The 72,089-nt window shown below is 36.6% G+C and overlaps 1 long non-coding RNA gene across 2 annotated transcripts; it reads left to right on the top strand.

The window, feature by feature from the left end:
- Positions 1-28,703: 28,703 nt before the first annotated feature.
- Positions 28,704-65,765, top strand: LOC144579356 (uncharacterized). 2 transcript variants are annotated; one of them, XR_013526783.1, is made up of 4 exons: positions 28,704-28,915; positions 35,405-44,005; positions 45,417-45,579; positions 60,988-65,765. It is a non-coding gene; the product is annotated as an uncharacterized LOC144579356 (long non-coding RNA). The 2 variants fall into 2 exon arrangements; XR_013526786.1 differs by having other exon boundaries at positions 28,704-28,927; positions 35,405-45,579.
- Positions 65,766-72,089: the final 6,324 nt, after the last annotated feature.

Raw genomic sequence — 72,089 nt, 5'->3', positions numbered from 1 at the left:
ATCTCACACTGGTTAGAATGGCGATCATTAAACAGTCAGGAAACAACAGGTGTTGGAAAGGATGTGGAGAAATAGGAATGCTTTTACACAGTTGGTGAGAGTGTAAATTAGTTCAACCATTGTGGAAGATAGGGTGGTGATTCCTCAAGGATCTAGAACTAGAAATACCATTTGACCCAGCAATGCTGTCCCAAAAGATTATAAATGATTCTGTTATAGACACATGCACATGTGTGTTGACTGTGGCACTGTTCACAATAGCAAAGACTTAAAACCAACCAATATGCAAAGACCTGAAACCAACCTAAATGTCCATCAGTAACAGACTGGATAAAGAAAATGTGGCACATAGACACCATGGAATACTATGCAGCCATAAAAAAGGATGAGTTCATGTCCTTTTAGAAACATGGATGAAGCTGGAAATCATCATTCTCAGCAAACTGACACAAGAACAGAAAACCAAACACCGCATGTTCTCCCTTATAAGTGGGAGTTGAAGATTGAGAACATATGGACACCAGGAGGGCAACATCACACAGAGCGGCCTGTCAGGGAGTGGTGGATTAGGTGAGGAATAGCATTAGAAGAAGTACCTAATTTAGATGACGGGTTGATGAGTGCAGCAAACCATATGGCACATGTATACTTATGTAACAAACTTCCACATTCTGCATATGTACCCCAGAACTTAAAGTATAAGAAAAAATAAAAAATTAAAATTAAAAAAAGAGAGGAGATGCCATGTAGTGCAGCACATATGTACACACAAAGAATATGTGCGAGCACGCAAAGATGAGGTTATAAAATTGTAAAACTTCAGAAAGTAATGACAGAAAATTTGAAGCAATGCTTAGGTGAAAGCCATATTAAAACAACATAAAACTGAATAAACTTGCCTGAAAGAACAGTCAGGGATACAGTAGGCAGCTCAAGATCACACGAAATGAAATGAAAAACACCAAAGCACCCTCAAATCTCATTAGAGAGAAGATATGAAAAAAGTCCTACAACAGAACACATAATAACTGGTATTCCTAAAGAAAAGAACAGAAGAAATAATAAAGAATTCATCAATTAAGTATTGATGTTTACAAGGATACAATAAAGATTGCCCTATTGAGATAAGTACAATCAAGATTGACCTATTAGGATTAGTACTTGATGCCACAAATTGAAAGAGCATCCTATGTCCAGGAAATATCCTGATAAAATTATTAAACTTGTAGTTTAAAACAAAATCTCTAAAAACATAACTTGAAAATTATGTATATTAGCATGTGTGACAGATACAAATTTTCTAACATGCAAAGCTAGGGAATAGAGTATCAAACATCTCAGTTTTTGGGAAGGGCAATGGTTGATAAGGTCATAAGATCCAGCCAACTAAAGAAAAAATTAAAATAGAGAATTAAAAGGATAGAATGATCATACTCCTAGGACTGTAAGTAGGAATGAATTCATTTAAATGTAGGACAAATAACTCAAAATTACAGTAACAGAACAGGGTATAATTGTAATAACGTGGCAATGTATAAACAGTAATACAGAATAAAGACTAAAAAATTTTCTCATCTTTCAGAGATGAGAGAATCAATAGTCATGTAAAGTTGAAAACTGTGATTAAAATAATGATTCTTATAACAGCATTTGAAATAACCTTTCGTAATATTAGAACTGAATTTTAGATAACAATGTCTGATGTAGCAAAGCTATATTTCCTTGATTCTCAGCTCTGTCTTCAATTTCGCATGAATTTATTTTTATTCTGTTAAGTCAACATAAAATAAATTTATTTTATCAAAGCCTTACTTATTGGTTCATTTATATTTATCATATATCTATCTAACCATCTTCCATCTATTCCTTTGGTGTACCAAGGTGAAGTTACATTGGCAGGGGTCCACTCTAATGGGGGAATATTTTATCATTACTGTTTAGAATGATTGGCACAGGGTAATTATACAAAGAAGACGCACTTTTAGCTAACTTTATTGTTTCCAAATATTCAACAATCAGTGTATTTATTGCCTGCCTCCAGTGTCAAATGGAGCACTCTCATAGCTTTCCCACTCATGGCATGGATTCATGGCTTGAGCCTTCTATCTCCATGCTTAAAAACTGTTACCAGACATTAACTGTGATTATTACTGGTTGGTGCAACTTAGAGGTTAATTTTTAATTGCTTTGTTGTACTTTCATGTATAGGTTAGTCTTTTATAATTATCTGTGTTATATTTCAAATAAAATAAAATCATACTTATTTAACAGAGGAAGTTAAATTCATATTTTCCAGTGCCACAAATGGGAACTGATGGCATGTTTTCTTTCATGGGAGTTCAGTTAAAATAAACAGCTTTACCTTGGTCTATAACAGTGTCCTGCTGTGTGATCACAGTTTATTAACACAAAGAGACACTTGTTAGAGACAGAACAATTTATTCTTTCTCATATATTTTCATTGTGTACATTACTACACAGAAGTCTAAAAATATGCTCTTAAAAGTGATATTTATGGCCGGGCGCAGTGGCCCACACCTGTAATCCCAGCACTTTGGGAGGCCGAGGCAGGTGGATCACGAGGTCAAGAGATTGAGACCATCCTGGTCAACATGGTGAAACCCCGTCTCCACTAAAAATACAAAAAATTAGCTGGGCATGGTGGTGCATGCCTTTAATCCCAGCTGCTCAGGAGGCTGAGGCAGGAGAATTGCCTGATCCCAGGAGGCGGAGGTTGCGGTGAGCCGAGATCGCGCCATTGCACTCCAGCCTGGGTAACAAGAGCAAAACTCCGCCTCAAAAAAAAAAAAAAACCTATGACTCATGTACTTCCAAACTATGTACTATGTGACTAAGGAAAGTTTCTCATCGTTTCTGTTTCCCTCAAAGAGTTATTATGAGCAAATACTTTATGTGGTTGACTGAATCATTTTTGTAATATTCCAATGCTCTTCCTGTGCCCTTTGCATTATGACTTTGTACTGCTACCCGCTGATGGTGAATTTGGAAAGAGAATATGCATAGTAGCGATAATGTGTTCGTTATGAGCTAAAGCCTTAGGTGACCTTATGCTTTCTCACTCATTCTCTTGTATTCCTTTTATTCACTTTAAGAAAAACATGCCCCAGGTAACATTTGGTCCCTGTAGAATGGGAGTGTTATAAAACAGACCTAAACCCAATCTTCATCCTTGCCCCAAATATAAAATACAGCCGATTTCTGCTGAGTTCTTGTCATCCCACAAGTCTACTAGTCAGTTAAATGCTATTGTTTTAAATCAGTGAATATGGGTACTGTTTATTACACAACATTTATCTAGTAATAGCTGACTGATACATTTTCAAAGTGTATATACATTATTTAACATAGTCTCTGGTACATACCAAGAGCTCAGTAAATACCAATTATTTAAATTACTCATCTTTTGCCTTGTTTAATAGCAAATAAAAGTTGAAATCAGAAAATGGCCAGTTATGTCATTGCTGGCTTACTGAGGATTATTACTTGCAGAATATTTTTTTCAAACTGATTTTCATTCCATGTTGTCAATATCTTAAAATATGTATAATTGTCACTTTGACATAAGTTTAAATCTGCTTATTTTCCATGTCAACTTACATATTTGATCATTAAGCTACTGACAGACTATTTATTATATTTCTTTTCCTTTTGGACTCAGCTTCCTCTTATGTAAAAGGAAGATATAGATAAACATTTTACAGAGTTGACAGGAGATTCATCATAAAGTAAATGAAGAATATAGCATAGTATTTGGCACATTAAAAAATTGCTGCATTTTTGATAGTTGCTATTATTGTTAGGCTTTCTATTATTTCTTTTTTTTTTTTTTTTTTACTTTAAGTTCTGGGGTACATGTGCAGATTGTGCAGGTTTGTTACATAGGTATACATGTGTTATAGTGGTTGGCTGCATCCATCCGCCCGTCACCTACATTAGATATTTCTCCTAATGTTATGCCTCCCCAATCCCCCTGCTGTCCCTCCCCTTGCCCCCACCCCTGGACAGGCCCCAGTGTGTGATGGTCCCATTCCTGTGTCCATATGTTCTCACTGTTCAACACTCACTTATGAGTGAGGACATGGGATGTTTGGTTTTCTGTTCTTGTGTCAGTTTGCTGAGAATGATGATTTCCAACTTCATCCATGTCCCTGCAAAGGACATGAACTCATCTGTCTTTATGACAGCATAGTATTCCATAGTGTATATGTGTCACATTTTCTTTATGCAGTCTATCATTGATGGGCATTTGGGTTGGTTTCCAGGAATATAATTTCTTTTTGTGCAAACATATCTGAGTCAGTTGATACAGTTGCTAACAGATATGTCATTTTTATCTACTATCAAGGTAAAATTGTCCCTTATGTTTTTGTGTAATATTTCATTTGCAACAAGTTGTAAAGAGATAATTAGATGATCTTAATTTTTGTACTTTATTGAAAGCAAACTGATAAAAATTTAAGACAATTTTATGTTCATAAAACAGTAATATTTAAAATTACATCAGTAATATGGGAGCATGAATTTTCACAGCAAAACACCTGGGCTTAAGTTTCTGATGTTTGCAATATCTTGATTATGGTCTATTGCTGAATGGCTTAACAAAGGATTTCTCAGTTGAATCTTCATGAGACAAGTTTTATGTTCATCCCTGTATAGTTGAAACTAGACTTTATTGATTCATTCACACATAAAAAATGAATCCCCAGGAACAGACTCACTTTTGTTTAATTCACATGAGACAGATTGTAGCAGAGGTTAGATACACGCTCAAACTTGCTTCTCTTCTCAGACATACAGGGAGACCCAGTTTCCTTAGAAATTTGGTTGGTCCCATGTGATTGGTTTCTGACCAGTATAATTTGGGGGTATGCTATCCCTAGGACTGGCTCATAAAACTCCCCATGAAACTTTTCATTTTCTTTCTCAACCCTTCAGCCAGCCAGACAGAGGAGATCCAGAGAATGACTCAAGGGAGGCCTTGGATCTGGCAAAGCGACAAGGTGACTGGAGAGTGGATCCCTTCGTCACTGTTTAAAGAAGAGTATCCCTCGCCAAGAGCTTCCCTAGACTCATCAGCTCTGAAATGAGCAAGAAACTGACTTTTGCTTTTTTAGGCACTGAGATTTTTCATTGTCATATAAAGCTGGTGATGCTACCCTGGTTAACATACTCTTAAATATAAATCAAAATGTATATTTATTTCTCATAGGGAATTCTCTCTGTTTAGGAGGTAGAATCCTCTTATTTCCTACCAAGAAAATATTCCTCTCTTGATTAAAAATAGCTGGAAGGCTAAAAGATGTATAGAGGGGATTTGGGTGAGGAAGACTCAGGACAAGGAAGGTAGCAACACTGGAGGGAGGTATCTCACTTGACGACTTGGAGAAAACAATGACATATCTCTATTGCAATGGAGAAACTGCTTTTCAGTTGACTCGATTCATATGATAAACCATGTGCTCTCTTGAGCACATTAGATGCATACTAAGAAAATGTAACTTTTAAGCTCTATGGTTATTTGTTTTAATACTAATGACTTTTATTTAGTCTGAAACTAATATTTTATTCTGCATCAAGATCAGAAAATCCAAGTGGCTTTTGTTATATACAGGAAATATGAAAGTATGTGGTTGCTCACAATCTTTAGAAACTCAGCAATGTCAAAGAAAGCATTTTTACAATAATCTTGTCCTTTCCCTTATTTTCACTACCTAATGTCTCAAAATGGCTATTTCAGCTCCAGGTATCACACTAAGTTCAAATAGGAAGAAGAAAAGTTAGAAAGAAGATACAGCCAAAAGATTTTTGCTTTAATCTCAGTGACCAGAAATGTGTCAACTGACTATTTTTCACTACAATAAACCTGGAAAAATAAGTCTTTTTTGTTACTTGTTTTTAGACATTACAGCTTTTATAGCATGGGGAGATAAGAGAGAAAGGAGATGAAATAGCTATTCAGTGACCCAGACTATAATGTCTACCAAAGTGGACTGGAATTACTCTGGCAGTCAAGTCCCTCTTTGTGTGGGCCTAAAAAACATTCTACATATTTTATTGTACATTGATTTAGACAGACCATCCTCTATGTGAGACAGTGAATTTATCCAAGAAAAAGACATGTTATTGTTATTTAAAGTAAGATATTTAAGCTTTGACAATTGAAAAGAGGTTGTAATGTACAAAGTGAGATATAGCCAGAATATGAGGTGAAAAAAGACAACTTCAGGAAATTTCTATCTGTAGGGATCAGGAAGAAGAGCTAGATTCAGGTGGCTTTCAATTCTCAAGTTGAAGGGCTGCATTAAATAGATAAAACCCAGAGAAATATACAACATATTCCAAAACTTACAGGGTGATGTACGACACTTCCCTGTGAATATAGATTAGCTGTGTCCCCACTCAAATCTCATCTTGAATTGTAGCTCCCATAATCCCCATGTGTTAGTTTAGAGAGACCCCAGTGGGAGGTAACTGAATCATATGGACAGTTTTTCCTATGCTATTCTTGTGATAGTGAGTAAGTTCTCATGAGATCCGATGGTTTTCTAAAGGGCTCCCCGCTTTGCTCGGTTCTCATTCTTCTTCCTGCCCCCATGTGAAAGAAGACATGCTTGCTTCACATTCCACCATAATTCTGTTTCCTGAGGTTCCCTCCAGCCATGCAAAAATGTGAGTCAATTAAACCTTATAAAGTGACATATATATATGTCACTTTAATTGAAGCAGTATGATCTAAAAGAACTAGAGTAACTATGATTTTCACAAGCACATAAGGACTGCATTAAAAAATGCTTGGTAAATATTTGTTCCTTTTTCTTCCCAGAAGAGAGAAGGATGTACTACATGGTATGATGAAAAGCCATGGGTTTTGGAGACTGCAAGACACAAGTTCAAGTCTTAGCTCTTTAACAAACCAGTTGAATGACATAAGACATTACCTAACCTATCCTATGTAATGCTTCTTTGTATTATTGCTATTAACATTAAACATAGAAATCCTCTCCATGAGGCACAATGTTGGTCCTTTATTGAAACACCCTAGCCTCCCAATTCTCTTCCCTTTTTGCACCTCTCTACTAGAAACCAGGCTTCATGCTACTTCTGTAAATGAGAAGATCCTGCCTTCAACAATTAGGGGTATAATATCCTCCAAAGCCAAATGTTAGTCTCAATACTCTCCCATCAGCAGGAAAGGGGCCATTTAGTCCCTATGTTCTTTTAAGGAACTTATTCTGCCTCCAATTAGAATGGCAATTAATTAGTAATGGGATTTTAAGTTTGGTAGTCAACTGGAACCATTCTCTAAGGGTAAACACTTCAGTACGGGCCATAATAGCAAGATACAGGGTTCAATCTAGTGTGCCCCCTTCATTAAAATGGACTTGTCCAACTATTACACGGTTTTTGTTTTTGAGATTTATTTTTTGGGGAGCCAGGCAGGTCACAGAAGTCTAGAAAGTCCAAGGGAAATCACAGCCAGAGAACTAGAACCCTTTGGGTGAGTGTGACTAGCCCCAATCACTTAATTTCTTTATTTCCATAGCTGCAGGTCCTGCTTGCAACCATGGGCAATGTATTCAACAAGGTGCTGGGACCCAGCAACCATGGAGTGAAAACAGCAGGGAGGAATCCCCCACTGTCTTCCTCTCTACTCTGGGTCACACCAAAGGGAAGGAGACTAAAGGGATGCCTTTTTCTCACTTCTCTTTATAATCTTTGGCCTGCACTCTGAAGCACAGGGACACCTTTGACCCTGAGACTTTAAACAAAAGGCTCTCATTTTAATTTGCATATGGGAATGGCCTTTTTACTAGATCTTTTGCAGGCATTACAAAATTAACCCAGTTCTTTTAGCAATTATTTCAGGAAGGCACAAAGAGTATAATACCCCCAAATTAGAGAAGCAAGATCCAGGGGAACCATTTGAGGATCTTCCTTATTTGGGGCCCCTTCAAATTCTCTTCTCATTGAAGGAACTTAGGCATGTAAAGGGAGACTTAGGCCAATTTTCTGATGACCTTGATAGGTATATAGAAGCTTTCCAATATTTAACTCAGGTCTCTGACCTCTCATGGAGGAATGTTATGGTGCTCCTAAGCCAAATCCTAACCACAGCTGAGAAACAGGCAGCCATGTAGGCAGCAGAGAAAATTATACATGAGCAGTATGGCTCCTACAGTAGGCCTAAAAGGAAAAGAAAAAATAGGAAAGGCAAAAAAAGAAGGGAAACACCATTCCCAATAGGAAGAGAGGCAATACTTTTCCACAACCCTAACTAAAACACCTGGACTTTTCTATGGTGTTTTTCCTCCTTTGACAGTTTAAAATGGCTCTTTTAATTTTAATGGCTCCCAGTTCTTCCAACCTGGGAAAAGTTAATTTCCATAAATCTTAAAATGCTTGGCTTAGAGTTGAGCTGGGGAAGGGAACCCAGAAGGCTGGTGTGCTGGCAAAAGGATAAACATTTCTTACCAGTGGGGATTTTGGAAATGGACAATAAGGTTCATTGTTTATATTCTCTGTAAAGTTTTAATTAATAGAAATGGATTTGTGATGTTGATCTTAAGCTGTAGCCAATCTGGTATGCTTTGCGTATCTTTCTGCATGGTCCTGTGAAAGAAAGGGTATTTTAGGTTAGGCTATAGGATCTCATAAGCCTGCTGTTCAAGTCAGCCCAACAAAATGGTCAGTAAGAAACTTGGCTACAGGCCTCCATCTTGTTTCATGTCCTTGGCAACATGACCCATTTTCCTAGGTCATTGTGGTAATACTTCATTGCCATTTTACAATGGTGCCGGTCTTCTTGTGCTAAATCAGTTCCTGGCTGAAGGCCACAAAATCAGATAGGTCAGTTTATCAATCTGGGTGGTGCCAGCTGATCCATCAAGGGCAGCATTTACAAAATATCTGAAGCACCTAGGGAGGGTAAAAATGTTGAAACTTCCAGCTGTGTGACTCCTAGGCCATGGTTTTTAATCTTGTATCTAGTTTCTTGTTCTAGTCCCCATGCAAGAGGTAAATATATTTTAAGAAGGTGCTGTTAGCATCTTTGTTTTAGACTATAAACTGTAAACCAGGCTCCTCCCAAAGTTGGTTCAGCCTACGCCCAAGGATAGGCAAGGACAGCTTGGGACTGGAAATAAAATGGAGTAGTTTGTGTGGGATCTCTTTTACTATCTCAGTCACAGTTCTGCAATGATTGTTTCAAAAGTTGCCTATCACCCCTTTGAAAATATTTTGTTCACTAATGGTTAAGTCATAACCTAATTAAGTCTTGTTATTTTCACCAGTGAGGTTACTGTCTGTTCGTTTCCAAAAAAATCTGAAAATCTTAACTGCTTGGCATGGCTAAAATCGAGTAACAAGGGATTTAAAAGGATTTTCTTAATGAGAACTCAGCTTAATTAAAAGTGGACATTCAAGTTATAGGTATATTTATAAGACATTTGCTTTTCTATTTTTGGATCTGGTGTTTCTGTAAAAATATTTTTTTCTTCTCAGTTGACTGAATTTTTTTTTCCTTTTTTGTCTTGTCACTCTTAATGCATGCATGAGAGGCCCTAAGGTAACTTCTGGTAGCATGGGACTCCTTGGAAAAAACAGAGGAGGTGCCACGTACCCTGTTTTGGGGGGGAACACCTCTGTTTTCATCAGGAAATCTGAGGAACTAAAAGCAGATCATTCCCTCTCAAAATCAAAGGTTTTGTTCTGTTTTGCATTGTGTTATCTGATTGTTTTGAGTTTGGGGATATCAAGACCTTAAGAGAAAATGATCACCAAATTCACTGGTATTTGAGGATACAAACCCATGGCTGGGCTCAGCTTTAAGAGATCTTATCTGAGATTCCTTGTAGAACAGAGTTCTATCAACGCCAATCCAAAAGGCCTATGTAGAAATAATAATTCTTCCTGCAATTTATGCAAATAATCAGGCCAAGTATAAGAATAAAGTTTATTTTATTTTATTTATTTACCAAAAATGAGGACTGGGGAGAGAAATCATGCTCCAAAGCGTATCACACATTTGTCACTAAATTCTAGTCTCATTCATTCATTGTTTTTAGCTTTCTGCCTACATTTTACACTAACCCTCTATGAATCAGATGGTAATCTTCTGTATCTTTGAAGAAACAAAAAGTGATGGATAATGTAAAAATCTGGATTAATATGCTAGTTCTGGAGAACTATCCTGCAAATTCTGCCTGGTAATAAAAGTGAGTAGGGTGCCCATAACCAAGAGGTTTCTTTGTTTGGGAAAATAACACCAAGGAACTTCATAGACCCCCAAAAGGAAATTCTGTATTTTGGTAAGTAAAATTTTAAATGGAAATTATCCACTATACCACACTCGCAAAAACTGCTATACTCATTCTACTATTTGCAATTGGGTTATACCAAGTAGCACCATCTAACTGAAATATTGAACAGAGTGTCCATTGCTGTTGTATTTTGGTTAATTTTTATCCTTATAGCAGGGATAATAGCTACCAACAAAAAGGAAGTATGAAAGTTTTACCATCACTGAGTTTGGTAGAACTTCTTTTCAGGTTTGGTAATATGTCCTCCCCTGGCTATGCAAAGAAAGTTACAAAGGAAATAGATTTTTTGTGGAAGTTATGCAGGGATTTATAATTTCAGGAAAGATCTGCCAAGGTTAATACTAAAGTTACTCTAGCCATCTTCAATGCTACTTATCCTAAAAGCAATGTTACTATTTTATTAATGTTTCAGCAACATCTGGTGAAGACAAATCAGTTCTACAATCCATCAGAATAGCTGACAGCAATCAAACTCCAAATGGTGCTGCAGACTGAACCATGCATACACATTCCTTTCTTCTGAGATCTCTTAGATTGACCTCACGAGGAGCACTAGCTGCTATTCCTCACATGAAGTCTTTTATTCAGCAGGAAGTAGCCAGAAAGACTCATTGCCCAACAACCCCTAACAGCAGTTTGAGTTAGAGTTACAACTACAGAGGGGTCAAGTTTATGGGAATTAAGAAGGAATTACTTAGGTAGATAGCAAGGATTTGGGAGTCCTTGGTAAGGCTTTTGTTTTTAATGAAAAGCAGCTTGAAATCACTTTCTAACAAAGAACAGCCTGCAAGCTGGGAGCTTGCATGGGTGAATGCCTGCAGAAACTAAGGACTAGACATTTTCAAGATGGCAGTTCCATCTTCCCTTCTTTAGCAGCCACCTGTGCTGTAAGGGGCAGACAAGATGGCACCGATCAACTGGAAAGCCCATTTACATAAGAAAATTAGGGTGGGGTGACAAGCCTTCCTTGCATGCTATGTAAACATCACACCTGATCCAACCAGCCCCATGTAAATCAGACATTGCCTCCTCAAACTGGACTATAAAACTCTGCATATTTACCACCAGCTGGTCTTTTACACTAGGAGACCCCATTCTCTATAGAGGAAACTGTTTCTTTTTCTCTTCTTTTCTGTCTATTAAACCTCTGCTCCTTAACTCCTCATCTGTGTCTGTGTCCTAACTTTTCCTGGTGTGTGACAACAGACTCAAGGGTATCTACCCCAGGCAATGTAGCTGCTTCAATGGTGTATTATCTTTTAGATGTGCTATTAGATTTTGTGTTCTAATCTTTTGTGGAGGATTTCTGCAACTATATTCACAAGGAATATTGGCCTATAGTTTTGTGTCTGTGTGTCCTTGTCTGGTTTTGGTATCAGGATAGCTGGCCTCATAGAATGAATTAGGATGAATTCTCTCCTCTTCAATTTTTTAAAATAACTTGGGGAGAACTGGTGCTAGTTCTCTGAAAATTTAGTAGAATTTGGATGTGAAGCCATCTGGTCCTGGACTTTTTTATTTGGGGAACTTTTTATTAGTGAGTCAGTCTTGCTACTTGTTGTTGGTCTGTTCAGGTTTTCTCTTTCTTTCTAATTTAATTTAGGCTGGTTGTATGTGTCCAGGAATTCATCTCTTTTCTCTGGGTTTGCCAGCTTGTCAGCACATAGTTTCTAATGATCTTTTGCATTTCTGTACTATCAGTTGTCAGGTCTCTTTTTTCATTTCTAATTTTGTTTATTTGTGTCTTCTCTCTTTTTTCTTCCTTTGTCTAGCCAGTGGTTTATCAATTTCATTTATCTTCTCAAAAAACAATTTTGCATTTTGTTGATTATATTGTTTTTTAAGTCTCTATTTTGATCTGCTCTCATCTTTATGATTTCTCCTTCTACTAACTTTGCATTTGATTTGTTATTGCTTTTCTTGTTTCCAGAGGTGCATTGTTAGATTGTTTATTTCAAATACTTCTACTTTTTTGATATTTGTATTAATTGCCATAAACTTCCCAGTTAACACTGCTTTTTCTGTATCCTATAGATTTTAATTTACTGTGTTTCCATTTTCATTTGTTTCGAGACTTTTTATTTCCTCCCTAATTTCTTCCTTGACCCTGGTCATTCAGAACATGTTTAATTTCACTATGTTTGTAGTTTCCAAAGTTCCTCGTTATCGAGTTCTAGTTTTATTTCATTGTTGTCTGAGAAAGATATTTGACAAGATTTTGATTTTTTAAAATTTGTTGAGATATGTTTTGTGTCTTAACATACTATCTATCCTGGAGAATGTTTCATGTGCTGATGAGAAGAATGTGTATTCTGCAGCTACTGGATGAAATGATCTATAAATGTCTGTTTGGTCCATTTGTTCTAATATGGAGTTTAAATCCAATGTTTCTTTGTTAATTTTCTGTCTAGATGATCTGTCTAACACTAAGAGTTGTATATAGAAGTTCCCACTGTTTTTGTGTTGGAGTCTAGCTCTTTCTTTAGATCTAATAATATTTGCTGAATATATCTGGGTGCTCCAGTGTTCGGTTGATATTTGTTTAGCATTATTATGTCTTATTGTTGATTTTTGAAATCATTAAATATTGCCATTCTTTGTCTGATTTTACTGTTTTTTTTTTTTAATTTAAAATCTGAATATAGCTTCAGAAGCTTATCTAAATATAGCTTCTCCAGCTCATTTTGGTGTCTCTTCACATAAAATATTGTTTTCCATCCCATGACTTTTAGCCTATACGTGTTTTTACAGGTAAAATGAATTTCCTTTTTTTTTTTTTATCCTTGCCAGTCAATCCTCTGCCCTGTTACTTCCCTTCCTACAGAAAACCACAAATCTGATTTCTATCCCCATAAATATTTTGGCCTGTTCCTCACACATACTAGAGAATGCTTTTTTATTTTTATTTTTATTTTTTTGGAAAGGAAGAGAAAGACAAAGTGGGAGAGGGAACAGGAGTCTTGCTCTATTGCCCAGGGTGGAATGCAATCTAAAATAGGTATTAAAAACCTCTTTTATGCCGATAATTGTGCTTAACAGTGGAGACAGGAAGGAATAAGGGAAGAAAATAACAAACAAACAGCCAACCAATATTTCATTTAAGTCTGTGAAATGCTATGCAAATGCTGAAGAGTGATTTACTTCCAATTATGTGGTCACTTTCACAATAGGTGTAATGTGATACTGACAAAAATGTATGTTCTGTGGACCTGGGGTGAAGAGTTCAATAAATATTCACTGAGTTTACTTGTTCCAGGTCTGAGTTCAAATCATAGATGTCCCTGTTAATTTTCTATCTCGTTGATCCATCGAATATTAACAATGTGGTGTCAAAGTCCCCGCTATTATTGTGCGGGAGTCCAAGTCTTTTTATAAGTCATTAAGAACTTGTCTTATGTATCTGAGTGTTCCTATACTGGGTGCATGTATATTTATGATCATTGACTCCTGTTGTTGCACTGATCCTTTTACCATTATGTAAATGTCCTTCTTTGTTTCTTTTAGTCTGTTACTATTAAAGTCTATTTTGTCAGAGACGGAAGTTACAACTCCTGTTTTTTTTTTTTTTTTCTCTCCATTTGATTGGTAAGTCTTCCACCAACCCTTTGTTTTGAGTCTTTGTGTGTCCTTGCTTATGAGACGGATCTGGATACAGTGTACCGATGGGTTTTGACTTTTTATTCAATTTGCCTGTCTGTGTCTTTGATTGGGGCATTTAATCCATTTAAATTTAGGATTAATATTGATATTTGTGAGTTTAATATTGTCGCTTAATGCTAGCTGGCTATTTTGCCCATTAGTTGATATAGGTTCTTCATTATGGAGATATTCTTTACCTTTTGTTAAGTTTTTGGGATGACTGATACTGGTTGTTCCTTTCTGTGTATAGTGTTTCTTTCAGAAGCTCCTGTAAAGCAGGCCTGGTGGTGATGAAATCTCTGAGTACTTGCTTATTAGTGAAAAATTTTATTTTTCCTTCATTTATGAAGCTTAATTTGGTTGGATATGAGATTCTGGGTTGAAAATTCTTTTCTTTGAGGATATTGAATATTGACCCCCACACTCTTCCAGTTTGTAGGGTTTCAGCTGAGAGATCTGCTGTGAGTCTGATAGGCTTCCCTTTATGGGTAACCTGACCTTTCTCTCTAGCTGCCCTTAGAATTTTCTCCTTTATTTCAACCCTGGTGACTCTAAGGATTGTGTGTCTTGGGGTTGCTCTACTTGAGGAATATCTTTGTGGTGTTCTCTGTATTACCTGGAGTTGAATATTGTTCTGCATTACTAGGTTAGGAAAGTTTTCCTGAATAATATCCTGAATAATATTTTCCAGCTTGGATTCATTCTCTTCATGACATTCAGGTACACCTATCAAACGTAAATTAGGTCTTTTCACATAGTCCCATATTTCTTGGAGACTTTGCTCATTCCTTTTTACTCTTTCTTCTCTAATCTTGTCTTCTTGTTTCATTTCATTAAGTTGATCTTCGACCTCTGATATCCTTTCTTCTGCTTGATCAATTCACCTGTTAAAACCTGTGCATACTTCACATGGGGCTCCTCTGCTGGAAATCTCCTGGTCCATAAGCAACAAAAATTAGTCTGAAAGTGTGGCGTCCTCTCATTCTCTGTGCTGTCACTGGGAGCTACAATCCTGAGCTGATATTAATCAGCCATCTTGGATCTCTCTCCAAAATGAATTCTTATAGGTACCACATAGATTTTTTTTAAAGAATCCATTTAGCCAGTCCATATCTTTAAAGTGGAAATTTTAAATCTCTTAAAGGTTCATATTGATATGGTTTATTCCCATTATTTTATTAATTGATTTCTGGTTTTCTCTTTTGTTTCTTTATTTCTTTTTCTTTTTCTCTTCTTTAATTTCTCTCTCATTCATTTATTCATTTGTCATTATGATTTGGTTGTTTTCTATTGTGGTAATATTTGAATCCTTTCTATTTCTTATATATTTTCCTTAACCATATGTTTTCCACTTTCATGTATTTTTATGATGGTATATGATATGGTCTTGCTCTGTGTTCCCACTCAAATCTTTTCTCAAATTGTGTTGATAGAGGGACCTGTAATCCCCACATGTTGAAGGAGAGAGGTGATTGGGCCATTGGGTAATTTCCCTCATGCTGTTCTCATGATAGTGAATGAGTTCTCAGGAGATCTGATGGTTTTAAAAGCATCTGGCATTTTCCCTGCCTGCACTTCTCTCTCTTAGTATCATGTAAAGAAGGTCCTTGCTTCCCCTTTGCCTTCCATAAGTTTACTAAGGCCTCCCCCATCATATAGAACTGTGAGTCATTTAAACCTCTTTCCTTTATAGATTAATCTTGGATGGTATCTTCATAGCTGTGTGGGAATGAACAAATACAGTAAATATTGTCCTTTCACTTCTAGGTATAAGATTCCTCTAAGCATTCTTGTAGGACTAGTTCAGTGGTAATGAAGTCCCCCAGTTTTTGCTTGTCTTGGAAAGATTTTATTTTGAACTTTCTTTTAAATTTTCTGCAAAGGATTTCTCAATGATCTTAGATCTAACTTTATTTGCAGAACTTCTAGTTCCTAGGACAATTACTCAAGATTCACAGTATCATTGATGTCCATAGCTATAGCCTCATCCCCTTTCCCATGGCAAAGACTCAGGAAAGAATTGAGAGGATGACTTCTTCAGGTTTCAATAATATAGGCAGCAGAAATATGTCAAGCTCTATTTTAAAAAATTTACCTGTCCTTGAATAAATCCACTTCATATATTTTTTAACTTTGTGTTCATCTTTCATATTATCAATATTTTCCTGGTGTCCATAATGATATTTTATAAAATGGATTATTAAAAATCTCTGTGAAATTTGCCTAGAGGCAAGCTCCCAATTCAAGAATAATTAAAGTGACAGTTTAAGAGCAAATTATGCAAGCCAGAGATGTACAGTGAAGTTTATTGTCACGCTCATTTCTGTACTCTGCAAAAAGAAAGTGATTCAGCTTAATTTTTCATCAAGTAGTATCTTCCCAGGAGGCATTATGGAAGAGTGGAGTATGAAAGCATATATCAGCTTTTGCAAAGTGATGGCATAAATAACATAAGGTATTCATAGATGTATGTGTGCTGAAAAAATAATCAGAGGTAATTTTTATGTTTATTTTGACATAGTTTAAAAAACAAAATGACTGTACTAACAAATATAATGTGTTTGTTAAATAAACTGATTTTTTCTTTCTAAGAGTTTTTAAAAATCGGTCTTTTAAAAATTATAAACTTTAGCCCTATTTACAATTTGATAGCTAGACTGATAAATCTTTTTAAAAAACTAACCTATTGTCACATCCCCAGATATTTCAGGTCTTCTAAAAAGTTACTGTAATTAAATTACATGCCCCAAAATAGTATTTTATTAAAATTCACCCATAGAAATTTAAAAAGCGAAATAATTGCTCTTTCCCTGAAAACACTGTATGAATATCATACTTTAATAAAAAGGCCATGTCCATAATTTATTGCTAGCCTAAAAATTTCAATATGATTATCCTCATAATGATGGTGATCAGTACTGATTATATACAGATTTATTATTTAATGATAATTTTTTCATTTTATACTCTTCATATATCCAGAAACTGGGCTATAATTATTCTTTCAGTCAAAGGCCATGAGTCTCTTCAGTCACAGATGACCCCTCATGCTGTCACATTCTGCATGTATTATTAAAGGAGTTGTGTGAACTTGATAATTATAATAAAAGATAACATCTATAAACATCTATTCTGTATCAAGTACTGTACTAATTATTTTATTTGCAATCACTCTTTGAATTCAAAGAAATATATATGAAGTTGATAGCATTATTATTTCTATTTTACAGATGAGGAAACAGAAGAAAAAAATATGTATATTTTCCATGGTTCTGTAGCTGGTGATTCTGAAATTCACACTTTTTTTTGAATTCTAGATTCTTAGTCATAAAACATACATGCTGAATAAAACTGTCTGGAGAAGCAGACCTATATCTTCTTTTAATTCTCCTCAAATTACAAATTTGGATTTTTATGAACATTGTTTTATAAGACATTTTGGGAAAAATATTTGTTATAGTTTTGTAAAATTTTGTAAAATTTTGATTTTACAAACATTGTTTTATACATTTTTGGAAAAATATTTGCTATATAGTGATACTGCTTTATTCTGACATTTTTTTGAATCTGGCTATAAACACAAAAGCTAGTTTGACAGTTTTGTGTATCTTGACCTATATAATAGATAAACACGGTATGAATATCAAAGTAATAGGTACTAGGGACATGAATAAATTTTCCAACCCCACATGCCTCACTGTCTTCCTTATCAGTCATCACTATCTATGTGAATTCATCTTGAGGAAGAGAACAGACCTAGACAATTACTTAACAAGAAAATTGCTATTAAAATAGGAATAAGCTAAAAGAATATGTGGAGGTTACATATAATTAGTCAGTTTTAGTAGTAAATTTCACTGTATTTGTGCAAAACCTACAATTTTCTTGTCTTCAAAGTACCTCCATTTATCTTCTTTGACAGCTCAAAGAATAGAAAGAAAAAATGTTTAATGTAGACTTTTGTAGACTTCTTAAAAATTGAAAAATTGTGCACTCAGGAGAGATAGAAGTTTATCTCATTTTTAGAAAATAATTGTTTTCTAAATATCATTTGGGTGAGATTAGATTTGGGAAGAGTATACTTCAGGATAGGTTGGATGTCCTTACAAATTATAAATACAGTAAAAAGGTTTTGTCTAATTAAAACTTATGAGAAAAATACCCAAGTACAATCAACAACACTTCTCAGAGTGTTATTTAATTTTACAGATTGTCATGGGGCCAGATATGTTGTATGTTATATATTTTTTCAATGTTAAAACTTGAGTCAATGTGATGACTTGGACTTAGTGAACTTACTTCTTCCCACAGTGGAATTTGTAAAACATATAAGGAAAATAAACTATTTTCTCCTTTCTTGCAGGATACTGGAACTTGGCTAATGCTGAGAGTGAGGTAGTGATACAATCTGGCTGCTCTGTGCCTGATATTTTATGTTTGTTATTCTTACAACAGCCTTAAAGGATATATTTTACTCTTTCCATTTTCCATATGAGCTAGAATAGAAACTAAGTAATTTGTTAAATTTCATATAATAGTAAGTAGAGAATTTTTATTCAAATCAGTCTCCAAATTCCAAGTTTTTTTCATTGAACCTGTATGACTTTTTCATCCTCCTGCCTAGGGAAATATTTGGCACAAAGCTACAGCTAAATAAAACCTTGGCAGATTATCTACCTTAACACTTAATGTGTTATCAGGAAGTAATATAGGCAAGCCCTCAAAATGAATTTGCTGCTTCACTTTGATTTGTGGCTTAGAACAAAGAAATGGTAATTGCTCAATGCAACCCAACACCTGGAAACAATATCAGAGTCACCAAAATACAAATGCAAGACAACTCATTAATTTGATCATGACAAGGAGCATACACGTTAAAACTGAATAAATGTGTGGGATTTATTTTAATTTGATTACATGTTCTAGCTAGCTAATTTCTAGCTCCTTTGGGTGTGTATATATAACCATTATACAAAACTACTTACATTGTACAAAACCATTGTACAAGAACAAATTAGTGATTCAGAGATTATCAATTGTAATGTCCTGAGCCTTTTTATTTTAGAGGCCCTACTGACTCTAATAAGTCCGATTATTTCTGGAAAAGTGTTGACCATTTTAGAGAAATCATTAAGCTCCTTGTACTCCTAATTTCCAACATGTCTCCTGCCTTTGCAATCCAAAATAGCACTATTGTCATTGTTTATAGTTAAGGCATGTGAGACAAATCAGAAAGGCAAATTGTGCATGGAGATAATATTCATGTATGCTTTTTTACTGCTAGAACTCAATAACAGGCCTGAAAGGATCTAGTGTGGCCTTGTCAGATAATCGTGGACAATTAATTTGCCTCCCATGGCTTTAATTCTGTCATTTAGGAATTAAAGTCATTCTCTCAATGATATTTCAGATCCTTCCAGCTCCAATTTAGTGTGATAAACAGAATTTACATCCATATGTATAAAAGACTTGATTCATAATTTATTTTGAAGCCAAATAGTACTCTAAAATTGAGGAATCATATTTTTCCTAAAACACAAATGATAATGGCTGCTTTTTAAACATGGTGAGTCCCAAGATTTCTAAAATAGCAGTTTCGGGTACAAAAATGTCATGGGAATATGGCGTGTTCTTTTAAACATGTTTTTAAAGCTGTGTTTGCATAACAAGTATGTAGTTTTAAATTTATAGTAGTGAACATCAGGTCCAGGTTTTGTGGGGCTTACAGTTTATATATATATATATAGAAAATTTTTTTAGGAAAAAGAATACAAAATTACAATTACAAAGTTAAGTAGAGGATTTAGACTGCATGCAAGTGAATTTCAGGCTTCAGGACCTTCATAAAATTTTTTTCTGCTTATAATATATGGTCATTTGGGATAGATTGGGAGATTGTGCTAGAGATAATTGTGGAGGTACTTGGCTAAAGCCTCTTCATTCTACTTATTTTACCATATCCTACAAGTTGGATATATTACCAACACAGAGAAGACAATGAAAGCATAGACTGTGTGTAAAATAATGCAGGGAAGATGCTGCTGTATAGTCTTTGAGAAGAAGCTCCATTTAAGTATCTGTTGTAATTACTGTAAACAAAGAATAGAAAAAGGGTGTGTTTGTAGAAGAAAATGATCCTGACTGGAGAGCTAATAACTGATGATATATTCTTACTTAAAACTTCATTGACCTATCCATGCCTATTCACTTATTTTTGCCACTCTTGTCCTGTAAATGTTTATGACAAAGTTAAATGTATATAGTAATGAAAGGAGGGATTAGGAAGGAAGGATGGCAGCTTCATTTTGTAATAATCTATTTTCCAGAAAAGCCTGTTTCCCATGGGTATTTTTCTTACCATATGTATATCTCTAATGGCAACTGTGTGTGGCCTTTGAACAGGTCATCTGAGAAATGCTTTAGGTTCTCTAGGTGAGGTCATGTGCACCTTTGTTTTATAAAGTTAAAAGAGTTCATGCACAATGTAATATTTTCATTCATCAGATAATCAAAGACCAAAAACATAATATTTATCATCAGTCAGGGTGTGAATAATAAGATTTGTAAACCATTGGCCTGTTGATGAAATTAAATTTGATCCAGGGTGTTGAGCATTCATCTGGCAGTATATATTTAAAAGTTTAAATAGTTTATACTCTTCAGCTTAGTAAAACTCTTCTAAGAGATTTTTCTAAGTAAATAGTCAAATGCACTGGAAATATTTTATACTAAAGATGTTCCTTAAACATTTTAATAATTATGAAAAACACTTTAAATATCCCAGTTCTCTAGCTATTTATAATTGGTCAAATAAAATTTACTTTTATATATTGAAAAGGCTGTAGGAAAATTAAAAACTAAATATTAATGGGAGGAAGTGGAGCAAGATGGCTGAATAGAAGTCTCCACTGATCATCTCCCTGGCGAGGGCACCAAGTTAACAACTATCTATGCGGGAAAAAAAAACCACTTGCATAACAACTGAAAATCAGGTGAGCACTCCTAGTACCTGGCTTTAACTTCGTAAAAGAGATACTGAAGAGATAGAAAAAGCAGCCCTGAATCCCTGATGCCACTCCTCACCCACCCCCTTTAGAGGTGACTTGTTGCAGAGAGCATCTCTGGGTGCTTGCAATGGGAGAGCACAGCAATTATGAGGCACTGAACTCAGTGCTGTCCTGTTAGAGAAGAAAGAAAAACAGACCAAACTCAGCTTGCACCTGCCTACAGAAGGAGCATTTAAACCAGCTCTAGCTAGAGAGGAATTACCTATCCCAGCAGTCCACACTTGAATATCTGCAAACCTTGCCACCAAGGGCTGTAGCACTCTGTCTCATGTAAACTTGAAATGCAGTCTAGGTTATAAGGACAGCAGCTCTTAGGTGAGTCCTAGCACTGCACTAGGCCCAGAGACAGTGGACTGTGGTGAGGGGGGATGTGACATAATGAGACACCAACTGGGAAAGCAAAGGGAGTGACACCAGCACTGGTATCACTGCTGGTATCACCCCACCCCTAACACTAGGCTTGCAGCTCCAAAAATGATCCCTTCTTTTTGCCAGAGGTGAGGAGAGAAAAGAGTGAGGAGGACATTGTCTTGCATCTAGAGTACCAGCTCAGATATAGCAGGATAGGGAAATGGTCAGAGTCACAAGGCCCCTGTCCCAAACCCTAGCTTTCAGACAACATTTCTAGGTACACCCTAGGCCAGAAGGTAACCTGCTGCCCTGAAAGAAAGGACCCAGTACTAGCAGCATTCATCACCTGCTAACTGAAGAGCCCTTTGGCTCATTCCAGCAGCAATACCCAGGTACTACAATGGAGGCCTTGAATGAACCTCTGAGACTTGCTGGCTTCAGGTGAGACTCAACACATTACCAGCTGTTGTGGCTATGAAGTAAAATTCCTGCTTGGGAAAGGCGGAAGAAAAATAAGGGGGTTTTGTCTTGTACCTTAGGTACCAGCATGGCCACAGTAGAGTAGAGCACAAAGTGTGGCTCCTGAAGTCCCTGGTCTCAGTACTTGACTCTTAGATCACATTTGTGGATATCCCCTGGGCCATAGTGGAGCGCAGCTCCCTGAAGGGTGAGCCCCAGGCCAGGCAGCATGCACCAACAAGCTGACTTAAGAGATCTTGGGCCCTAAGAGAACATTGGCAGTAGTCTGGCAGTACATATTGTGAACTGGAGTGGTGGTGACTGCAGCCTGAGGCTTCTATGCCTTTGGAAAGGGGAGGAAAGAGTGGGAAGAACTGTGTCTTGTGGTTTGACTGCCATATCAGCAACAATACAGTAGGATACCAGCTAGACTTCTAATGCTTTTGACTATAGTCAAGGGCTCCTGGATGGTGCTGTGGACTGACTTGGGACCTGGGGGACCTCACTGCCCTGTAGGGAAGGACAGAGGCCTAGCTTGCTTTGCCACTTTCTGATTGTAGAGCCCCAGGGCACTGAGCAAACATAGGCAGTAGCCAGGGAGTGCTTATAGCAGGCCTTAGGTGAGACCCAAGAGTGTGTTAGCTTTAGGTCTGACCCAGTTTAGTCAAAGTGGTGGTGGCCACAGGGTTCTTATGTCACTCTGTCCCCAGTTTAGGTGGCTCACAACAGAGAGAGAGAGAGAGAGAGAGAGAGACTCTACATGTTTGGGAGAAAGAAGGAAAAAACCAAGAGTTTTTGTCTGGTAATCCAAAAAATTCTCCTGGATCTTGTCTTAAGACCATCAAGGTGGTACACCTCTATGAATCTGCAAGAACCATAGCATTACTGGACTTGGGCTGCCCCTTAAAGCAAGTAGAGCTTATATCACAACACCCAAGTCCTTTCAAATACCCAGAAAGCCTTCCCAAGAAGGATGGCTACAAATAAGCCAAGACAATAAAGATTGTAATAAATACCTAACTCTTTTATGCCCAGACACTGAATAACATCTGTCAGCATTAAAACCATCCAGGAAAACATGACCTTGCCAAATAAACTAAATAAGGCATTACAGATCAGTCCTGGAGAAAGAGAGATATGTGACAATTCAGGCAGATAACTCAAAAAATAGATGCATTGAGAAAACTTAAAGAAATACAAGATAATACAGAGAAAGGATGCAGAATTCTATTAGATAAATTTAACCAAAAATTGAAATAATTAAGAGGATAAAGGATAATGAAATAATTGAAAGAAAAAAGGATAAAATCTGGACCTTAAAAATGCAACTGGTATACTAAAGAATGCATCAGAGTCCTTTAATAGTAGAAGTGATCAAACAGAAGAAAGAATTAGTGAGCTGGAGATGGGTTATTTGAAAATACACAACCAGAGGAGACAAAAAATAAAAATAAATAAAAAAATAAAACACACCTACAGAATCTAGAAAAATAGCCTCAAAAGGACAAATCTAAAAGTTATTGGCCCCAGAGAGGAGAAAAAGGGATGGAGCGTTTATTTAAAAGAAGAATGATTTAGAACTTTCCAAACCTAAAGAAATGACATGAATATCCAAGTATAGGAAAGTTATAGATCACTAAGCAGATTTAACACAAACAAGACTACTAGGAATTTAATAATCAAACTCCCAGAGATCAAATATAAAGAAAGGATTCAAAAAGAGCAAGAGAGAAAAACAAAACAATGAAGTTTCAATACATCTTGCATCAGATTTTTCAGTAGAAATCTTACAGGCCAAGAGAACATGGAATGACAAATTTAAAGTGCTGAAGGAAACAAACTTACCCTAGAATAGTATGTGGAGTGAAAATATTCTTCAAACATAAAAGAGAAAAAAAGACTTTCCCAGACAAACAAAAGCTGAGGGATTTCCTCAATATCAGATCTTTCCTACAATAAATGCTACAGGGAGTACTTCAAACAGAATGAAAATAACATTAATGCACAATAATTCATCACCTGAAGGTGCAAAACTCACTGGTAATAGTAAGTAAACAGAAAAACACAGAATATTATAACACTGTAACTGTGGTATTTAAATGACCCTTATCTTAAGCAGAAAGACTAAATGATGAGCTAATAAAAAATAATAACTAGAACTTTTCAAGACATGGTACAGTAAGATATAAAGACAACAAAAAGGTAAAATTCAGAGGGACAAACTTAAGGATTAGAGTTTCTATTAGTTTTATTTTTGCTTGTCTGTTTATGCAAACAGTCTTAAATCATTATCAGAATAAACTAATGGGTTTTAAGATAGTATTTGTAAGCCACATGGTAACCTGAAACAAAAAACATGCAATAGATACACAAAAAATAAAAAAACAAGACTCTAATCCATATCACCAGAGAAAATTACCTTCACTAGAGGAAGGCAGGAAGGAGAGAAAGAAGGAAGAGAAATCATAGAACAACTAGAAAACAAAAAACAAACTGGTAAAAGTAAGTCTTTACTTATGAATAGTAACATTAAATGTAAACGAACTAAATGTCCCAATCTAAAGACTGGCTGAATTGATCAAAACTCAAACAAATAAACAAGAAACAACTACAAGTCCAGATGATTTGTTGCCTACAAGAAACACCCTTCACCTATAAAAAAAAGATTGAAAATAGGGTGACAGAAAAAGATATTCCCTGCCAATGAAAACCAAAAAAGAACAAGAATTGCTATACTTATATCAGACAAAATAGAATTCAAGACAGACTTTAAAAAGAAACAAAAAAGTCACTATATAATGATAAAGGGGTTAATTCAGCAAGAAGATATAACAACTTTATATATTTATCCAACACTGTATCACAAAACGAAATACTTATTAAAACTAAAGGAAAAGATAGGCCATAGTACAATCATAGCTAGAATGTCAACACCCTGATTTCAGCATTGGACAGATCATCCAGACAGAAAATCAACAAAAAAAAATTAGACTTAATCTGTACTATAGACCAAATTGATCTAATATTTACAGAACATTTTATCCAAGAACTGCAGAATACACATTCTTTTAAAAGCACATGAATTATTCTCAAGGATAGACAGTATGTTAGGTCACAAAACAAGTCTTAGGACATTACAAGAAAACTTGAAATAATTTAAACATCTTCTCTGACAACAATGGAATAAAACTCAACAAAATTATAAGAAAAATTTTGGAATCTATACAAGTATATGGAAATTAAACAATATTTTCTTGAATGACCAGTGAGTCAATTAAAAAAAATTCAGAAAATTGAAAAATTTCTTGAAATAAATGTTAATAGAAACACAACATACCAAAATCTATGGGATACAGTGAAAGCAGAACTAACAGAAAAGTTCATAGCCAGAAGTGCCTACATTAAGAAAGAAAAAAAAGTACTTCAAATGAACAATCTAATGATGGATCTGAAAGAACTGGGAAAGCAAGAGAATGCCAAACCCAAAATTAGGAGAAGATTTAAGAAGTATCAGAGAAGAAATTAAATTGAAATTAAAAAATACAAAAGATCTGTGAAACAAAATGTTAAACAAAATTGACAAGCCTTTAGTCAGACTAAGATTAAAGGAGAGAACATGCAAATGAATAAGATTAGAAATGTAAAAGGAGACCTTAAAACTGATACTGAAGAAATTCAAAGGATCATTATTGGCTATTAGAAGCAACTATATGCTAATAAACTAGAAACTCTAGAATAAACGGGCAAATTCCTCGATACATGCAGCCTACCAATATTCAACCAGGAAGAAATCCAAAACCTGAACAGCCCAACAACAAGTAACCAGATGGAAGCTATAATAAAATGCCTCCCAGTAAAGAAAAGCTTGAGACCTATGGCTTCACTGCTGAATTCTACAAAACATTTAAAGAATAATTCCAGTCCTACTGAAACTTTTCTGAAATAGCAAAGCAGGAAATCCTAATGCGTTCTTTGAGACCAGAATTACCTTGATACCAAAACCAAACCAAGACACATCAAATAAAGAAAACTACAGACCAAAGTCTTAGATGAATATTGATGCAAAAATCCTAGACAAAACACAAGTAAACTGAATTCAACAATACATTAGAAATATCTTTTATCATGACCAAGTGGGATTTATCCCTGAGATGCAAATATGGTTCAGGATACACAAATCAATCAGTGTGATACTCTTATCAACAGAATGAAGGATAAAAACCATATGATTATTTCAATTACTGCTGGAAAAGCATGTGATAAAATTCAGCATTTTTTCATAATAAAAAATCCTTAAAAACTGGGCATAGAAGAAACATACCTCAACATAATAAAAGCCATATACTAGAGATCCACAGCTAGTGTTATACTGAATGGGAAATAAATGAAAGCCTTTTCTTGTAAATGTGGAATGCAACAAGAATGTCCACAGTCACCACTGCTATTCAATATAGTACTGGAAGTCCTAGCTAGAATATTGGATGTGAGAGATACAAAGGACATCCAAATTGTAAAGGAATAAGTCCAGTTATTCTTGTTTGTAGAAAATAGGATCTTATACTGGGGAAAACCTAAAGGCTCCACAAGAAAACTGCTAGAACTCATAAACAAATTCAGTAAAGCTACAGAACATAAAATTAACACACAAAAATCAATAGCATTTCTATATGCTAACAATGAACAATTTGAAAGGAAATAAAAAAGTAATTTTACTTACAGTAGCCATAAATAAAATTAAATACCTAGAAATTAAAACAAAAAGTGCAAGATGTCTGGCATAAAAACTATGAAACACGGATAAAAGAAATTGAAGAGGACACCAGAAAATATAAAAATATTTCTTGTTCCTGGATTGGAATAATCAATATTGTTAAGCTGTCCATACTACCCAAAGCAGTCTACAAATTCAATGCAATCTCTTACCAATGACAAGAAATAGAAAAAAAATCAATCCTAAAATGTATCTGGAACCACAAAAGAGGCAGAATAGCTAATGGTATCTTACCTAAGCAAAACAAAAACAAAAACAAAAAACAAACAAAACTGGAGGAATCACATTACCTGATTTCAAGTTACACTACAGAGCTACAGTAACCAAAACCAGTATGGTACTGGCATGAAAACAGACACATAGACCAGTGGAACAGCATAAACTACCCAGAATCCACACACATTCAGTGAACTCATTTTCTACAAAGGTGCCAAGAACATGCTCAGGGAAAATACAGTCTCCTCAATAAATGGTGCTGAAAAACTGGTTCTCTACTAGTCACTATGCACAAAAATGAAAAAATGAATTAAAGACTTACATCCAAGATCTCAAACTATAAAACTACTACAAGAAAACATTGGGGAAAGTTTCCGGTCCACTTACTTTGGCAAAAATGTCTTAAGTAATACCCCACAAGCACAAACATCCAAAGCAAACATTAACAAGTAGAATCATATCAAGTTAAAAAGCTTTTGAACAGCAAAATAATCAACAAAGTGAAGAGAGAGTCCACAAGATGGGAGAAAATATTTGGAGTCTGTACATCTAACAAGGGATTAATAAACAGAATATAGAAGGAGCTCAAACAACTCTACAGGAAAAAATTTAATAATGTGTTTAAAAATGACAAATAGATGTGAATAGGCTTTTGTCAAAAGAAGACATACAAATGGCAAACAGGCATATGAAAAATGTTCAACATTATCACAGAAATGCAAATCAAAACTACAACATGATATCATCTCACCCCAGTTAAAATGGTTTATGGCCAAAAGATAGGCAATAACTAATACTGCTAAGAACAAGGAGAAAATGAGAACCTTGTACACTGTTGGGAATGTAAATTTTTACAACCACTATGGAGAACAGTTTGGAGGTTCCTCAAAAAACTAAAAGCAGAGCTACCATATGATCTAGATGATCCAGCAGTCCTACTGCTGGGTATATTACCCTCGCCCTCCACCCCCATCACAAAATAAATCAGTGTATTGAAGAGATATCTGCACTCCTGTTTGTTACAGCTCTGTTTACAATAGCTGAGATTTGGAAGCAACCTAAGTGTCCATCAACAGATGAGTGGATAAAGAAAATATGGTGCATATACACAATAGAATACTGTTCAGCTGTAAAACACATGTGATCCAGTCATTTCCAACAACATGGATGGAACTGGAGATCATTGTGTTAAGTAAAAGAGGCCAGACACAGAAAGATAGATGTCTTGTTTTCACTTATCTGTAGGATCTAAATATCAAAACAATTGAACTCATGAACACAGAGAGTAGAAGGATGTTCACCAGAGGCTGGGGAGGGTGGTGGGGAGCTGGGGTGGAGGGAGGTGGAGACAGTTAATGGGTTTAAAAAATTAGAAAGAATGAACAGGACCTACTACTCTATAGCATAACAAGAGTACTATAGTTAATAATAACTCATCATATATTTTAAAATAAAGCATATAATTGGATTGTTTGTAACTCAAAGGATAAATGCTTGAGGGAATGGATACGTAATTCCTCATTATGTGCTTATTTCACCTTGCATATCTGTATCAAAACATCTTATGTAAACCATAAATATATACATCTACTCTGTGCCCATAATTCTTTTTTCAATGAATCTTCTAATCCAGAAACATAGTGTAATTCTCCATATATTTAGGGCTTTACTTTCTACTGAGAGTGTTTGCTTTTTTAAGTAGAAATAGGTGTTCCACAATCTTCATTATAATTTTCCCATAATATTTTCTATTTTTACTGTAAATGACATTGTTTAATTTTTAACTTCAATTTTTGTTGATAGCAAAAAGAAATATAATTGATATTTTACATTAGCTTTTTCTTCTGTGACTTTGTTATATTCACTTATTTGATCTGGTATTTGATTTCTAACATTCTTAATATTTTCTTTTTTTTTAGTGTGAGTTGCCAACCACTAGAAGCCTGTGGCAGTGTTTAAATCTACAGCAAACATGCTAACAATTGGTTGAAGACAGGATTATGTAATTCCACCTTGATGTTCCTTTCTGTGGAGCTTACATCATTGTCAAAGAAACATAAAGGCAGAACTGGGTGAGAGCTAAGGTAGCATTTTCTTAGTTATGAGCCAATTTAATCTTTATGCTTTGTGGAGAATACTTTAGTCAATCTCCCCATTTTTGCTAAACTACTAAAGAAAGGGATCTTCTTTAAGTGTGACTATTTCAGTGTGTGTGTGCTGGGGCGCTCATTTCAGTGGCCATTATTTCTGCAGAGTGGCCTATGTTAATTCCAAAGTCTCCTGAAGAGCATTGATAACATGCCTCTACCTAGATTCTATTTTTATCTATCTATCTATCTATCTATCTATCTATCTATCTATCTATCTATCTATCATCTATTTATTTATTGAAAAAAGAGAAAGAGAAAAGGGGAGAGAGAACAGGAGTCTTGCTCTATTGCCCAGGCTGGAACGCAATCTAAAAATAGATATTAAAAAACTCTTTTATGCCGATAATTGTGCTTAACAGAAGAGACAGGAAGGAATAAGGGAAGAAAATAACAAACAGCCAACCAATATTTCATTTAAGTCTGTGAAATGCTATGCAAATGCTCAAGAGTGATTTACTTCCAATTATGTGGTCACTTTTAAAATAGGTGTAATGTTGTACTGACAAAAATGTGTGTTCTGTGGACCTGGGGTGAAGAATTCTATAAATATTCACTGAGTTTACTTGTTCCAGGTCTGAGTTCAAATCATAGATGTCCCTGTTATTTTCTATTTCGTTGATCTGTCGAATATTAACAATGTGATGTCAAAGTCTCCCGCTATTATTGTGCGGGAGTCCAAGTCTTTTTATAAGTCATTAAGAACTTGTAGGCCGGGCGCGGTGGCTCAAGCCTGTAATCCCAGCACTTTGGGAGGCCGAGGCGGGTGGATCACGAGGTCAAGAGATCGAGACCATCCTGGTTAACATGGTGAAACCCCGTCTCTACTCAAAATACAAAAAATTAGCTGGGCATGGTGGCGCATGCCTGTAATACCAGCTACTCAGGAGGCTGAGGCAGGAGAATTGCTGGAACCCAGGAGGCAGAGGTTGCGGTGAGCCAAGATTGCGCCATTGCACTCCAGCCTGGGTAACAAGAGCGAAACTCCATCTCAAAAATTAAAAAAAAAAAGAACTTGTCTTATGTATCTGGGTGTTCCTATATTGGGTGCATGTATATTTATGATCATTGACACCTGTTGTTGCATTGATCCTTTAACCATTACGTAAATGTCCTTCTTTGTTTCTTTTAGTCTTTGTTACTATTAAAGTCTATTTTGTCAGAGACGGAAGTTACAACTCCTGCTTTTTTTTTTTTTTTTTTTTTTTTTTTTTTTTTTTTTTTTTTTTTTTTGCTCTCCATTTGATTGATAAGTCTTCCACCAACCCTTTGTTTTGAGTCTTTGTGTGTCCTTGCTTATGAGACGGATCTGGATACAGTGTACCGATGGGTTTTGACTTTTTATTCAATTTGCCTGTCTGTGTCTTTGATTGGGGCATTTAATCCATTTAAATTTAGGATTAATATTGATATTTGTGAGTTTAATATTGTCGCTTAATGCTAGCTGGCTATTTTGCCCATTAGTTGATATAGGTTCTTCATTATGGAGGTACTCTTTACCTTGTGGTAAGTCTTTGGGATGACTGATACTGGTTGTTCCTTTCTGTGTATAGTGCTTCTTTCAGAAGCTCCTGTAAAGCAGGCCTGGTGGTGATGAAATCTCTGAGTGCTTGCTTATTAGTGAAAAATTTTATTTTTCCTTCATTTATGAAGCTTAATTTGGTTGGATATGAGATTCTGGGTTGAAAATTCTTTTTTTTGAGGATATTGAATATTGACCCCCACTCTCTTCTAGTTTGTAGGGTTTCAGCTGAGAGATCTGCTGTGAGTCTGATAGGCTTCCCTTTATGGGCAACCTGACCTTTCTCTCTAGCTGCCCTTAGAATTTTCTCCTTTATTTCAACCCTGGTGACTCTAAGGATTGTGTGTCTTGGGGTTGCTCTACTTGAGTAATATCTTTGTGGTGTTCTCTGTATTACCTGGAGTTGAATATTGTTCTGCGTTACTAGGTTAGGAAAGTTTTCCTGAATAATAGCCTGAAGAGTATTTTCCAGCTTGGATTCATTCTCTTCATGACATTCAGGTACACCTACCAAACATAAATTAGGTCTTTTCACATAGTCACATATTTCTTGGAAATTTTGCTCATTCCTTTTTACTCTTTCTTCTCTAATCTTGTCTTCTTGTTTCATTTCATTAAGTTGATCTTCGACCTCTGATATCCTTTCTTCTGCTTGATCAATTCGACTGTTAAAACCTGTGCATACTTCTTGGAGTTCTCGTATTGTATTCTTCAGTACCATTAATTCACTTATATTTCTCTCTAGATTGTCTATTCTCGTTAGGCTATGGTCAAACCTTTTTTCAAGGTTCTTAGTTTCTTTACATTGGGCTAGAACATGTTCTTTTAACTCATAGAAGTTTCTTATTATCCACCTTCTGAAGCCTAATTCTGTTAATGGAATGCACTCATCTTCTATCAGGCCTTGTTCCCTTGTTGATGAGGATCTATGATCACCTGTAGAGGAAGAGGCATTTTGATTTTGGGTATTCTCAGATTTTTATGCTGGTTTCTTCCCATCATTGTAAATTTATCCACCTGTCATCTTTGTAATTACCAACTTTCAAATTAGGTCTCTGAGTAGATGTCCAACTTGTTGATTCCTAGCCCTGGAATCTGAGCAACCCACTGCACTGGCTAAAACAGCTGCATTAAGATTCATGGTGCTTTTCTGCCCTGGAATCTCCAGTCTGGCTTTCTTCTTAAGTTCCTTTTTCAATCAGCTGAATAGGTGACTCTGCCTTCCCAGAGCTTCAAACGTCGACCAAAAGGGGACCCAGTCCCGTTCACTCTGCACCAAGAACTGTTGCGCTGGACACAGAGTTGTGCTGGTGACCCGTGGGGCTCCTCTGCTGGGAATCTCCTGGTCTGTGAGCAACAAAAATTCATCTGAAAGTGTGGCGTCCTCGTTCTCTGCGCTTACACTGAGAGCTACAATCCTGAGCTGCTAGTAATCAGCCATCTTGGATCTCTCTCTATTTTCTATATATCGAATCACATCATCTGCAAATAGAAAAATTTTAATTATTTATTTCTTTTGTATTGCTTCTAATGTCTTGTTTTTGTCTTATTGAAGAGGTTAGAACAGTGTTGAATAAAAGTTGAATAGATACTCTTGCCCTATTCTGACTCTTCAGTAAAAAGCATTCAGCTCTTCATAATTAAGGTTTTTTTTTTTAAGTTTTTTTTATTATGTAAGTTTTTCTCCATTCCTAATTTGCTAAAAGTTTTAATTATGAGCAGGTATTAAATTTTGTCAGTTATTTTTCAATTCCCTATTGAAGTTGAATATTCAATATTCAATTCTTACAGTATTCTCCTTCATATTATTAACATAGTAAATTACATTGATATGTTTTTATACTTTTCATTCAGTTAGTTGTGATTTTATTATTCCTTTTTACAAATTGCTAAATTTGGATTGTTTATATTTTGTGAAAGATTTTTGTGTTTGTGAAGGTAGTTGTGACTTTTGTGTTATCCTTATGTCTTTCCTTTTTTTTTTTTTAAATATACAGGTATTATTGGTCTCATAAAATGAGTTGAAAATGTTTTCCCCTTCTATTTCATGAAAGAGATTGTGTAAGATTGACATTATTTCTTCTTTAAATGTTTGCTATAAATAACCAATGAAGACATATATATCTGCAATTGTCATCATGAAAAGTTTTAAACTATCAATTGAATGTCTTTCAATGAATATTAAATGAATGTGAATATAAAATATTTGGATAAGATTTTCTGTTTCACATGTGTTAATCTGGTGTTTTGTAGATTATTTTTGTCTAGTACTAATATAGGGACTTTAGCTTTCTTAGACACATTGTTTTCATGGTGTATCATTTCCTATCCTTTTACCTTTACCTTATTTGTGTCTTTATGTTTAGATTCTTGTAGACTTCATGCAGAGATATCTTGCTTTTTATCCAGTCAATCTCTGCCTTTTAATTATAGTGTTTAATCCATTTATTTTCAAGGTAATAATTGATATGGTTACTATTGGCCTTACTGTATTTTCTCTTTAAAATACCTCTTAATTGTCCTCTTTCCCTTGATATTTTAATAAGAACTTTTGTTCAATTGTCTTTTTCTTCTCTGCCTTTTTGTAAACAATTTTTTAAAATTTGAATAACTGTCTTAGGGAATATGCTTCAGAAGCTTACTCTAGTTTACTTTGAATTAGTATGATTCTATTTCAAGTATTATGTAAAAGCCATATAGTAATATACTTCCTTTTACTCCTTCACATCATTTGTGCTGTTGCTGTCATATATTTTATATCTACATACGTATTGAGCCCTGTAATACATATTATTTTCTCTTTAAATAGTCAAATTTTGTCACTTAGAATTTTTATTTTATATTTATTAAAATAGTTCTTCAGACATTTTTGACACATTTCATTCTTGTAAACATAATGCAAATAAAATAAATTGGTTGAGGATCTAATATAATAACTACATCCTAGCTGCCACCTGGTTGACAGTGATCTTAAGACCATTCTGATTTCAGATATGTTAAAATGTAAAACAATTGGATGTGGTGCCTCATACCTGTAATGTAATCTACTTGGGAGGATTGATGAAGGTCACTAGTTTAAGACCACCCTGGGCAACATAACAAGACATTGTTTCAAAAAAGAAGTAAAATAATATAAACATAAACTCCTGTGTACCCATGATCTTGCTTAAAAAATAGAATGATTCTCAACACTATCAAAGTTCCTGTGTATCCTCCCTGATCATATCTCTTTTCTTCCACTAGAGAGAAAAACACTAGCTAGATTTTCTGTTTGTTATTCTCTTGCATTTTTCTATAGTTTTAATAAATATGTACTCAAAAATAAATGTGTTGTTCTTGAACTATTCTACAATATGTCTATAACATATGTGTTCTGTGATTTGTTTTTTGTAAACTCAGTATTACATAGAATCTTCTACACTAATATCCATTTTTATTATTTTCACATTTGTATAGTATTCCACTGTAGACATATGTCCAAATTCATCTATGCTTCTTTCAACGGACATTAAGGGCTGTTTATAGTATTTTGTTATTACACATTATTTATCATAGATTATTTTGTTGTAAACATTATTGTTTCCTAGAACATATTTGAGAGTTTCTCTATATAAACAGATGGGCTTGCTAGGCCTAGATGATAAGAGTTGTCAACTCTCATTGCCATCAAAATCTGCTGCATCCTTCTCTCTCCCCTGAATATTTTTGCTTGGTTTATGGCCTTAACTAAATATCTATGTTCAGGAACCTTCAATAAAAAGAAAGAAAAGAGGAGGAAAATGAAAAGAGGTAATAGTTATTTCTAGACTGCAATCTGAATTTTTTTTTCAGACATAGTTTTGGAAAACCAAAGCCGGAAAGAGACAAAGAAAATCATTGATATTGTCTCAGGCTGCCCCCATAGTTTAAATCACAGAAGCTACTGAGAGGTCACTACTAAATTTGAGGACATAAAAATTCAAACAGAAGAGAGCATTTCATTTTTATGAAGTTTAAACTGTTTTAAGAAAGCTGAAATTGGCTGTCTTAAGATACTTCCCTGAACCCCAGTCCCTATTACAACTTCCTGCTCTGTTTCCTATTTAACAGGCTACAAAGATAACTATCTTCTTGATCTAAGTTATCATGCACCAGGGACTTCAGCCTTTCACTCCTTTTTCTGCACGATGACTTCCATATTGTTCCTTTAACAACCTTAGACATGTCCATCTCTCCACTGTGTCTTGCAATGACTGATATTGTAGTATGACTGGCTGTAAATTTTCTCAAGATTGTTTTCCTACTGGAGCTCTTAAAAAATCTAAAATACTTATATATTGGCTCTTCTCCAATACATCAAATATGCTATACTGCTTTGCAGTGGGTCTTTTCAGTGGGTGCCTTTGTAGGGAGAGCAGCTGGGTCTACTGGCCCTGGACTGCACTACATTTTTCCTTTTAGTCTTCTCTAGTAGTTCCATGGTGTATTAGTCAGGGTTCTCTAGAGGAACAGAATAGGAGCTCTGTGTGTGTGTGTGTGTGTGTGTGTGTGTGTGTGTGTGTGTGTGTGTACATATATATATGAGTTTATTAAGGAGTGTTAACTCAAATGATCACAAGGTCCCACATTAGGCTCTCTACAAGCTGAGGAGGAAGGAAACCAGTCCAAGTTCCAAAGCTGAACAACTTGGAATTCCATGTTTGAGGACAGAAAACAACCAGCATGGGAGAATGATGTAGGCTGAGAGGCTAAGGCAGTAAGCCTTCTCACGTTTTTCTGCCTGCTTTATATTCAGGTCGTGCTGGCTGCTGATTATACAGTGGCCACCTAGACTAAGGGTAGGTCTGCCTTTCCCACCTTTCTTCTGCAAGGTTCCAACAGTTGATTCTGTTATTTTATTTTTTTATTCACAGGTACGCTGTGTGATTAAAGAGAGACAGGGCCTCCAACATGCTCAAAGTATCCATTAAGACATGCAACCTTCCATGACCATACGAAGACTCACTGGGGATATGCTGATGAAACATGCAAGGATCATGCTGACAGTTTCTTCTGGCATGCTCAGTGACTGGTTCTGCCATGGTTCCTTCTTCTCTCTGTCCTGAGTCTGCTGACTGGGTTGCTGTCTGCTGTACTTGCATTTCCCTGATACTACCAGCTTTGCTGCTCCTGTTGTACTTCTCTCTTCCAAATACTGCTGCTGTTGCTCTCCCTCTTCCCAAGGATGAGGGAATGTAGAGTTTATAATTAGGAGAAACTTTATATGATCAAGTCTAATCTACCATTTGATGCAGAATTCCCTCTTGAGTACTCCTGTCAAACAATAATTTCTGTTTTGCATGAACAGTTTTAGTGCCGAAGAAAGTACTACTACAGTAAGTACACTTGTAGTTTTATATTTTGCATACTTGCATGAATATTTTTGTAGAAAAATGTCTAGAAGTAATACTGGGTTCAAGACATGTGCATGCTTTACATTTAGATGGTTAGTTACAAATTTTATGTGTGTATCTGTATGTGTTACTGCTTATTTGCTCTCTCAAAGCATCTGATCTCATATTCCCAAGTCAGTACTGAAGCTTATTGCTGCTACACACTTGGTCATCTCCATTTGGTGTGCAGCTGGGATAGCTTGAGTAAACCCTCTAACCCTTCACTATGGTCTTAGAGATAAATATTTTTTCCCAAATAGGCAAATAGTCTTTTCCATGCTTATGAAATACAACACAACTGCAGGTAAAATGTATGACCAATGCCAACCTACAGGCAGAATTGCTGCTTCTTATGAACATAAACAGAGTTCCTTACAAAATTAAAGCAAAGTTGCCTTGCTAGCTTTAAGGTCACTGTAGGCTTGTGGGTTCTTTCTCTGATGACCTAGCCATGTCCAGAATGCTTTTCACAGCCTGTAACTGGGTCAGCAGCATAACACGAGATAGTGGAAGGAGAGGCTAGTAAATGCAACACCCACAGTAACCATTTGGACAGAATTATGTACATTAGTCCCATTTCCTTTTTGCCAACCTGGATAAGAATGGTTTCAAAAACTTGTACATTCTTGAATATATTATTTCTATCCTTGTATAGGTAAGGTATTAAACATGTCCGCTGCATCATTGTTTTGGGCGATGTAGTGCAGTAACACAGGTTGACTGCTCATGGCTATCTTTTATTATGACAGTTCTACTTCTGGTTTTTGATGCAATAAACCACAGAACATAATGGTAGAAAGTGACTTGAAATAGTTACTGCCCTCATGGGTTGGCTTTTGTGTTCTGCTTTATGTTAACTGCTGTCATAATATAGTTCACTGTTTTTGCTTCAGCAGACACCCCCTCAGGGTAGGGCCAACATCTGCCTTCACAGAACACAGATTAGTAGTTTTACAAAGAAATTAAGAAATAACAAATACAGCACTCTCTAAAATTACTCATATATTTACCTTCTTGCTGTTTTTCATTCTTTTGTGTAGTTTTAAGTTTTATTTGGTATCATTTGCCTTCAGACTAAAACACTATCTTTGTAATTTCTAGTGGTTCAGTTGTTTTGGGTCTACTGATGATGAATTGTCAGCTCCTATTTATCTGAAAATGTATTTTGCCTTTATTCTTGATGAATATTTTTGTAGGATATAGAATTCCAAGTGACACTTTTTCAGTACTTGAATGTTTTTATTGTCATCATCTAATTTACATAGTTTCTGATATAAAGTCAGTGACAATATTTACATTTGTTACCCTGTATGTAAAGTGTCTTTTTATTTGGCTACTGTTTTTCCTTAGCTTTGATTGTCAGCAATCTTACTCGAATAATTTTACATGTGGTTTCATCACTGTTTATTTTGTTTAACATTTGTGGACTGCCTTGGATCTGTGGGTTGATATCTTTTCATTAGATCTGAAACTTTTTTTAGCAATTATTTCTTCAACATTTTTTCCAGGACTAGTCTTTTTTCTTCACTTCTGGGTTCCACTTACATGTATGTTAGACCAGTGGTCCCCAACTGTTTTAGTACATGGCGGAGGGGGCAATGTGAGGGATGGTTTCAGGATGAAACTGTTCCACTTTGGATCATCAGGCATTAGATTCTTATAAGGAGTGCACAACCTACATCCCTTGCATGCACAGTTCACAATAGGGTTCACACTCCTATGATGCCACTGCTGACCTGACAAGAGGCAGATCTCAGGTAGTAATGCTCACTTGCTGTGTTAGACTACATATTATCACAAAGATCACAGAACCTGTGTTGTTTTCATTATTGCTTGTCTGTTTAATCTTGTTTTCTCTGTGTGCTTAGTTTGGTTATTTTTCATACCAGTTCAATTTCCTTGCTTCTCATCTGTCTGCTGTTAAACTCATTCAATAAATATCAGATATTGTGTTTTTCATATTTAGAATTCCTTTCAGTTCTCTCTTTAAATTTTTTACCCGTTAAATCCCCCACCATCTGTTTACTGAAAATATTTGCCAATTCTTTTAGAGTCTTAAATATATTTGTGATACAAATTTTATTGTCATTTTCTCCTAAGTCCCAAATCTACGTATACTCCTGATCTTCTTCCAGTCAGTATTTTGATCTCCTGGTTATGAGTCACATTGTTCTATTTCTGTGAACATTTTAAAATATATACTAAACATTATAGATGCTACTATGTAGCATTCTGAATGCTACAAAATCTAGATTTTCTTGTCTTCCTTTAAAGGATATCGAGTCTTGTTCTGGAAGGCAGTTAATTTTGTTTTCAGGCTTTGTGGCCTTTGTGGGATGTTAACTTAATGCCTGGGATTTTCAACATTTTTGGCTGGTTCTAATTCTGACACGCTCTATCACTATATACCCTCCAGAATTTTACTTCAGCTCAGTCTCCATTAGCTGTTTGCTGCTAAGCCTCATGGAGTCTTGTTGTCACCATGTGTGGCTTAGTATTTAGTCATACACTCAAGGTAATTCCTATGTAGATTTCTATCATTCTTTTACTGTTTATCTCTATCCTCTCTAGTATCCTGACATGTAACGTTCAATGATCTCAGCATCCCCATATTCTGATGTCAGTTTCCTCTGCCTAGTGATCGTCTGTTCTGTTTTTTCCCTACTTCCCTATGCGGCTACTTACGAAGTGCCCAAAAGCCAATCTGAATTTAATGCTCACTGTATGGGTCTTTTCTCTTAAGGATTATCGCCCTGCACTGGTTGTACTTCAATGCCTGGAGACAGTTCTTCTGAATATTAAATTTAGTGTATGTTTATGTACAGTGAGATATACATTCAAAATCTGTTGTTCTATCACATCATATTATCAAACCTGATTTTGAATTCAAACTAAAATTTTTTAGTGTTGTGACCCTGGAGAAGCTTCTGAAATTCTTGGTATCTTGGTTTACTCATCTCTTAGAAGAAGAAAATAGTTCCCAGTTAACTATAGTGTAACACAGGCCTGCCACTGTAGTTCATTAATAAGTATTATTTTTATGTCCTCTTTTCCCATCTCTATATTACTTTCACCTTGGCATAAGAGCACTGTACTTGCTCCAAGTAACTAACCCTCTCAGTTTTCTCTGAATTTTTAGGAACGGTGGTATGAAGAAAATAATGAGGTTCCTTAGGGAAGAGCTCTCTTGATAAGAACTATTTTATCCAAGTCCTCAAGTGCTTGAAATCCCATGTTTTACATGTCACCATGAAAACTAACACTGAGGTATTCTTACTAGTCATAATCTTCCTCTATGTGTATAGAGACCTATTATCCTCCTGTGGCTTTCAGAATAACTAGTAGCATGCTCTAGGCTTAAAGGGAGATTTTGCCTAAATGTGGTTCTATGTGTAAGTCTTTAAAAGTAGTAAAAAATTGTTCAGTGGAGCAATGCAGAGATGGTTTTTAAACTTTAAAACCTCTTATCCAGACTCCACAAGCTTTGACAATTGTTTTATTTTAAGGTATTTTTAAAATTTTAAGAACTATTCAGAGGAAGGAACATATTTAGAAACAACTATATATAGACTACATTAATGCACTGTAGAAATAATGTACTATGGGTTTATGGTGCTTTTTAAAGTGATATACAGTTATAACATAGCAACAACTATTCCAACACATTTACTTTAATTTGCCACATGGATTATAAATAGCTCACTAAAAATGCTAAGCAATTATATTGAAATGTGACAACCTTTCTGAACCACAAAAAGAAGATATAGTTCTGGTTTTTGTAAGAATTCTCCTGTTCTGTAAATACATTGTTCTTGGTATTCATAAATTTCCACATACTATACATCATGAGAAAACAAAGGGAAAATTATCAACCATTTTTTTAGAATAGTTGCAGGACTTGAGAAAAATAAATCCAAAGTTTTATTCTCAATAACAACCAGAGTTTCCTTTTCCAGCAGCTCTAATGTCCCCCCCAAAATAGTCTGTGTTATTTATTCATTTACCCACCCTCCCCCTACTTACCTATCCATCCCATTATTTTTTTTAACTGAGCCTGATATTTTTTATTTTTTAAATTATATTTTAAGTTCTGGGATATATGTGTAGAATGTGCAGGTTTGTTACATAAATATACACGTGCCATGATGGTTTGCTGCATCCCTCCCCCATCATTTACATTAGGTATTTCTCCTAATGTTATCCCTCCCCAATCCCCCCATCCCCTGCTATTCCTCCCCTTGTCCCCCCACCCCAACAGACCCCAGTGTGTGATGTTCCCCTCCCTGTGTCCATGTGTTCTCACTGTTCAATACCCACTTACAAGTGAGAACACATGGTGTTTGGTATTCTGTTCTTGTGTCAGTTCACTGAGAATGACGGTTTCCAGATTCACTCATATCCCTGCAAAGGATAAGAACTCATCCTTTTTTATGGCTCCATAGTATTCCATGGTGTATATGTGCCACATTTTCTTTATCCAGTCTATCATTGATGGGCATTTGGGTTGAAGTCTTTGCTATTGTGAACAGTGCTGCAATAAACATACATGTGCATGTGTCTTTATAATAGAATGTTTTATAATCCTTTGGGTATATACACAGTAATGGGACTACTGAGTCAAATAGTGTTTCTGTTTCTAGATCCTAGAGGAATTGCCACCCTGTCTTCCACATGGTTGAACTAATTTACACTCCCACCAACTGTGTAAAAGTGTTATTTCTCCACATCCTCTCCCGCATCTGTTGTCTCCTGATTTTTTAATGATCGCCATTCTAACTGGTATGAAATGGTTTTGATTTGCATTTCTCTAATGACCAGTGATGATGAGCTTTTTTTTCATATGTTTGTTGGTTGCATGAATGTCTTCTTTTGAGAAGCATCTGTTCATATCCTTAGCCCACTTTTTTATGTTTTTGTTTTCCCTTATAATTTTGTTTAAGTTCTTTGTAGGTTCTTGTTATTAGCCCTTTGTCAAATGGGTAGATTGCCAAAAATTTTTTCCAATTCTGTTGGTTGCCTGTTCACTCCAATGATAGTTTATTTTGCTGTGCAGAAGTTCTTAAGTTTAATTATCTGCCATTTGTCAACTTTGGCTTTTGTTGCTTTTGGTGTTTTAGTGATTAAGTCCTTGCCTACGCCTGTGTCCTGAATGGTATTGCCTCGGTTTTCTTCTAGTGTTTTTATGGTGTTAGGTCTTATGTTTAAATTTTTAATCCATCTTGAGTTAATTTTGTGTAAGGTATAAGGAAGGTCCAGTTTCAGCTTTCTGCATATGTCTATCCAGTTTTCCCAATACCATTTATTAAATAGGAAATATTTTCCCCACTGCTTGTTTTTGTCACGTTTGTCAAAGCTCAGATGGTTATATATTTGTGGCCTCCACCAATCCCCATTATTCTTTGTTTTCAGTTGCCCCTAAGCATCCAAACTGTGCTCCCTTCATCATTGCTCCACTTTTCTTTATTGCTCCACTTTACTTTCCCACAAAGAAGAACTCCTAAGTAGGGTTATGTCTCTGGGCTCTGAGCTGTGCCAACTAGAGGCAGGGGCAGATATGATATGTGAAATGTTATTTTTACCAATTTCATTGTAATTGTTTTCATCTTTGCGCCTGCCTGGGGAATTACAACTTCTTAACTGAATTCTGGAATACTCATTAAAATGTTTTGGCTAGTTATTATTAAATCAGTGTTTCTCTGGGGGGAACCAGAGCTGGAACTTCCTATTCTGCCATCTTGCTGATGTTGCTCACCTTTAATTTGCAGCTAGCTGTCTTGTTTAATCGGTAAGGTATTCAAGACTTCACATTTTCTTCTAATCAGTGCTTTTGTGACTGAATTCCAGGGAGATGGGGTGTCTCAGCTCCCCCAAGAAGGTGTTCTTCCAGGCTCTTGGTCTCTCACTCACCCAAGAATGGGAGAGGGGACCACATTGGGTGTGGCGAGTGATTAAATATTGGACCCCAAAGAGTTTTGCAGAAAGTGATTTATTTAGGTAGAGAAAGAGAAAAAGGAGAGAAAAAAAAGATGAGAGAGAGAAGCTTCTGTGAGATTATGGAGTCCAAAGAGGTGTGGAAGAAGGGGACTTTTAACCTGGGAGGAATTCCCACCTCATCCAAGCCCCCTGGCCTATGAAATGAGTTCCTTTAAACTTCCACTGGAGTGATCGATCTTTGATTTTTTCCCACATGTGCCAGAGTTTAAACAGAGACCCTTAAGATCCCAGATGGAGAGTTGGGGGTATGGTGCTGGTAAGTTCTTGCGTTTGAAACTACATTCCCTTTTGGATCTGGGAAGAGAATACATTCCCTCACTTTCACTTTGACCCACAGATTTGTGGTAGGATATTCTCAGCTTCCTTAATTTCTAAATAACAATTTTACTTAAAATTTCTTATTAAGATATATCTAAGATTTATATAAGAATTTTTAAATATTCACCTAAACGTGATTAAATTACTTTTTCAATAGAGTTAAGATCAGAGGTAGCCTATAAAAAAACCTCAACTATTAAAATGTATGAAGGTTTTCTTGTGATCAGGTATGGGATTAATTTTTCTAAGTTCTTCATAAATACAGGGAAAATACATAGTCACTATCCAAGGAATTTAAAGATATTTCTATATGTCTATGATATCAAATGTACTGACTATATTAATTTCCCTTGTCACTTATGTTTTTCTATTTGTCCAGTTATTAGAAATATTTATTTTTAAAATTGTACAATGATTTAAGTTTTTACCACAGTCTCCTGGCCAGGTTATTTTTAAATGCAAATGTTTGGACTCTACTCCAGAGAGTCTACTTAGTTGATTTTTGTGGGGGTCATGAATCTATTTTGGAATTTCTCTTGGATGATTAATCTACAGAAACTCTGAAGAACTGCCAAGCAAAATGCAAAACCCAATTTGCTGAGTTTTTCTCTTTGTGTATCTATTAGTTTTTATCTTTGTATTTAGATATTGGTTGGTGCATATGGGTTTATGACTTGACATATCTTCCTCATCATTTGTACTTTATCTAATTTATTATACTTCCTTTATATTATACTTAGTATTTTAACCACAAATTCAACCACTTTTGATGAGAACATTGTATTTCTGATTTTTCTCTCCTTCCACCCCCCCACTTTTTAAAAGAAATTTCATTTCCCTGTCTTTTTACTTTCAACCTTTCTATTTCACATTTTTGTTACATGTGTATTTGTTAACAAGGTATGGCTGGTCTATATTTTAATTCAGCTGTTCACTGGATGGTCTCTTTCATGTGAAAAAATACAATATAGTTAGTTATTTCATATGTATTTATTATACAGATGAATAAAATTTCACTTATAATATAATTATGCCTTTTACTTTTTAGATGTGTTTTGCATTTTTTAAAATCAAGTTACTTCCCAGTTGTTTTTTCTTTTTTTTACAGCTTTCTAGCTATTGGTATTTAAATAAAATGAACTTGTTAAAATGAATATTAATAGCAACCTGGAAAGGAAAAAGGATGCAGTGTGAGGAGGTTGCTTACATGGAAGAAATAGTAATCTAAGCCACTTGATTTCGGTAATTGAGAATGTGCTGTATATTTTGCATAACAGCTTTAGGTCTTATTTAGAATCTAATGACAATATCCCCCTGCTCCTATATAAGCTGCTTCCCAGAATCTCTGATGAGCCACTCAGCATGGTTGTACACAAAGTGCAGTCTGGTATCAGGACCATTCCATGGGCATGAGCCTAGTGAATTCTATAGCAGTTGAAGTAAATCCCTTCTATGTAAGTAAGTTCTACCTCAAAAAGTTTGGAGTGTTACCTATGAGAAACTTTATTTTTCCTGCAACAATTGAGAGTGATCTATCCTATACACTTTTCTGTAATTTCAATGAGAAAAATCAGGAAAAGAATATTTAGCAATATGCATTTACTCAATGATTCTAAAGATTTTTCACCTTTATTCCTTTTATTCCAACCTCTTCCATTTCCATTTTTGTGTGGAAACACTCCCAGCTCCATGGAGCATACCCCACTAGAATGAAACATGGATTCTACTATGAGCCTTGGGCAGCAAAATGAAGTGAAGAGCTGGAAATTTGTAAGTTAATTCACTCTGTATTTGTGGGAAAGCAACACAAGTATGAAAATTATGCTTTGAAAAAAGATTTTAATTCAATATATATCTTTAACATATTTTGCTGAATAGTACATTTCAATTTCTAAATTTGTTTTATTTACACATTTAAGGAATACATTTATAATAGTAAGTGTTAAGGGCTTGTCTTGTTCTCCCCAAACCCAGCTATATACATCACAGTCTCCTGGCCAGGTTATTTTTAAATGCAAATTTTTAGACTCTACTCCAGGGAGTCTCACTTAGTTGATTTTTGTGGGGGTCATGATCTGTATTTTGGAATTTCTTCTTGGATGATTAATCTACAGAAACTCTGAGGAACTGCCAAGCAAAATGCAAAACTCAATTTGCTGAGTTTTCCTCTAAGGTTTTGATCATAACATCTTTACACAAAAAGCATTTGACTGTTCTAGGTAAGCTCTCTAGATACTGAGAATAGGTTAATACTATTTAAGAGAATAAATAGTTGTGCAATCAAAGCATCAATAAAGCAGTAGTGTTATTGGAAGCATTTACAATTAACTTTCCATATAGAATTAGCCTAAAGGAGCAATTTTACTATTAAAAATTAATTAATCATAGAAGATTTAAGACAATGAACTTATTGTTCAGATAATATAGTCAAAATAAATGTATTACAAAACCAGGAATGTAAAAAATACTGAAGAGCTACACACAACAGAAATAGCATCTCATGTTTTATTGTGTAACATCACATCCAGCAAGAACAGAAGCAGGTTACTGAGTCTGATTCATACATGTTATTGCCTCTGCTGCAATACATTAATTCTAGTCTTTCACATGCCAAAATGCTGTGATCTCTTTTAAATGAACTAGTGAGAATAGAAATTTGTCAGGCCTCCAAGTCCAAGCCTGGCCATTTTAGCCTTGGTGACACACACATACTTCTGGATGGTCCCCAGGAGTCAGAAAGTCTGAAGTAACCAGATGACCACAAAGAGAAGTGAAACAACTCATTTCTACTTCGACTAATTGCTCTGCCATTGCAATCTGTAACCTTTGTTCTTGCTCAGCCTTGTAAAAATTTCCCCCTGGACACTGGGTTTCTCAAGACCCCCACTCCTGTAACTATGCAATTTACTGCACCCTCCCCTCTGCTTGCAACCAATATGCCCATCCTTATGCCTATTTGTAATAAATGACCCTTAACCTTATGATCATGCATCCCATGATGTGCTTCCCCTCCCCAAGATAGATTACCACCTTTAACTGACAGTTTGCCCCAACCTATAAAACCAACTTCTATCCCACCACCCTCTGCTGACTCTCTTTTCAGACTCAGCCCACCTGCACTCGGGTGAATAAACAGCCATATGGCTCACACAAACCTCTTTGGGGGGATCTCTTTATGCAGGCAACATGCCTAACATTTGGTGCTGAAATCCAGGACAGGGGATCTTCTACAGGAGACCAAACCCCTGTCCTTACTCCTCCTTGTGCTCCCTCTATGAAGAGATCTGCCTACAACCTAGGCTCACCAGATCAGCCCACGGATCCACTCACCATCTTTGGATCAGGTAAGCAGTTTGCCTCAACTGTCTTCTTTAGCCCTTCTCGCTACTGTCAGCCTCCTCCTCCATTCAGTTTCATTTTCCTCTCCCTTTCAGTGGAGACAAGATAGACAGGACTTTGAGGTTCTTGACTGGAAAAAATTCCATGTGAGTCATGGAACCAGGAAGACAGTCTTCCCTTGGTGATGACTCATCTTTGTGGAGACATCTGCTCTGGTCACTCACTCGCACTCACTCATAGGATGGATCAATGTCGGAGATTCCCCCTTTGACCAATTCACCCCAGGCATAGACCAGGGTTTAGTCTGGGATGCCTGCTAAGCTTTTTGGTCATGTATTCACTTTCCTTGTCTCCACCACTCTTCTTAAACTATGGGCAACCTCCTGCCATCCGTTCTTCCCTCTTATCCCTTAGCCTGTGTTCTAAAAAATCTCAAACTCCTCCAGCTATCACCTGACCTTAATCCTAAACATCTTATTTTCTTCTGCAATACTGCTTGGCAACAATATAAATTGGACCATGACTCTAAATGGCCAGAAAACAGTACTTTCAATTTCTCTATTCTGCAAGACCTAGACTATTTTTGTCAACAAATGGGCAAAGGGTCTGAAATTCCCTTCATCCAGGCATTGTTTTACATTCCAATCCCTTCCTAATCTCTGCTCTCAATGCACCTGCAACCTGTCCCAAATTTTCCTTCTCTTCTTTCCATCCACTCCTCCTACCTCTGCCAGTGATTCACAATTCTTCTTGTCCATCGACCCTTCCAAACTTTATCTTCCCCACCTGTCTGAACCAGACCATAATCCAGGTCCTAACCCCTCCCCCAAAGCCTCCCTCCTCCTCTGTCCACAACCCATCTCCTTTGCCCCTCCTGTCACACTCCCCACCTCATACCCAGTCCTGCTTGCAGTTTAGTCCTGCAGCTAATTCCGCTGCCCCTGCCCAACAAATCCCCACTTCAAGAGGTGGCTGGAGCCTAAGGCGTAGTTAGGGTGCACTTTCCTTTCTCTTTATCAGACCTTTCCCAAAACAGCCAATGGTTAGGCTCCTTTTCATCAAATCCGCCAGTACTTAACTCAATCCTATATTCTCACCTGGAGTAACTTAAATTTCATTCTTACTTCTACCCTCATCCCTGGAAAAATGTTTATCACCCAATCAGCCCCTAGCATTAAAAACGCAACTGAAATAAAAATCTGGCCCTCAAACCCCACAGCAGGAATTAACCTTGTCTTCAAGGTGTTTAACAATAGGGAGAAAGCAGCCAAGTGGCAGTGCATTTCAGAACTGCATTTGCTTGCCTCTGCCATAAGACATACCCCAGCCATACTACTGGCTCACAAAGACTTCAAAGCACCCAGATTGCAGCATCCAGCTGGACCTCCTGGACCTTGCTTCAAGTGTTGGAAACCTGGTCACAGGGCCAAGGAATGCCTGCAGCCAGCCTGGGATTCCCCCTAACCCCTGCCCCACCTTGCAGGCCCCTGCTGGAAGTCAGACTGTCTGACTCATGTCACTGCTCCTTGGCTTCTCGGAGACCCCCTGGACCATCACAGATGCCAAGCTTCGGGTAACTGTTATGGTGGAGGGTAAGTCCATCCTCTTCTTAATCAATATGGAAGCCATCCACTCTATACTAACTTGTTTCCTTGACCTCCATAACTGTTGTGGGAATTGATGGCAAAATCTCCAGGCCTCTCAAAATTCCCCACGTCTAATGTCAGTTAGGCCAGCACTCCTTTCCACATTCTTTCCTAATTGTCCTCACTTCTCCAGTTCCCCTGTTAGGCCAAGATATCCTAACAAAATTGTCTGCCTCTTTATTCCTGGGCTACAGCCACACCTCTTTGCCTCCCACCTCCCTCAATAGCTCCCCTTATGTCCCCCTACCTTAACCCTAGGGTGTGGGACACCACCTCCCCATCCATCCTATAGTGCCAAACCGCTATACCCTCCCAGGTTCTTGAAAACTCACCTGAATTCCTAAGGAAACTTAAATGCCCTGCTCCTGTCTATCTTGCCACTTCACTCTCTTCCTCCAGTCTCTGTGCCAAGACATTTCTTGGCTGCCACCCTTAACTCTCTTCTAAAGTAAATAAATAACCTTCTTTTCCAAGGTACCCCATGTAACTTCTCTGCCTATTCCTCCTGCTCCCTTGGCCATCCCACATAATGGCATCTATTATTTCCCACCACCTGTACGAAGTCCTTAACTCATTCTTTGCTATAGGAATCCAACCCAACCCTTTTCCTTATACACTGCTGAGATTCAGGGTTGTACAGTTAAAGTTCTTACACAAGAGCCAGGCCCACAACTAGTTACCTTCTCGTCTAAACAGCTTGACTTCACAGTCCTCTGGTGGCCGTCATATTTATGAACCACAGCCGCTGTGGCTGTAATACTCCTAGAATCCCTTATAAGTACAGGCTACACTCCACTTGCTCTCTATAGCTCACACAACCTCCAAAGATTAGTTACTTCTTCACACCTTATAGGCTTACTTTCAGCCCCTCACCTTATCCAGCTTTAGGCACTCTTTGTTTTTTAGCTTAGTTTTTTTTTTTTTAAGATGGAGTTTTGCTCATTACCCAGGCTGGAGTGCAATGGCGCGATCTCAGCTCACCGCAACCTCTACCTCCTGGGTTCAGGCAATTCTCCTGCCTCAGCCTCCTGAGTAGCTAGGCACTCTTTATTAAAACTCCCACTGTAACCCTTACTCTCTGTCCTGAGTAACCCAGCCTCTCACTTAAAACACAACACAAACCCAAATCCCCATTACTATATCTCCCTAATCCATATAGCATGCTCCCCATTTCCACATGTTTCTCTCTTTCCCATTCCAGACCCAGACCTTACATGGTTTATTGATGGCAGTTCTTCAAAGCCCAGTCAGTTGGCACTGGCTAAAGTTGGTTATGTACTTGTATCCCACTCATCTGTCATGGAGGCTGCCATCTTCCCTCTCTCCACCACTTCTCAGAAAACTGAACTAATTGCTTTAACCCATGCTCTTATTCTTGCTAAGGGACAACATGTAAATATCTATCCTGACTCAAAATATGCCTTCCACATTCTACACCACCATGCCACCATATGGGCAGAAAGAGATTTTCTCACCACACAGGGTTCCTCAATTATCAATGTCCCCTTAATAAAGGCCCTCCTTAAGGTCACTCTTCTCCCAGCTAAGGCCAGAGTCATCCTCTGTTAAGGACACCAAAAAACTTTAGATCCCATTGCCCAAGGCGGCAGTAAATGCACCAGTATCCCCTCCTCCCTGACAATATTTTTCTTTTTCATCAATTACTTCTACTTACTCTCCTTCTGAATCCTTAACCTACCAGTTGCTTCCCACCCAAAGCAAGTGGTTTTTGGAGCAAGGAAAATTCCTTCTTCCTGTCTCACAAGCCCATTCTATCCTCTATTCTTTCCATTTTCATGGGGAATATGAGCCTTGGGCCTCTCTCTGAGAACCTCTTATCTCCTACCCCTCATGGAAGTCCATCCTTAAAACAATTATATCTCAGTACTCCATCTACCACTCTACCAACCCCAGGGATTTTTAAAACCTCCCCCCTTTCCCACTCACCAAGTGCAGGGATTTACTCCCACGCAAGATTAGCAAATTGACTTTACTCATATGCCTCGTGTCAGAAAATTCAAATATCTTCTTGTATGGGTGGATACCTTTACAGGGTGGGTTAAAGCCTCCCCTGCTGGAAAAGGCCACTGTTATTATTTCTTGCCTATTAAATGATATCATTCCCCGATATAGCCTGCCTCCTTCGTACAATCTGCAGTGGCCCTGCTTTCATTAGCTGAATCACCCAAGCAGTCTCTCAGGCCTTTAGCATTCAATGGAATCTCCATGCCCCTTACCACCCTCAGTCATCAGGAAAAGTAGAAAAAGCTAATGGCCTCCTAAAAACACATCTTACCAAACTCACCCTTCAATTAGAGAAGAACTGGGTATTCCTACTACCTATTGCTCTTCTCCTAATTCATGCCACTCCCTGGGAAACCGCTGGATACAGCCCCTTTGAACTCTTATATGGCCACACCTTTTTGCTTGGGCCTAACCAGCTCTCAGACACTAGCCCTCTTGGAGACTATCTTCTAGTTCTCCAACAAACTAGGCAGAAAATTCATCAAGCTGTTAACCTCCTCTTATCCACTCCAGAAACCTGGCTTTATGGGGACACCTTAGCCAGACAATCAGTGCTGGTCAAGGATCTAACCTCTTCAGCTCTACAGCTTTGGTGGAAGGGTCCCTACCTGGTTGTCTACAGTACCCCACCTGCTGTCCATCTAGAAGACCCTCCCCACTGGGTTCACCAGTCAAGGATTAAACTGTGCCCATCAGACGATCAGCCTAGTTCATTCACCTCCTCTTGGAAGTTGCAAGTACTTCCTCCTACTTCTCTTAAGGTTACTTTAATTCCTGAAGAGTAGACACCAACTACACATGAGTTTCATTTATATTCTAACATTGACAGGAATTCTTCTCTTACCTTTGCTACTTGCAGCAGGACTCTACACAGTCACCCGTAAAGCTTGGTCTACACCCCACAAGCTCTCTATTTCTGTTACTTTCTGTCTAATCATACTTCTAATTGCCCCGCTGGCCTTACCAGTTCACCGTTTTCCTCCAGACCATTTTAGCTGATATCACGTGGTTCTATCCACAAATTTCCACTTGACTCCTTGAGTGAAAAAATGACCTTACATTGCAAAGGACACTCCATTTCTTTTACCCTGATAAAGCCCTCTTTACTTTTCTACTCACTCTTATTCTAAGCCCCATTCTGTCACTCCCTAACCCTTTCTAATTACTTTCAAGATACCATCAATCTAACCCAATCCTTCCTCACTAATTCCAACCCATTGTTGGCAAAAAATTGCTGGCTCTGCATCTCCCTTTCTTCTTCCTTATACTGCTATTGCTGCCCTGCCAGCAGATTGAGCTACTTCTCCTGTCTCCCTACATCTCCACACCTCTTTTAACAGTTCCCATCTCTACCCTCCTGCAACGCTTCATTTCTTAGAGAAGTTCCACAAGACCTCCTCAGACATTTCATACCAGCAAGCTGCTATACTTCTCTAGCTATTTGCAGCAACTCTCACCTCATATCAACTCCACTCTGCCCATATTAGGACCCCTTACCACACAGACAACTATCCCCACTCCTGTTCCTGTGTGCCTTTCCCATCAACAAAACACTAGAATTCCGTTGGGTAATCTTCCCCCTAAGTGTTCCTTTACTCTACATCTCCAAGGCCCTGACACACACGTTAATATGCCTATAGGAGCATGCTCACTTTACTGACAATCACTATTAATAACCTCAAAAATATTAACAGTCATTATTGTTCAGGTTGGCACCTTCCCTATCTCTCACTCCATCCTTGGATACCCTCTCCCCGTTCTTCAGATTCTCCCTCTAACCCCTTCTTCACGCTTACTCATACCTGGCCCTACAAATCTTAGTAGGAGACTATTTGTTAATACTATGCGCTTCCTCATACATAATGAAAATCAAACTACCCCATTACACAATTACCCCATCAGTCTCCCTTTCAACCTCTAATGGCTGCTCTACTTGCTGGATCTTTTGGAGTCTGGGTATCTCACTCCCCTTTCAAGAATCCCTCCCATCTTTTCACCCTACATTTTGAATTCTGCCTTGCCCCAGACCTCTTTTTCTTAAGTGGCTCTTCCACCTATATGTGTCTACCTACTAACTGGACAGGCACCTGTGCCTTAGTCTTCCTTATGGCTAGACTCCAGTTTGCCAAAGGCAATGAACAACTGTCTGTACCCTAATGACACCTACTCAACAAAAAGAGTCATCCAGCTAATTCCATTACTCATGGAAATAGGGCTTGCATCCTCCACTGTAGGCCTTGGAAGTGGTGTAGTGGGGGTCACCACCTGTGTCACAACATTCTTCAGTCTGTCCACTGATTTCTCTGCTAGCGTTGCAGACATATATACCTTGTCTGTCCTTTAAGCTCAAATTGACTCTTTAGCTGCAGCTGTCCTTCAAAACCATTATGGCCTAGACTTAGTCACTGCAGGAAAGGGAGGACTCTGTATATTTCTAAATGAGGAATGCTGTTTTTACTTAAATCAGTCTAGCCTAAGTTATGATATTATCAAAGACTCAAAGAACCCAAAAATTTGCTAACCAGGCAGATAACTATGCCAAATCCATAGGCAAATGCTACTTTTAACCCCACAATATCACCCCATCTCAGGACCTCTCAGCAGCTTAAGAAAAGATGCCTTACCAACTCTCCCAACTCCTTTGCTTGCCTTGTCCCCAGTTCTGTTTCATCACCTTCACCCTTCTAGGATCAACTAGAAACACCAATCCATCACTTATGAATTCCAGGCAACCCATGGCTAATGCCAAGATGCAGCATGACACCTCTCCAGAACCTGCACATATTCCTTTCAATCCAAGTCTTCCAGGACCACCTCCCTACACTGGACACTATTCCAACCTTGGCCCAAGGCTTCCTCTAAACTACAAAAATTGCAGACTTTTCCTTCAGGTGTCCACTCAGCCCCCTGTCATGCTCAAAGAAGCCATGAGAAACATCACCCGTACTCCCTTCGCTAACTTTTTTCTTTATATATATATATATATATATATATATATATATATATATATATAAATATATATAAAGCGTTATATATATAATGTTATATATATAACACTTATATAACATATAAGTGTTACTTATATATATATATTACTTATATATATATAACACTTTATATGTATATAATGCTTGATATATATAAATATATATAATGCTTTATATATATATAAAAATATATAAAATGCTTTATATATATATATATATATGGGAATGCCAGGCCTCCAAGGCCAAGCCTGGCCATTTTGCCCTTGGTGACCCATACGTACAACTCTGGATGATCCCCAGGAGCCAGAAAGTCTGAAGTAACCAGACAACCGCAAAGAGAAGTTAAAGAGAAGTTAAACCACTGGTTTCTGCCTCAACTAATTGTTCTCCTCCTGCAACTTGCAACCATTGTTCCTGCTCAGCCTTGCAAAAACTTCCCCCTGGACACTGAGTTTCTCAAGACCCTGCACCCCTGTAACTATGAAATTTATGGCAACCTCTACTCTGCTTGCAACCAATGCCACACACACTTATGATCATGTCTTTTTGTAATAAATGACCCCTACCCTTGTGATAATGCATCCTGTGACACCCTTCTCTTCCCCAAGATAGATAACCCCCTTTAACTGACTGCCCCAACCTATAAAACCAACTCCTATCCCACCACACTCTGCTGACTCGCTTTTAGGAGTCAGCCCACCCGCACTTGGGTGAATAAATAGCCATGTTGCTCATACAAAACCTGTTTGGGGATCTCTTTACTTAAGCGACATGCCTAACATTATCGTCTACATGTGAGGCCAGAAACAACATGGAAATACAGGCTAAGGTAGATTGTTACTTACTTATGAGAGAGCTATTCATTCCAGTTTGATCTCATATTTGTAGATTATAAAATATATTTTTTTTCTGAAAAACCAGTATAGTCTCAAGAATTAATGCTTGAAACTGGATTTGAGCCTGCAACTTTATGCTAATATTATAGGAGATATGCAGACTCATTTGCACGCAGTAGTATGCTCACACATGAACAGAATAACCCAAATTGAAATGATGCAGAATAGAAACCATCTTGTCATCCAAAATGTATCTTTAATTTGGTTCAAGACATGAATTTGCAACACTCCCTTTATATTCCACCCTAGACCTGTGTCAAGGACACTTAGAATGTTAAAAATCGAAAAACACAACAATTTAGTCAGAAAAATTAAAATTATATAAAAAAACTCATCAAATGGTTTGGAGGACCTGTACTGAAAAATCTGTATTATTGTTCAATACGTCCCCACTCTTCTCTTCTTAACAAGTGAAGTGCTGCACAACCGTAAAATGAGCTTTCTTAAGGGTCTTGAATAATATTTTGTGTTTAATACGCAGGAAAGCAACTTCATAGCTTATCTTTCTCATCATTCACATCTATAAAGATGATGCTCTTAATTCTCTTGGGGTAGTTTATAGATAAATTAATTTAAAAAGAGTATCATTAACATGCCATTTATTGCTCTGCAGCTTTTTTTATAGTGAAGTCGCTCCTTTGGAAAATGGGAAGTACCTTTGATGACACATTGATATTTTAATCCACATGAGTTTCATAGAATGTTTACATATTAATAAGAAGGCATACTAGCTTTTTGAAAGTATGAGTGACCTACTTCAGCCTCAAGTATTCTCCTGTTGTCCATTCAGTACTTGAGCAGCAGACATCTAGAGCATATAGTACAGCTGCTTCTAGAGAAATATATGCTCAGTTTGGTGTTCCTGTGGAAATTACAATGATTCTCATGCTAGAGACACTATCAGCCACAGCTTAACAGAATAACTAAGTGATTGGAAGGGTCCCAGACACCCCATATGGACTCAGTCTCCTAGACCGTACCTTTAGTCTGTATCCTGACCTTAATTCTTTCAATAAAACAGAGCAGAATTATCATCAGATAAAGAAGGAGCCCTCATTTTAGAAGGACATTTACTGAGAGAAATAGGAAAAGAAAAGGAAAGAGTTATTTATGAGATGATAAGTAACATGGGAAGATTATATAGGACAAGCACCAAAAAAGGGTACAGAAAACTATTGGGAAGAAAGACCTGTGAGCATGGGAATGCTTGAATGAAGATGCAGGCCCCTTGTTGGGCTTCAGTAGCAAAAAGCACCTAGATAAACGTGGAAGAAAGAGAAGGGGAAGAATGTGTATGGAAAATCGGCATAAACACAAGGGTGGAAATGTTACAGCCCTTGAGAATTTGAGACAAAAGAAATCTCTTTGACTATAGGTTTTGTAACAGAAAAGTAAAATGTAAGTTTAGAAAGTGGAGTAAGGATTAGATAATGAACAAAAGATGTAAATAGCTGGCTGGGTGTGGTGGCTCATACCTGTAATCCCAGCACTTTGGGAGGCCAGGCGGGTGGATCCTGAGGTCAGGAGATGGAGACCATCCTGGCTAACATCCCATCTCTACTTAAAATATAAAAATTAGCCAGGCATGGTAGCAGGCACCTATAATCCCAGTTACTTGGGGGGGCTGAGGCAGGAGAATTGCTTGAATCCAGGAGGCGGAGGTTGCAGTGAGCCGAGATCGTGCTACTGCACTCTAGCCTGGGCAACAGAGTGAGACTCCATCTCAAAAAAAAAAAAGTTCACAGAAGAACAAAGAACAAATTAAATTAAAAATGCCAACTAGCATGCAAAAAATGTTTAAAGTCACATTGGTTAGTAGAATGTGCATTATGTTCATTGAAGTTACCATTTTAAGCCCTTCAGATAGTCAACAATTAAAAATGTCTAAAGTACCTACCATGGAGAAGACATGCAGTTAAAGATGCTGTAATAATAGTGTACACATATCTGGTCTTTTCTCTTACTGCATACATCAGATTGCACTCCATCACCCCTTTGCAATTAGAGATGGCAATGTCACTAGTTCTAACCAATGAACTGGCAACACGAATATGCATGAATTTCAAGTCAAAGCACCTAATTGTTATTGCCATTTGTCTGTCTCTTTTCACCTGTCACCATGATGGTGGTTGAGACTTCACAGAGGCTTCCAGATGATTGTTGGGATGGCAACCTGAAATTAAAAAAAAAAAAAATCTTAGTTACTTCATAAAGTACATTTTAAAATAACTAAAAGAATATAATTGTATTGTTTAACACAAAGGATAAATACATGAGGGGATGGATACCTCATTTTACATGACGTGTTAATTATGCAATCCATGCCTGTATCAAAACAATTTATGTACTCCATAAATATATATACCTACTGTGTACTCACCAAAAATAAAATTAAAAATAGAAAAATAACAGTTGGCCTAGAGAATTGCCTAAATTCACATCTGACTTTGCTTGAATGAAGAACATGCATCTGTTGTGTTAGCTTCTGAAATTTTGGCATTATTTTCACAGCATATCTAAGTCTACTTAGACTTATACAGCTATTTTCATGCATTGCTGAAATAAATGTAAAGTGCTAAGTCTCTTTGGAAGGCAATCTAACAGCAACTACTAAAATAATAAAAATATATATGAACCCTTTGACTCATCAAATTCACTGTTGGGAATTTATTCTATAGAAATATAAGTACCAATTAGTAAAGATATTACAAGGATACTTATAGCATTATTTTTATTTCTTAAATGTACAATAAAAGAAAATGTCCTTATAGTAGGGAATGTTTTAATAATGGTGGTATGTTCTCACTACAGAATGCTACGCATCCTTTAGAAAGAATAAACTAGAGTTCTACAAGATGACTGAAGGAGATTTATGCAAGACATATATGTATTTAAATGGTGGTCCAATTTTTAAAAATAAATAATGATTTAAAAAACTATGATTAAATGCTGCTTATTTATCATATTTCTCTGTAGGATTATATAAGTATAAACAAAAATAGGAAAAAAAGATGTAGACTGCTGCTTACACTGTGGCTCAGAAACCAATATCCCCAAATACAGCACTTTGATATGCTGAACTGAAGAAGCCTCAGGTCTCTGATCTTACCCCCACCTCCTATCTCTCAATCCTCTGTCCCTCCCAAAGCACAAGATGTTGTTCTCTGAAGTTCCTTTATCTGCTGAAAGTCTGTACTAGGTACAGAAAGGAAAAATTACCTCTGGTCCTTTCTCTGAGTTTTCATTATCTGAAGTCATATAATGAGAGGAGGAAAGACTGGTCTTTAACATACTGGAGAGACTTTTGTCACAAACCATTGTCTGCTCTGCTGGCCAAAGGGCTGTATTCCAGACCACCATATGTTCCTCAAGCTCACTGAATTCTTCTAAAAACCATTTACAATGTCCCCCCCCGCCCCACCGCCTGCCATCATCCATACTTCACCATGTCCCTTTCCCTTGAGGAGGAGGGTATAAAACGATTTGTATCCCATTTCATGGTCGGGTATCACTCTCTGATTCTCCCCTGTGTACATTAATCAACGTGTATGACTTTTCTCCTATCAATCTTTTACTAGTTAATTTTTAGCAATCTTTTATAGTGAAAGGAATGTTTTCCCTTGGCCTTCATACTTAACCTGGGTAGGAAGGGGTGAAAGATAAAATACTGATATAGGAAAAGAAGAGTGCACATTTATTTTATTCATATACATATAAATATCAAAAACTTTAAAAGTAAGTCATCTCATCTATGGGAAGGAGGCAGAGATTAGAGGGAAGATAGTCAACTAATCCCAAAGGCACACAGATTCACAATTGGGCCTGCTTTAGAGGGTTAACCCTAAATTCCAATTTATCCTGGCACAGCTCTGCAAAATATACTGAAGACCATGAATTGTATTGGAGATAAGCTACAGGAAAAGATATTTTAGCCTTCATGGGTTTCCCCCACATGAGTCTATCAAGAGTTTCTATTTAATATTAATATCCTATTTAATACAAATATATATTTAATATATTTTGATAATCTAATATCAATTATGAATTTCACTTAAAGAGTATTTCTTGCTTGTTCTGTGCTTAGTAAAATCTAGAAACCAGGTGTTCATTCTCAAATCATATACTATCCCACTGTAACTTATTAAAAGGTCACTTTTTAATGCTTTGTATTCTGTTGTCTTTCAAAAACACAAAATTTATTCACAGTTTCATTTAGAAGAAGAAAGAATGTCTTTACCTCCATCTTAGAGGAATGAAAAAGGTTTTCCAAACTAGCACTTTGTAGTCTCTGACAAAATTCTGACAGCATACATTGTCCTGGGACATTTGAAGAATGCCACATTCCCAGTGCATACCCACATAGGCAATTTTCTACATCTCTTTGATTATTGAATATTTTATTTAGTCATTTTGATATATCTCTTTCTGAAATTCATGTAATAAAGACAAATCTGTTTTAATGTTCATAGATGTACACAGCTTTACTGTTTTAAGGCCAACGCAACCATTTAGAATTGATAAGATTTATGTTTGATATTGTAACTATTTTAGACTTTCCAGAATAATAAAACCTTATTAAATTATAGAATTTTATAGAATTACAATAATAATTATAGAAATAACTATAGTTACATAATAGGCTATCAAATTTAGTACCTCATGGTTGAAAAAAGACACCTGTTCTAAAAATATTTGACAATTATCAACTAATACTAATAGTATTTCAAAGAAATAGACTGCTTAGTGTCAAGCATTTTGGTCAGTTCATGGCAAACAGAATCTAACAGCACATCAAAAAACGTATCCATCAAGAACAATTTGGCTTCATCCCTGGAATGCAAGGCTGGTTCAACATATGCAAGTCTATAAACGTAATCCATCACATAAACAGAACCAAAGACAAAAACCACATGATTATCTCAATAGATACAGAGAGGGCCTTTGACAAAATTCAACAACACTTTATGCTAAAAACTGTCAATAAACTAGGTATTGATGGAACATATCTCAAAGTACTAAGAGCTATTTTTTTTTACAAACCCACAGCCAATATAATACTAAATGGTCAAAAACTAGAAGTATTCCCTTTGAAAACTGTTACAAGACAAGGGTGCCCTCTCTCACCACTCCTATTCAACATAGTATTGGAAGTTCTAACCAGGGCAATCAGGCAAGAGAAAGAAAGAAAGCGTATTCCATTAGGAAAAGAGGAAGTCAAATTATCTCTATTTGCAGATGACATGATTGTGTATTGAGAAGACCCCATTGTCTCAGCCAAAATCTCCTTAAGCTGCTAAGCAACTTTACCAAAGTATCATGATACAAAATCAACGTGCAAAAATCACAAGCATTCCTATACACCAATAACAGACAAACAGAGTCAAATCATGAGTGAATTGCCATTCACAATTGCTGCAAAGAGAATAAAATACCTAGGAATACAACTAACAAGGGATGTGAAGGACCTCTTCAAGAACTACAGACCACTGCTCAAGAAAATGATAGGACACAAACAGATGGAAAAATATTCCATGCTCATGGTTAGGAAGGATCAATATTCTGAAAAATAATTTATAGATTCAATGCTATCACCATCAAGTTACCATTGACTTTCTTCACAAAATGGGAAAAAAACCACCTTAAATTTCAGATGGAACCAGAAAAAAGCCCACATAGCCTAAGGGGAAAAAAAAGAAAAAAAGCTGGAGGCATCATGCTACCTGATTTCAAATGACTTAAAAAACTATGATTAAATGCTGCTTATTTATCATATAAAGCTACAGTAATCAAAACAGCATGGTACTGGTACCAAAACAGACATATAGATCAATGGAACAGAACAGAGGCCTCAGAAATAATGCCACACATCTACAACTATCTGATCTTTGACAAATCTGACAAAAACAAGCAATGGGGAAAGGATTCCCTGTTTAATAAATGGTGTTGGGAAAACTAGCTAGCCATATGCAGAAAGCTGAAACTTGATCCCTTCCTTACACCTTATACAAAAATTAACTGAAGATGGATTAAAGATTTAAACATGAGACCTAACACCGTAAAAACTCTAGAAGAAAACCTAGGCAATACCATTCAAGTCATAGGCACGGGCAAAGACTTTATGACTAAAACACCAAAAGCATTGGCACATCCAAAATTGACAAATGGGATCTAATTAAACTTTAGAGTCTCTGCACAGCAAAAGAAACTATCATTAGTGTGAACTGGCAACCAACAGAACTGGAAAAAATTTTGGCAATCTACCCATCTGACAAAGGGCTAATATCCAGAATCCACAAAGAACTTAAGTTTACAAGGAAAAAAATAAAAACAACAAGCAACCCCATCAAAAAATTGGCTAAGGATGTGAACAGACACTTCTCAAAAGAAGACATTTGTGCAGCCAACAAACATCATCACTGGTCATTAGAGAAATGCAAATGAAAACCACATTGAGATACCATTTCATGCCAGTTACAATGGTGATCATTAAAAAATCAGGAGACCACAGATGGTGGAGAGGATGTAAAGAAACAGGAATGCTTTTATACTGTTGGTGGGACTTTAAATTAGTTCCACCATTGTGGAAGACAGGGTGGCGATTCCTCTAGGACCAAGAAATAGAAATACCGTTAGACCCAGCAAACCCATTACTGGGTATATACCCAAGGGATTATTAATTATTATTATAAAGACACATGCACATGTATGTTGACTGTGGCACGTTCACAATAGCAAAGACTTGGAGCCAACCCAAATGCCCATCAATGATAGACTGGATAAAGAAATTGTGGCACATATACACTATGGAATACTATGCAGCCATAAAAAAGGATGAGTTCTTGTTCTTTGCAGGGACATGGATGAAGCTGGAAACCATCATTTTCAGCAAACTGACACAAGAACAGAAAACCAAACACCACGTTCTCACTCATAAGTGGGTGTTGAACATTGAGAACACATGGATACAAGGAATGGAACATCACACACCAGGGCCTTTTGGGGATTGGGGGGCTAGAGGAGGGATAGCATTAGGAGACATACCTAACGTAGATGACGGGGTGATGGACATAGCAAACCACCATGGCACATGTATACCTATGTAACAAACCTGCATGTTCTGTACATGTACCCCAGAATTTAAAAGTATAATAGTAAAAAAAAATTTTGGTCAGTTAAGTAAATTAAAAAACATTTCTATAAGAACAGGTTACTCAGTAGCATGTACCTTTCTAGCTCCATTGTTGCTTGACTGAGGTTTTGTCTTACAACATGAATGCTCAGGGTATTTAAATACATATTAATAAAAGTAATTTTTTAAATTATTCAGTTCACTACTGCATACAGAAGCTACAGCAATGCCTAGCACATGATAGGCACTCAGCAAATTGTTTGCAAGGAAATGAATAAGACAGACTCTGTTGAATCTGCTGTATTCTGACTTTGGTGATTTAGTGTTGGTAAGGCCTTTTGAAAAGTGATCTTTAGATGGCTTGAGATAGATAGTGTCTCACCTTCCAAATTAGAGACTTAGTAGTCTTTGTTATTTGGTAAAATATACATAATATAAAATTTATCATTTTAGCCATTTGTAAGTATACAGTTCAGTGGCATGTATATTCACACTATTCCTCAACTATTACCACTATCCATATCTGGAACTTTTACATCATGCTACATTAAAACTGTACCCATTAAATGACACCCCATTGTCCCCTACTGCCAGCTCTGATAATCCGCTGCTGTACTTTTTATCCCTATGAATTTGAATAATTTAAGTACTTCATAAGTAGAGCTATATAATATTTGTTCTTTTGTATCTGGCTTGTTTCACTTAATAAAACACTCTCTTGTAAACACAGACTATACGCACATTGGTAATTTACACTAACTGAAGAGTATTTCATCATTTTGATCAGCAGAACTTCTTAGCCATTCTTGGAGCTTCCTATCAGGTGAGTTAAGTGGGGATTATAACCGCAACATCTTTATTAGGGTTTATGATCAACACCTAATTCCTGCCTGACTTGCAGTACAGTAATGACTCACACTCCGGGGCAGTATTTGAATGTTAATATTACTAGAACAAGACATTCTAGATTTGTTTGTCATGTCAAGAAATGGTTTACTATGTTTAAAGATGGAAAGTTTGTCAGACCTACTGACCTTTCGGAGTATCTCTCGATAAGAAAAAGTTGCTCACATTTCTTGGTTGCATTAATGTAAATTTAATTACTTGGTATTCTGGTGGTATAATTTTTCTTCCCTGTAAAGGTAGGTCAGCGCATTAGAAAGGTTAAGAATCTCATTCTAATTGGAGCCACAAAATATCGTTAATTAAATCCCCACAGGAGTCCCTCCGGATTGAACTACATATATTGAACTCATAGAAGATTAAATAGTGTAATCCTTTTACTTCTCTAAAGGAGACTAGCATATTTTCTTTTTCAATTATGATCTTTAAACTGCACACTTACATCCTTTCTCTAGCTGAGTATAAGATTTGTAAGTTTCTTTCACAGGAAAAATGTCCCTTTAAATGCATATTCCATTAATAATATTAATACTACTAATAGACCATGTAACGCCTTTCACCCAAAACCAAGATGCCTTGTGTTTAGATTCTCATTTTCCATCTTTCAGTGTGACAAAATCATAACCAGGTTATCTTTATATCTTTCAAGTCCCTTTACAATGAATCCTAGCATAGACTATTGTGAAAGGATTTCAGAGTCCCATCAGAGAAATTAACTGGTCCATTCTGTTTCTTCTGGCAAAATTGTACTCGTAATGCAGTATACCCAACACTTCCCAAGTGTACTTTGAAACATTTTTACTGTAGGTAAATTCTAAGTACAATTTTACCTTTCTTTATAGCTCCATTTGCCCTCCGGTGATCCATATGAAGTCAGGCAATTCTACATAGTTCTTTTAAAGTTTATGGGGTTTTCCCAGCAAAGAGATGTGTCAATAACTGTTGGCCTGCTGATTTTTTTTATTGTAAATTTTAAGACAATGTCTTCTATAGAACTTCCTACTATTGCTGTCCACCTATCCAAAGCTGCTCAATATGACTAATAAAGCTCTTGAAGACCCTTTGAGAACTAGTCACACTTTTCCCTATGGGTTCTGAACTCAGTAGTAAATATCAGCCTTTTTGGATAGGGGAGAGGGGATTGCTAGAAAATTTGTATTAAATAAAATGGCTTAGATTTCTGATCAGACTGGTCTTTCTGTTATTTCCACCCCTTTATCATCTAATTGCTGAGCAGAGAAAGTCTGTTCCCAATGTCTTAACCCCACCTATTACTTCAAGGTCAGAAAGCAGAACACAAGAATTAAGCAACCTAGATAGGTTGCAGATGAGAAAAGAACAGCCCCTTTGGAATATTCAAAGCATTAATTCTGATCCAAAGAGGAATACAGGAAACTTGCTCCTGCTCACCAGTCAAAGGATTACATGAGAAGTAGTTATAAAGAGGGTTGGCTAAAATAAAAGGTATTCCTCAATACCTCCTAGAAAGCAGCACTTGCTATTTTATGTGCCCAACACAATTCAGGAAGAAGGAAATGATAATGACCCTTAAAGAGAAGCCATCAATAGCCTTGGTTTGGTTGCTTCTCTTTTTAATATTATATTGCTTCTCCTACAACACCTTATGCTATCTTATGTTATGAAATATCTCTAGGGTACATGTATTTTCCTATGCCTAGAATATGTCTTCTTTCTTTGCCTGCTAAGCTATTTACGACTTGTCTTTAGGAGCCACTTCAAGTATCAGTTCCATCAATAAATATTTTGTGACTCCATCGGATTTCCTCACTAGGCTCACTAAACTGTGCTGCAATTATTTTTTTAATATACTGTCTTCCTACAAGAGTATAGAAACATAGAAATTATCTGGCATATAATGTGTTTGTAAGTAAATGAATGAATAAATGAATGAATGAATGCAGAGTTGGAAACCAAAAGACAGGAGTTCTGATACTAGTTTTGAAACTAACTTTGTTATATCCATTATTTTATTTAATGAATGATGAATAACAAAACCCTTATATAACTTGATAGTTACATGCCTCCGATAAAGTAATTTATTTAATCTGATTAACCCATTGTCATTAGGTACCTGTTTTGTGTGTGCTGTGCCTGAAGTTAGGTAAAGAGTAGTTAAGGAGGCAAACACAGTCCTTATCCATAGAAACTTATGTATTAGCAATAAAGAATGCTGATAAAGCAAGGATACTTTATTAGGATATAAATATAATTGTGGTAAGAGCTGAACTGAAGATGGAAGAACATTACACATTAACACGTTTGAGTTCCGGGGTGGGAGAAACTATGGCCTACCTGTGACACAGTCTGGCAGGAAAGTAGATCTTCTGGGAGGTAAGTTATAATAACTAGAACTTAAAGTATTCTATGTGCCATGCAGTGATTTAGGTACCTGCAAGTTAATTCATATAATGATCACAACTATCCCATTGCACAGATGAGAACATATTTGTAAGATGAGGCTGGAGGTAACAGGTCATGCATAATCTTGTATCCTAAGTTATGAGCTTGCATTTCAGTCTTTGATAGTGGGAAATCATTGTCAAACTTTTAAGCATTACCAGATTTGTGTTTTAGAAAGGCTAGTAACTGCCGTGAGGAACATGCATTAAGGTAGAAGAGGGTAATGCCTTATTAATTTAGGGGAAATGATGTCAACCTTAGTAGTAGTCATTTTTAATAAAGTACAGAGTACTGGTATGAGAGTAGTAAAAAATCCAAGAGACAATATGAGAGAAATGCCAGTTAGATGACTTGCTGGATTTCTTGTTCAAAAAATTAAAGGCAGCATAACAACGAATGAGATAGCTTTGGGAGACAAATGTCCTTATTCACTAGGGAGTATTTTTAATAGGGAATAAGGAGGATGAGAGGGTTTAAGTGGGGGATGCACAGGTTTTAGACATGTTGAAATTGAGGTATCAGTGCAAAACAAGTGCAGTTATACAATTCAGTGCATAACAAGTCCAATTATATGAATTATACACATCCAATTTGTATTTGTTTTCATAGACCTAGCAATGCAGATGAAGAGAGAGAGTATTGTCAGTATGGCAGCTCATAAAATCTGTGATGGCTGGTGGTTGTGGAAGGCTCTTCAGACAGCATGATCATGAGTGATGTACAGAACATCTCTTAGCAGTAATTTTGCAAATTAAGATGTAGCATTTGAACTTCAACCTTCTCACAAGTTTTATGATACCACAACAGGCATTCTTCAAAAATGCAGGAAGTATTGACGTCTGTTGGTCAGTAAAAATGACCTTAAAATTGTATAGTAACCTTGATGGCTTCTAAAATATACAAGAAAAATCAAAACATGCCTGCCATGTTTAATGTAATTAAATGTATTTTAATATTCTAGAAATGGAAATCTAATTTCTGGCAAATATTAGAAACTGTTCAGCATAAGGTGTAATAGGAATTATAATAGCAATGTTAACTGAGCACGCACTATGTGCCAACTAGTTACATAAGTTCTGTGAATGCATTAACTCATGTAATACTCATCATAACCTTTTACTAATGAGAAAGATGAGGCACATAAAGATTAATGGTTAAGTGGAAGGTATCTCAATAAAACCGAGGCAGGTTGGCTATAGGACCTGCATTGCTATTGAGGCTCTTGCGGTATGTCCTTGTCCTGTCTCTCCAAATGGAAAGCTGATAGCACTCTTAGCTGCATTGTGCCCTGATAAAATTATATTAATAGTAAAATGTGATGGCATTAATTTTTAAATGTGAGATTATTCAACCAAAAAATTGGAATATTTTTCAGTCTTCATTTAGCACTTCTAAAATAACTGCACAATTCTAATGACTTGGTGTTCTCTTGTGGTAAAGTCTGAAAGCTGAGCTTTTGGCATCTTCAGTCATAGCTAGGATAACACATACCAGGAAAGCCAAGGAAAATGTAAAGATAATTAAAATCCAGTAATTGTTTTTCTTCTCAGTTCAAAGGTTTTATCAGCAAATCAGATTATTTTAGCATGTAATCATAAAGATAAAAAAGAAAGGGGCTTCCTAGATGATAGACACCCAGTTAGCAACAAACACATCCCTATGTATATAGTGTCTGATTGAGCACATATTTTCTTCCTTGTCTTGTACTGGAAGCTGCAAGACTTTGTTCCAGAGTCACCTCTTGCTAAAATTATGCAATCCAAGATTACTTATCCACTGTCTTCTCTTATACTTTTCCAGGTACAGAAGGCAAACACAGTATAACATTTACCTCTCAGTTAATTCTACATAAGACCACTATTTTTTTCACATATATACCCATTCAATCTTTCACTCATCTTTCTTCTCTAAACTTTCTTGAGGTTGCTTTATGAACAAATTATCACTTCCTGCTTTGTCGTCCATTCTTTGAGAATTAAAAAACTGATTCACATCATGGTATACAAACATAAAAGTAACGTTACAAATGGATACAGCTGTATCAAGGAAAAGCAATGCCCTGTTTTTCAAAATGAAGTAAGACAATAGCCAAAGCTACTAATGTTTGAAACCCTTGCCGATTCTTAGCAGTCCCCTTTAGACTTTCCATCACCACTTTCCTCTACTTCCTCATCCTCTTTTAATTAAAACTGTACCTTTATAAGCAGCAGCACTCAAGAGAAATAAGCTAATATTTTTAAAATTCAAGTTTATAGGTTCTTCTGTTTTGTTTCATTGCTAGTTGCAAGAGAATTATTTTTCTTCAGCAAATGTGCTGACTTTCAGCTCCATTATGGGCTTAATAAGCTTTTATGTGTTGGCCATGGGACACTCCCCTCCCCTCCTACCACTGCCATTTATAACACTTTTTATGGGAGAAAATGTTGTGAGTTCCACACAATCAATTTTCAAATAAACTCCTAGAGCATCACCTGCTTGTCAGTTGGGAACTGGCTTTCGGGAGCTGACTCCTCTATCTCTGCTGGTCCAGGATCTGTAATGGAAGTTCTGTGTGTTCAGCTGAGAGCTCTCAGCCTCAGTTCAGCTAGGGCAGTTTCTCTCTCCTCCCTCAGAATATCATGCCTGAGCCTCTGACCCCAACAGGAGTCTGAAGACCCTTTGCACATGACTTTCACAACAGCAGTGTGGAACTGAATACACAAACTTGACTTCTAGTCTTTTATCAAATAAATAGGTTACATGAACAACCCCAACTTTGTATTCTCAATTCATCAAGATCTCTAGGAATTTGTCTGGCATTTAATAGTCTCTCCCCTTTTCTATTTTTCCTTCTTTCATCTACATCATCCGTGTTCATGTACACATCATTTATGTGTGTGTGTGTGTGTGTGTGTGTGTGTGTGTATATATATATATATATCTATATATATATATACACATTTACACATAATATATGCACATTTTTTCTACCACTTTAACTTCAGAACATAGATAATTCTAAATTATCAAATAAGGCTTTTCTTGAAAAGAGTCACAACTAGGTTTTAATTATTCGATTTATTAGCCCACATGCAAGTATGCTAATAGAGAAAGACAGGATAAACTGAACCACTTGCATTGATGCAGGCATTTAAGGTAATTTTTCTGGTACAGTGAGCATACTGGAGGGAAGCAAGGATGAAAACAATAAAAACTGAAAGAAGGATGTTTAGCAATAATCCACGAGGAAGATGTTGGTAGCTTGAATGAGAATGGAAGTGGTCAAAATGATGAGAAGCAGTTGGATTCTAAGTAGATTCTGAAGGCAAGGCTACAAGGACATGAGGTGTGAGGGAAGAGAGGAGTCAAGAATGACTCAGAAGTTTTCGCTTGACTAACTAGAAAAATCAAGTTGCTGTAAGTCTTCCTGAAGAATAAGTAAGCTGAGACTGAATACCAAGAATTCACTGTACATAGGCTGAGAAAGTACTAAGAGCCTTCCAGGTGCAATATTGAGTCAGAAATGGGATATATGAATGTTAAAAATTCAGCATCAAGAGGTCAAAGTAACAGACATTCAAGACAAAGCCTATCTCTGGAATGAAGAATGTACAGTTTTCTAGAACACATGTACATGTCAGAAATAGTGGGAGGTCACTAAGCAGGGTATCCTAGCAACAGAAAAGAGGGATATTACAAAAATATATTTCATTGGCATTCACAAAATTATTGAATCAGTGAATTAAAAATAAATCAATATTTAGATTACACTTACTTTTTTTCTAGAATTTATGAAATATAAAAATAATGTCTGCCATACATTAGGTACTCAATGACATTTGGTAAATGAATGAACTAAAATGGGAAGAAGGAGAGTCAAATTACTTCTCAATAATAATATTTACTAATTATTGATGACATAATAAAAGCTAGGCATTCTAGTAAAGTAAGACTTTTATACTTAGTCCTCACTGCAATCTCAAATACCAAATGCAATTAAACTGTTGACATTACAAATGAGGTAAGTAAGATTTGCAGATCAGTAGACTAATGTCACACAGAATGGCAAGTCAAGAGTAAGCTGAGATCTGAAGAGCTTGCTGGCCAGTTCTTACCCATCAGTCTTAAGTGGCTCATGAAATTTAGCTGTTTGAATCTTTCCCCAGTGAAAGACACTGTTTTATGAAGCATTTTTTTTTTTTTAAACTGAGTCTCACTCTATTGCCCAGCCTGGAGTGCCATGGTTTGATCTTGGCTCACTGCAACCTCCACCTCTTGGGTTAAAGCAATTCTCCTGCCTCAGCCACCCAAGTAGCTGGAATTACAGGTGTGCACCATCACGCCTGGCTGATTTTTGTATTTTTAGTTGAGACAGGATTTCACCATCTTGGCCAGGCTGGTCTTGAACTCCTGATCTCAGGTGATCCACCGCCTGGGTCTCCAAAAGTACTGGTATTACAGGCTGAGCCACCGTGCCTGGCCAGCATTTTCAATCATATTGAACACATTTGCTTACCCAACTCATCATACTACTTTTTTCTCTCATGACAGCAGTACTATTTTCAGAAGAATACCCTTTCTTCAAGTATTTAGCCTGTCTTCCAGATTCCCTTTCCAGCATAAACATACAAAACAAATGCTTTATTTTCTTACTCAATACTGTGGAACTGAACTGTTCCCAGTCTCCCTTCAGTTCTCATGGTAAAGCCATAATCTAGAATGTGATGGTATTAGAGCTGGGGACTTTGGGGGATAATTAGTTTAGATCAGGTCAAAAGGCTGGAATTCTCATGCTGGGATTAGTGCCCTTATAAGAAGAAACACCAGAAAACTTACCCCTCTTTCTTTCTTTTTCTGGCATGTGAGGACACAGCAAGAAGGTGGCCATCTCCAAGTGAGGAAGAAGTCCTTTACCAGAACCCAACCATGCAGGCACCCTGGCTTCTCATACTTCTAGCCTCCAGAACTGTGAAAAAAATAAATTTATGTTATGGAAGCCACCCAGTCTATGGTATTTTGTTATATCAGTATAAGCTAATCCACCCAGGAAACTACACGGGGTGCTGCCAATGCTCATCTAGGTACTTTGCTATGCTGTGGATGTAATCCACATACAGAGCACTTAGAAGTTTTCAAAGCACTTTCCACATCTTTTCCTAACATAATCAATCATGACAACAACTTTGTGCAGTATATGTGAAGCACGAATCACAGATATCTTAGTAGAAAAAGGATTTCACTGGTTCTTGTTCTCAACCTTGGTAGTGCTGGAGGTGGATAGGGAATCAAATCCAGCTCTTCCAATTTCATGCCTCTTGCTCCTTCCATGACCACAGGAGCAAGGCATTATTACTATCAGGCAGTGACTTGGGAGAGAGATAGCAAGCACAGTGTTTAACAATACAGGCCCTGGAGCCACACACTGGACTTAAATCCTGCCTCTACTACTTTTTACCTTTGCGACATTGGGAACTTGTTAAAGATTATGTGTTTCAGCTTTCTTGTTTAGAAAATGGGATAATAAAAATATCACATGCATTGCGAGAATTAAATAAGTTAATTCATGCAAAACACTTCAAATAATGCTTAGTACACAGAAAACACTATGAACATTGGAAATAATGTGACTTTTCTTTTGATGCATTTCTAAAAGCTGTGTGTAGTACCCTGACTGAATTCTTAGTACTAAAAACCAAGAAATCACCGGATAACTTGCTCTTTCTCATCTATTGTTTTGTTCTGCATTGACAGTTACATAAGGTATTTATCATCATCAATTTTACTATAACTCCAAAGATTAATTCTCCATAATTCCTCTTATGTCCAGGGTAGAGTTACTAGTAATCAATTACAGTCTCTTCTAATCATCCTCATTATGAACTGCTTGGCAAAAAGCAACTAATCTCTCTCTCTCAGCCTTTGCCCTCTTTTTCTCTCCAGATACATTTTTCTATTGCTTACCATTTAATCATCATCAAATAAATCCTTTTCTCATTAAAAAACAAAATTTTAACTCCTCTAGAGACCATTATTTACTGTTAGTAGCTTTCTACTAATGAAGCCAATCCTTTCACTGGTTTGCTTTTACCTGCCTATTTTATTCTGTGGAATATTCCCAGAAACATTAGAATTGTTCTTATTCCCATTTGCCAATTGAGCAGTGTGTTTTATTTGTGACTGCATCATGCTGAAGTTAGAATTTTTCTAATTTTGAAACTAGCCATTTTCTACTATTGTTTTTCCAATCATTTTGTAACTGCATCATGTTAGAAATTTTTGATGAAACATAGAAAAAGGTGGTGTCCTGTTTCTGGCCTTAATAGGTACATCTCAATGAAATTCTAATTTTTCAATAAACTTTGGTCATAGTAGAAAGTAAAAAAGTGATTTGAAATGTACAGTTAATAACTTTAATGCAGCACTTCAGAATATACCTTCTTGACTGTAAACTTCAGGGAGAGTGTGGTGGAAAGGAGCACAAGCTCTGTAGTGATCCTGACTGAACTTATATCTGACCCTACCATGACTCAGCTCTGTGACCTTTAACTTCTCTGGACTTCTATTTCCTCATCTGACATGAGACTGTTGGGAACATTAGTATAGTTAGTGTATGTTACCAGTCAGGAAACATTAGAGAATGATGAGAAACACTCCAACATCTCTATGGCTTAGCACAACAATGGTTGATTTCTCATTTACACACAGTCATCTGTGGGTTGGGAAAGGACTCCTCAGCAACTGACCTCCATGCAGCTGTTTGGCAGTCCAGGCTGTGTGGCTCAGCCATCTGGGCAAAAGACCTTTACTTTGCTGCAGCAGGGAAAGAGTCACGAGGATTGGCTTTTCCCTGCCACAGCCCAGAAATGACACGCACCGCTATCCTAGCCTCTGCTAACTGAAGAAAGGTCCATAATGAAGAGAGAGAAATGAATGCCTGCTGAGCATCATGGGCTCTGCCTCGGGATGCAAAGCACTTAGAACAATTCTGGCTGCAGACTGAGGAACCAATCCATGTTAGCTGTTCTTATCCACAGAAGATGAGTGTATGATACTATGGAGTCAAGAACCAAGCTGAGGCCAAGGGCTGTTGTTAGATTGCTATGAAATGATATTAGAGCAAGTGTCACAGGAAAATCTTGCAGACCTAACCCTGTTTCAAATTAATCTTTCCCAATTCTGCTACCTAAAAATCTTATATCATAGACAAGCCTTGTAACCTTTCCACGACTCAGTTATCTCACCTGGAAAAATGAAATTATTATAGTTGCTTCTTCAGAGAGAATTATCAGCTAATTTATCTAATGATTTAAGTCACATAGAGCAAGAACTGGTTTCATTTTAGCTATTATTACTCTATAACCTAGAACTTTGGATATGCTCTTGATCAGTTTTGTTTTCAGCTTCAGCATCTGTATCTCAAAGACATGATTGACATTGTATCTAAGAATGCCTTCATATACTCTTATGAACCTATGAGTGATTATTTGTCTGTACTTGACAGTCCCTAGGCAGCAGAATTTATTTCTAATAACTTTGAGATTAAGCTCATAATTTTCCCAGCCTCCTGCCTTTTCCTTTACACTGTGCAAATTCTCCTATTTTCAGGATCAAACCTGACTTAAGAAATATTTTGTTGCCTCTAGTCCACACTTTATGGAGTTCCACATCAAGTTACCCTCCTATCTATTCCATCCTTATCCATTATATTAATTATGATTACTGACACCTTGTCTGAATGCGCACCCCCATATGTCCAGTGATTTATCACTCAGAAGCCCATTCCCTACTTGAAAGGCTGAATTCTTTCTTCCTCTTGTAGCCCCTTTCACCAGTCTAGAAGCTGAAAACTCAATCCAGTGGCCGGAGTTTGCTCCTTACTGATGGTCATCATTATGACAGCAATAGTTGCCTGTATTTCTAGACACCTGAAAATTACTCTGAATTCTTTGCAGATAAGGTTAACCCATTTGTTGAGAGATTCTGAAACTTCACTCATCAACTGGAGACCTAGTCCATGGCAGTAACTGTATGTCTAGGAGAGTTTGCCAGGCAATTCTACCAGAGTTAACTGGGGCTATGGTTCAGGACTAGGGCCCAGGTTATATCTGTCCTGGTCACTGTTGTGATAAGGCACTCATGCTGTACTGAATGTCATACAGTCGCATGCATAATCTCTATGAGAGTATCGCTGGCAGAAAAGTGCCTTAATAAGTATATTTTTGCACTCCTCACCCCATGATGTGTTGATGCTTACTAAGCAGAAGATACTTAAGAGGCAACACATCAAAGCAGCATTCAGAAATGACCTATAGAAGAAATTTATCTGATGATTAGTGCTGATGAGCATTTCTTCATATGTTTGTTGGCTGCTTTTGTCTTATTTTTTTGATAAGTATCTATTCTTTGTGAATTTTTTTAATCAGTTGTTTTGTGCTTGTTGCTTTAAGTTCCTTTTAGATTCTGGATTAAACTTTTGTCAGGTGCATAGTTTGCAAGTATTTTCTCCCATTCTATAAGTGATATTTATTC

The sequence above is a fragment of the Callithrix jacchus genome, chromosome 1, assembly GCF_049354715.1.
Source record: "Callithrix jacchus isolate 240 chromosome 1, calJac240_pri, whole genome shotgun sequence".
In the NCBI taxonomy this organism is placed as follows: domain Eukaryota; kingdom Metazoa; phylum Chordata; class Mammalia; order Primates; family Cebidae; genus Callithrix; species Callithrix jacchus.
The sequence above is the reverse complement of the archived record's forward strand: the minus strand, read 5'-3'. Positions and strand labels throughout refer to the sequence as shown.